The sequence below is a fragment of the Tigriopus californicus genome, chromosome 10 (assembly GCF_007210705.1).
Source record: "Tigriopus californicus strain San Diego chromosome 10, Tcal_SD_v2.1, whole genome shotgun sequence".
Taxonomy (NCBI): domain Eukaryota; kingdom Metazoa; phylum Arthropoda; class Copepoda; order Harpacticoida; family Harpacticidae; genus Tigriopus; species Tigriopus californicus.
This window is the reverse complement of record NC_081449.1, coordinates 15,890,273-15,943,701: the sequence shown is the minus strand read 5'-3', so window position 1 is coordinate 15,943,701 and position 53,429 is coordinate 15,890,273. Positions and strand designations below refer to the sequence as shown.

The 53,429-nt window shown below is 41.7% G+C and overlaps 6 protein-coding genes across 9 annotated transcripts; 3 read left to right on the top strand and 3 right to left on the bottom strand.

Moving 5' to 3' along the window:
- Positions 1–4,186: 4,186 nt before the first annotated feature.
- On the bottom strand, positions 4,187–6,739 carry LOC131888883 (copine-8-like). Its single transcript, XM_059237831.1, has 2 exons — positions 6,628–6,739; positions 4,187–5,295 (listed from the first exon to the last, which is right to left on the bottom strand). The coding sequence occupies exons 1-2, from the start codon at positions 6,655–6,657 to the stop codon at positions 4,261–4,263; spliced, it is 1,065 nt and encodes a 354-aa protein (XP_059093814.1). The 5' UTR covers positions 6,658–6,739; the 3' UTR covers positions 4,187–4,260.
- A 103-nt stretch (positions 6,740–6,842) lies between these two features.
- LOC131888880 (trypsin II-P29-like) lies at positions 6,843–21,701 on the top strand. 3 transcript variants are annotated; one of them, XM_059237828.1, is made up of 8 exons: positions 6,843–7,114; positions 18,580–18,825; positions 18,900–18,983; positions 19,046–19,295; positions 19,730–19,819; positions 19,900–20,221; positions 20,316–20,436; positions 21,547–21,701. In XM_059237828.1, exons 2-8 carry the CDS (start codon positions 18,771–18,773, stop codon positions 21,675–21,677), a joined length of 1,053 nt encoding a protein of 350 aa, XP_059093811.1. In that variant the 5' UTR covers positions 6,843–7,114; positions 18,580–18,770; the 3' UTR covers positions 21,678–21,701. The 3 variants fall into 3 exon arrangements, with proteins under 3 accessions (XP_059093811.1, XP_059093809.1, XP_059093810.1); XM_059237826.1 differs by lacking the exon at positions 6,843–7,114 and adding an exon at positions 17,951–18,478 and having other exon boundaries at positions 18,549–18,825; XM_059237827.1 differs by lacking the exon at positions 6,843–7,114 and adding an exon at positions 18,344–18,478.
- Positions 21,702–22,393: 692 nt separating this feature from the next.
- On the top strand, positions 22,394–25,556 carry LOC131888882 (serine/threonine-protein kinase MAK-like). The gene is made up of 3 exons (XM_059237830.1): positions 22,394–23,063; positions 23,855–24,103; positions 24,185–25,556. The coding sequence occupies exons 1-3, from the start codon at positions 22,974–22,976 to the stop codon at positions 25,106–25,108; spliced, it is 1,263 nt and encodes a 420-aa protein (XP_059093813.1). The 5' UTR covers positions 22,394–22,973; the 3' UTR covers positions 25,109–25,556.
- Positions 25,557–25,655: 99 nt separating this feature from the next.
- LOC131888881 (radical S-adenosyl methionine domain-containing protein 1, mitochondrial-like) lies at positions 25,656–27,316 on the top strand. Its single transcript, XM_059237829.1, has 3 exons — positions 25,656–26,187; positions 26,260–26,482; positions 26,564–27,316. Exons 1-3 carry the CDS (start codon positions 25,690–25,692, stop codon positions 27,220–27,222), a joined length of 1,380 nt encoding a protein of 459 aa, XP_059093812.1. The 5' UTR covers positions 25,656–25,689; the 3' UTR covers positions 27,223–27,316.
- On the bottom strand, positions 27,242–31,625 carry LOC131888877 (phospholipase B1, membrane-associated-like). Of its 2 annotated transcripts, XM_059237822.1 has the most exons (12): positions 31,221–31,625; positions 30,860–31,010; positions 30,446–30,770; positions 30,304–30,377; positions 29,951–30,053; positions 29,773–29,886; positions 28,645–28,728; positions 28,445–28,587; positions 28,053–28,230; positions 27,833–27,984; positions 27,584–27,755; positions 27,242–27,513 (listed from the first exon to the last, which is right to left on the bottom strand). In XM_059237822.1, the coding sequence occupies exons 2-12, from the start codon at positions 30,995–30,997 to the stop codon at positions 27,272–27,274; spliced, it is 1,725 nt and encodes a 574-aa protein (XP_059093805.1). In that variant the 5' UTR covers positions 30,998–31,010; positions 31,221–31,625; the 3' UTR covers positions 27,242–27,271. The 2 variants fall into 2 exon arrangements, with proteins under 2 accessions (XP_059093805.1, XP_059093804.1); XM_059237821.1 differs by having other exon boundaries at positions 28,445–28,728.
- A 6,895-nt stretch (positions 31,626–38,520) lies between these two features.
- LOC131888876 (axoneme-associated protein mst101(2)-like) lies at positions 38,521–40,830 on the bottom strand. Its single transcript, XM_059237820.1, has 2 exons — positions 40,683–40,830; positions 38,521–40,513 (listed from the first exon to the last, which is right to left on the bottom strand). Exons 1-2 carry the CDS (start codon positions 40,704–40,706, stop codon positions 38,657–38,659), a joined length of 1,881 nt encoding a protein of 626 aa, XP_059093803.1. The 5' UTR covers positions 40,707–40,830; the 3' UTR covers positions 38,521–38,656.
- Positions 40,831–53,429: the final 12,599 nt, after the last annotated feature.

Genomic DNA, 53,429 nt, shown 5'->3' with positions numbered 1-53,429 from the left:
ACTAAACTTGGAAAGGAAACCAAGAAATGTGTGCTGAATGATGTTCTGTTGGTCCCCGATTTGGCTTTCAATCTAATAAGCGTATCAAAAGCGTCGGAGAGGGGGGTATCAACCGAGTTTATTGGTACTGAATGCCGCCTTTCTAATCGAAATGGGCAGTTAATGGCTGTTGCCAGACGTTTTGGAAATTTGTACCACCTGAATCAAGATTTTTCGCGGACTGCGATGATTTCGCGTGAGGATTCGGAGGCGGCAGATTATCGGAAATGGCACAAAAGACTGGGCCATTTGAGTCCATCAGGAATACAAACTCTCATCAAAGGTGCGATGGTGAAAGGTGTGGGTTTGGAGAGAGGTCAACCAGACCTAATATGCGAGCCATGCATAAGCGGAAAATTGCACCGGTTGGCGTTCCCCAAAGAATCTGAAAGAGGAGCTTGTGAAAAATTGGAGCTTGTTCATAGTGACGTGTGCGGAAAAATGGACCTGCCTTCACTGAGTGGTGGAAGTTATTTCGTCACTTTCATCGATGATTTGACCCGGTACGTTTGGGTTTATGTCCTGAGAGGAAAGGACGAGGTACTAGAAGTATTCAAGAACTGGAAAGTCATGGTTAGAAGGCATCTGGGTGTGTTGTGAAGTCGATCAGGACTGACAATGGAGGAGAATATGTAGCCAATCAGGTGAAGTGTTTCCTGACATCTCAAGGCGTCAGACACGAACTGACTGTCCCACGGAACCCTGAACAAAATGGAGTGTCTGAAAGGATGAATCGAACTTTAGTCGAGGCAACGAGGTCGATGCTTTATGATGGTAATTTGCCCCATCGTTTTTGGGCCGAAGTTGTGACCAGTGCTGCTTACCTTCGAAATAGATGCCCGACGAGATCAGTGCCTGGAAAAACTCCCTATGAGGTTTGGACTGGGCAGAAACCAAATCTTCAGCATCTGAAGCGGGTAGGCTGTGTTGCCTATGGATTAGTAACCAAAGAAAGACGACGGAAGTTTGATTCAAAGTCAAGAAAGCTCGTTATGCTTGGCTATGGCATTGATGTGTAAGGCTACCGCTTGTTAGATCGTAAAGTGATATTCGATATTCAACACACACAGTTCTCCAACTCTCTCTGTCACACCAACTTGCCCTCCTAGCTAGCTCAATTTCTAACAGTTGATACATATATTGATGGATTTGTACTTAGAGAGCCTTTTCCCTTTATTTGCATCCATGGCCCACATTGATGTGCTATTTAATGGTGCATCACAAAGTTCTTTATCAAAATTCTCGCCTTTCTTGGGGTCACTTCACATCGGATTTCGTCAGGGAGTCTGTTCCATGCTGCCCTTGCTTTCACACTAACCATTTTCCCTTTCCATCCAGTCGACCTCCACTCACTCACATTCCCTCTGGCTTTTGCTCTTGTCATCGGGCCTTCATGATGGTCATTATTTCCTGGTCTGAGCTTCCAGCCCTAGAGCAGGATTGCCATTTCACAAAGTTCTTCCACCGACTCAATTCTGGAGGATTGTCTCATTTCTGTTAGCGGTAGTTTGCCATGTCTCGGTACTTGTTTGACTGCCCTTATAGCATCATTACAGGCTTTCTGGATCTTCCCTCTCTGTACTTCATTCAACAGGGGTCGATAGACGGGGCCGTTTGACATCAGTTTTCCTTTTATCCAAGAGTTGTACAAAATGGTTCTCTCTTTCACTGTTAAATTTCGACCTTCAAATCTGATTCGGCCGGCCGACATTCTGATTTGTTTGCAGATTTCTTCCATTTGTTGGTCCCATTTTAAATCACTTTGAATTATGCACCCAAGAAACCTGATGGAACTCGTCGAATGTACAAGGCTTCCTTTCACTATTATAGGGGAGGGCGAAAACCCAAACCCCATGAGCTCAGACTTCTTGATGTTGAGGCAAAGACCGACAGCATCAAACCATTCACAAATGTTACTCGCCACCGTCTGCGCTTTATCCTCACAGTCTTCAATGGTTTCACCAACAACAATACTGATGTTATAATCAGCATATTGAATGATTGTTTTTGCCAGTTCTTCTACGGGAATTTTCCCCATGCACATTATGGAACCTCAAAGCAGAAAATATCTTGGCCCCACGTACAACACACCTCCAGTTCACATCACCAAAGGAGCGGGAAAACTCGAAACCATCCCCATATCTTGCTTTGACATCTACTTCTTGGTGCGTGTGAATCCTCACGGTCGCCCTAGCCGTACCTCGAGATGTCATGATAGCGGCAATCTCGCTTTTCCTGATCTTCATCTCCGTGAAGACAAAATCGGCCAAAGCTGACCACGGAAGAAAGGCCTCAACTTGGTCACATGAGAAGTCAACCATGACCGTGGCATGCCTTCGGTTTGTGGCCTTGCCAGTAGCATTGGCATACGAGGTCGTTGGCACTTTACCGGCTTCCGGTGAGGTCGCCTAGGTACTTTCGGAGAATAGACCGTCATCTTGGAATGCACCTCCCACAATTGGGAGGCGTGTAGCAAAATTCGCCCAAACCACACTCACATTTGACCCAGGCAAAACCTATCGGTAGTAATCCTCATCAGAGAGAAAGAACGGTGGTTACAAGTACCTGAAAAGCACTTCAACATGCGACTGTTCTCACTGATTAAATTACAACTCCCTGTAGTATCCCAAAAGTGAATGTTGAGAACCAGAATCATCGAGAATGGGACCTCAAATGCCTTGACCATCCAAATGCACTTTGTCAACGAGACAAAAACCATCTTTCAAGAAAATCATTGAAGCAGATTTTATGAAATTTTTGAAGTCTAAGTTTGTTCAATGATATATAAATTAGGGCTTAACATGCCTCCCATACTTTGGGAAGTACTGAGTGTAAGTTAAGTTCTTTAAACGTAAAAAAAGTGCAGATAAACTTTTGGGACAGCAGTGGCTAAATTGAAGTTATTCAATTTTCGATCATTAAGTTGCTCCTAGGACCTCTCAACTGGCCTGAAAGATTTATCCTCTTGTATTTAGTTAGACATATCAGTGGATATAGAGGACAATCAGGCTTAATAATCTTAAACAAAGCTCTGTTTGGGACAAATGCAACAAAGAGGTAAGAGGTCCTTGCAAATCCCAATAAATATGAATTTTCCAAGCACAAAACTTACTTATGATTTTATATACGTAGAAAGCCCTTGAGACAATTAAGCAAATACCCATTTGTGGTATTGCATGTTGCATTAGTGAGAAATTACTTAGCATTTCAAAACTGTCATCAAAACAGAAGGAGCCAGATTGAAGATTTTTGCATTTTGTTTAAATGCTCATTAACCTCATTTTTCATAAAATGAACGATTACATAATACCTTCCCAGCCCTAACTATTTGGTTTCTTTTGGATGGCAGAACGTAGAACACACCCGATAAATATTTTGGTTAGATACGAAAAAGTTCATCATCTTCTTATGAACTTTTTTTGTAGTTTATCATCCTGCTTCTTCCGATTCAATTCCTCATTTGATGTTTCTTATTGAATGAGACTTCATCTGGAAATTGAGAGGCTTACTTTCGATTCATTTGCTTATTTTTGGGAAGAGATTGAAGATGAGATTGGTAAATAATATATTAGGCATTGTATGTCACTTTTGCAGTTGTCAATAAGTGCTTGTTCAAACCTATGTCTTGCATTTGACAATCTCATAAATGAGGGAAGGGGTGTTAAGTCAGCCAATACTGGAATTTACTCGTACAATACCTCCACACTTAGGTATCAAAAAGAAGTAATAATATGAAATTAAAGACTAAAAATTGGCTGTTAATCTTAAAAGCGTACAGTCATTGATGTTTTAGTACTTTCAATGAAGAAAGATCCACTGAAAGTTATGTTAAGAGCACTCTTTCAAGAGTACATAGAGGCTGTCCTTTTCTCCCTTATGGGTCACCCTCTTTTTGCCGTGCGGCATCCAGGTCTTCCAGATATCCATGACTTACTCACCATTCTCCCAGGGAGAAGTAAGTAACTAGGGATGCGAGAATATACCAAAAAATAGCGGGCATTTTCACTTACCGTGGCGGAAAAGAAGTACCTCTCAAAATGTATTATCTGCGACTTCATATTCTTGCCGATTCTTCAGCCCGAGCTTGGCTGTCCTAATACTCTCATTAGTAGAGCATATTTGCTAAAATGTGTCTTTCACGCCAGTTTAAATGTCATTATATTTCACCCGTCATAACCCTGATCAGGGTCTATTTTTTCATGTCGTTCCATTCGTCATTTGTTAAAGTGGGTTAATTCCATTTTCGGTCATCCATTGAACCACTTGAGTTGGGACTTCAGACAAAACCTCCATGGCCAATGCCTTCTTCTTCCAGGTCCCGTTATCCTTGGCGAACTTGTTGATTTCAACGAACTGAACAATATCGCGCTTGGCTTCACGGCCATGATACCTCAGCAGCCTATCGTCAGAATCCAGAGCCACCATCGACGAAAAATTCGCTTTCCCAACACCAATAATGATGATGCTCATTGGCAAGTCCGATGCCTTAATTATGGCAGACTTGGTTTGCTCCAAATCTGTGATGGCGCCGTCCGTGATAATTAGCAGAACATAATATTTGCGCCCATCCTTATGTTGTCTTGCAACCTTGGCAGTGTAATTAATCACGGGGGCAAAATGGGTGGGCCCAGACAATTTGACTTTTTCCAGCGAAGTAGCATAGGCTTTCAGGATTCCCTCCACACCACGACAATCCGGGTTATGGCGGCTCTGGTTCAGAAAGAAACCGTGAGACACCTCATCACTGGGTGGAACCTTAGCTCCAAATCCACACGCCGGAAATAGGTTGTCGGCGTCGTAATCCTCCAGGATGGGTCCTAAGGCTCGAATAGCTTCAGTGTAAGCGTTCTTGCCTTTGGGATTGCCTCTATAATGAAGCGATGAGGAACTCCTAGGATTGCCATTTGATGAAGTGAAGTCGATGGCTACTGCAAAATTGAGAGCCGTTCCATTTTGGATGTAGTCCACAAAGGATGGCTGGCCATGTCTTTTTTGGGACGGACACTCCTTCGTGGTGATGATGAAGCGTCCGTTCTTGCTCGGTCCCAAAGTCATTTTTGACTTGAAAACCTTTCCCGGAGAAGCCACCAAAGTTGCCAAAGTGACTTCCATACCGCCCACAATTTCCTTGTCCTGGTTGCACACTTTAAACTTGAGCATCTCTCGCTTCCCAAAGTGATAGTCGATATCGATCGTTTTTTTCCATGATGGATTCGCAGATTTCAGACAGACTTCGGTGCTTCCTACTTTGTGCCACTTTAAGTTCTCATTTTCATAGACAACGCAAGATGTGTCGCATATGCTGGCCAGATTTTCACAAGCAATCTTTATTTTCAATCCAGTGGTACGCATTGTGGGTCTGGATTTGATCAGCAATTCAAGAGGTCAAATTTGAGCTGGATGACACGCTCGTAAAGTAGAAACGAGTCTACCTCAGCCGTGTTGTGGGGCGCTGTTTATATACCTCATGTTATTTCTATGGCTTGCGTTACATTATCAGGGAAACTGATCCGATTCAATTATCCATTATCAGGCTTAGTACAGGGTACTTCAAATAAAGTTGGGCATCAAACAAGCGGCATAACTCTGATTTGATGCAGAAGCATGTGGCGGGAGAGGAAATCTTTCCAGCTCATGCTACTAGGTTGGAACAAATTCAATGTTGGAGGACCTACTCAATTTGGCACCCCTTGAGGAATCACATTGCCAGGATTGCCAGACATCAGCAGAATGGACGAAGATATTATATGCTTCTGATTATACGGACGTCGTTATCAAAGATTTCTAGCCATTTTATCCTGATTGCACGTCTGATTACTGGCCGAATTTTACACCTGGAACAACCCTTCTCATTCGATTTGAGAAGGCCAAACTCGCAAAGTTTGGAACATCACTCCAAGCGAGCCAACTTACAATCTTTCCCTACCTTTTCGCAAATCTTAAGAACATTCTCTACGATGCTTTCTTTGGCTATAGATGATAGATCTTCTAAATGAAGAGTGTCGGTGCTTTTGCCACTTTTGCCGACACTTGATTGGTTCATCCCATAGTCGAATGGTGGCTGAGTGTGACTAATCCAAACAATCAAGATTTCCATAATGAGAGGCTTGTCAAAGGAGAACAGAGTTTTCCCATCCAACATAAAGTCGAGACACTTCCTTGCATCTTCAGTAAGCTTTCAGGGTTATTTTTTGCGGACTTCCTTACCGCTACTGGGATTGGAATCCCAGCAGTTCAAGACGGGACTTTATTCATTTTACTTAATCTCATTTGTCTATACTATTTGATCGACCAACGAATTAGTGTTGGCTGATCTGGCTAACCCTTGAATATAAGGTTGATCGGGAATTCTAGTCAAAAACTTGTCCAAGTCTGACTTAAATCAATCTTGAAACAAAGCTATTAAAGATGCACGAAACTAAGACATTGAAATCTTTACCAAGATATGGAAAATGGAGAAACTTAAACACTATGGGTCATTCATCAGCTAACTTGACTTCCCGTGAACTGTCGTTCTATTTCCATGACGTCTGCTCGTGTTTCACGACTCAATGGGTTTTTTTTATTGACCGGTGATTTGTAACAAACTTTCTTGAACACAGGGATCGTGTCGCCCATCGCTAAATCATAATGAGTGTTTCGGTGTCGTTTATATGGACCTCTCAAAAGCCTTCGACCCGGTGCCTCATCATGTATTGGTGAATCAATTCCGAAGGATGAGTGTGAGAAGCCAAGTGGACGTACTGGATCGAGAGCTGCTACGGTCAGATCACAGGCAGCAGAGAGTTGTGGTCAGAGGCTCAGCATGAGGATGGGCAGAGCTTAATTCTTGTGATCTCCAAGGAAGCGTTCTGGAGCTGATATTGTTCCTGATTTTCGTGAATGATGTGGATGTACCTCCTGGTTCATCATTGTGGCTTCGTGCCGACGAGCACAGGTTGACCCATAAGATCAATCGTCACGATGTAGTCACACTGTTTCAACGAGATCTGGATACCCTTGGAAAATTGGGCAATTCAAATGGAATGAGCACTGAAAAGTGCCTTGTCAAATCAGAATGAAAATCACACATCAGGTGAGGTGGAGAAAATGGCAAGAACATGCTTTAATAACATGGTTTCAATGAAATGGTTTCTGTCCAAAACTCTCTCTCGCACCAATTTCAAAACCGCGTCTAAAAATATTTGGAGCTAGTTGAAACAAGGGAGTGCCAATTAAAGATCTATCCTTTGAAATTTCAAAATATTGACGAAGTCTCTGACGTGACAATTGGAATGGATTTTCTTGCTCAGTATGACGCCAAGCTATATGCAAGAGATGGGACTCTTAGCGTGAAAGGAGTTCCCGTTAATAGCTCTATGGGTAGTGCTAAAAACGTTTGAGGAGACTAATCTAATGAAGGCGTTTGTCCTTTATTTTGGTTGGTATCAAAGACTTTACAATCACAGCCATTTTAGGCCACGGTTTTTTTTCCCATTCTTAAGACAAAGCCGGTTTGGCGTGTTCCCTTAGAGCACAAAAGACTCTCATCTCTTTTGCGCCACCCTCTGGGCTCGATTTGAGAGTTTGTCAATGGGACGACCGAGTGCGCGGCGTCTTCTGGTGTCTTCTGGTGTCAAACTTTATCATGTGACCGGCAGATGGCTCTTTTCCCTAGCAAGTAAAGTTTAGCTCCTCAAGTAGGAGCTGAGTGATGAATCACAACCATTTTGGGGTAGGTCACTGGTCTACTTGTCAAAACAGTGAAGGTAATCACTAGAGATGGAGGAATATTGCAATCACACATTTTGCATATTTAATGCAATGATTGGCTAGACTGTATACTTCCTCATTAAGCAATTTTCTTTGCATATTTTAAATCTTTTGGAAGGCAGAGTACATTAAATCATCCAGGAAAAATACCTGGGAGATCATTGGCGTACGTACCAACACATAAGAGGTACCAAGAATACAAACTATGTATAACCTTACTAAGCACAAGTTTTTTAGGGTTTTAAAAACTGAATTATGAAAATCGAAAATTCAAAAGCAGAAAAATAGTGCATGCACAGCTTTTTCCGTCAAGAAAAATATTTCTGTGTTTGCAAATAAGTGCAAATGTGGTATTTTATAGCAATGTCAGCCTAGATGAATGATTTCTTTCCAGGACGATTAAATAACCCAGTTAGAATTGGACATTTTTTTAAGCAGTGTTTCACATCAACTCGGTCTCTGGTCTGCCAACTCAAATTCGTTGGTAGTCCAAATATCATACAAGGATTAAACGGTAATTACGCGACAAATTATAACCTTTCATTTGAATAGTCCTGGGGATTGCATTCCCTGTAGCGGTTAGAAAGGCCCGTGAAGAAACAAACAGAACAAAGGAAAAAAAATCCTCGTCAATGTCCCAATTGACCTGTCAAACCCATCAATTTGTCAATTATTGGTTGATATTTTGCCCCACTTGTCTACCACTATTGGAAATGCAATTCCCAACAGGCCAAGACGAAAACTTTATAATTCTCACAATACTCTCCAATTATTAATTATCTGATCCATCAAAAATTTTAGAATTGGCAAATAAGCCCTTGAAAATTGGGTTGATCAGGAATTTTGAGCAAACACATGTCCAAGTCTGACTTAAAACCTAATAAAAGATCAACGCCTACATTTCTTCCAACAACGGGTTTTGAACCCACGCCATCTTGAGAGGAGATTCTTCCCTCAAACTCAGTTTTCCCAGTCATTAACAGTATGTTTGGATGAGGAAATACATATGTTGGGTCTTGATGTTTTTCTATGCTCATTTTACCCTTTTGTCCAAATTTAGCAAACTTTTTTAACAAAGATTTCAAACAGAATAGGAGTACCTGAGTGTTATACTATACAGAATAGACTATACCGGAAGTTTTGCCTTTTAAAGGAGAGACTCAATGTAGTGGTAAGCAAAGTGCAGCTTTTACATAACATGAGAGATAGTCGTGGTGCAATTCTACTCCCTGGCCATTCTCTCAAGGAAACTTTATGTTCACCGCATTCACAGAGACAACCAATTTGAGACGAACTACAACACGGCCTATTTGAATTTGAAAATGGATGCTGTAATTGCTTACTTTATTGGTTGGGCGAGGGTCACCCTCCGACCATAGTACACCAAACAGAAAAAAAACCAGTTTTGGCCTACTCTATGTTTTTCAGGGATTTCTAGCTAATGCTAAAAACAACAGTCAGTCGCTTTTTTTATGATCAGAACATCAAATCCTTGAAAGTGCTTATTAAAACTATTCCTTATTGGAGCATTCCTGTTGACGAGAACTACTAGTTATATTTAACAACAAATGTTGATAAGATCTAATAGGAAATATTAAAAACAAGTCTGCAAAATGAAAGACATATTTTCACCATTTCAGTACCGTTTAAATAATTTTTGCATATTTTGTGGCACATTTTGGGAAAAGGTCTTCATATTTCCCCCCTCTCTAGCAACAACAAACCAAAATACAACTCAAAATATTCGACAAAAAAGCGCTCTTGCAGTTTCGAAAAAATATTTGTGAAAATAGGAAATGAAAAAAGTAACAAATATGATTCCAAAACCAGCTTTTTCAGGCGTGAAAGTATTTTTTTATGTATCTTTGTGATGAAAACTGTGGCAGTTTATTACCGTGTAATTTTAGATGAACACTTTCTTTCAGGGATATATGCCCTGAAACTGTAATCTGATCTCCTAACAAAGATGCATTATGCCCCAAAAGCTCAGGTGAACTCCCAATATAAATGGTCATAACATAATTTTCTTTTCCCGCTTCAACGTCTCAAAAAAGCGACTAGGATGGGTATGAATGCTGGAACAAGTCCTTTGATTTTTTGACATTTTGCCGGCCTCGCCGAGTCTGAACCCGAATCTTTCACTCGAGTCAGTTCTAGCAAAAAAGGCTCATCATGCGAAATTATAAAAAAAAAAAAATGTTTGATGAGCCCGGACTCCAGTCCTTTTCAAAAGACTCGAGTACAGCTTATTTTCTCCAAAATCAAGTAAACCAAAACTAATGGGTATCAAAGCGCTTTGCTCCTCATATATATGCTTAAGAAGTTATTTTCATTCGTTTCACAAATCGCCATATTTTAAGGGGGGGGAGGGGGCATCTAAATAGAGTATGACTGAAACAATTTTTGTGCAAAGCTTTCTCACAAAAAATGCCCAATGAGATTTAGCCGTATTCAACTGTTTCGTCCCCTGTGGTTATTACTCTAGACCCAACGCACATATCCGACATTCTTACGATGAATAACCATCTGTAGTCTCTGCGTCAATTTTAAGTGGTCCTCTGCCTGACCTTGATCCCTATTGTTTATTTTACTAAAGCTACTTAACGCCGAAAAAGTCCATGTTTTCTTCGGCTTGGTCCATCTTTTGACCTCATTTTGTAACCAAGTAAAGTAACTTTGCGACTCCAAAACTCCGTCCAATGAAACACAGGCTCCAGCTGATCTGAAATCAAATGACAAATATGACTTAATGGTCAAATTGATAAAAATAACTATCCAATGTATTGAGTATTTTGCGATTTTAATTGCTATTTTAAGCCTTCTTGGCATTTTTTCAAGCATTTTGAGATTTTTTTTTTTGGTTATTGTTCATTAAACTTTATTTACAACCCTGCTTATAACATACCAATCAACGGTCGCAAGTGTACTTGGGGGTATTTTTTTTCTAAGATCTGCTGACACAAGATCAATCAAGTCCAGGTCTTTTCCTTCTCGAATTCCTCTTTGATTTATTGACCTCCCTCTAATATTGGTAGAGAGCACGTAAGAAGATTATGTTAATCCGGTCGCATCTTTCAAGTCAGATTTGTATTAATTTTTGATAAGCATTCTAGATCAAGCCCACATTCACGGGCTAGCCCGGTTTGGCAAATGAAATTTATTGATAGACCAAATATCAAATAAGGCCGTACTCTCAATTGCTTGCTAGGCAAATTTGTGCTTTTCAGGCACTTTAATCTCGTTAAATCGACGGAGCTGATTAGTGCGTTGAGTCGAGTTTTGCCAACTGAAAGGGTACGCACCCAAGACGATCAGTTCTGTTTATTTAATGACTTTATACCTGAAATGCAGAGGTGCGGCAAGTGATTGTTATTTCTTTTGAAAGAAATATGTGCCTAGGTATTGATTCGAAACCATAAAATTGGAAAAAATGCGTTTTGGCCCAACCCTAGTCCCAACAAACGCAAGCAAGACAAACGGTTTATGGCGCTCTTTTTGAAGAAAAAGGCAGGAACATCTAAAACTTAAAATCATATCTGATTCAAACTAGTCTGTTCACAAGAAATTTCTTGCACTTGTATATGGAAGAAATCTTGCAGAATTTTCATCTTGGTCTCTACAAATAAATAATGTACGTAGTTCTCTGGCTTGTGTTTTGTAGTTGATATTACCTCGAATCAAGAGGTAGCCTGGTCAAAAGAGTTAAGGTGCACGGAGTCTAATCATAGTTTATCTTCGGGTAACCACATCCATCTGACAGTTTTCGATCATCTTCCTTGAAGGTAATATTCACGCTTCCCTAACCATCTACCGGGTGACAGAAATGCCTCCGGACAATTTCTCAAAATCGTTGTTATTGAATCCAAATTTAAATTTGGCACTAAAAACTATGGTGCTTTCTAATTGGCCAATTTGTTTTAGAAATCATATCAATGATTGTTTGGGTGAAAGCACAAGATTGGTGCGAGGAAAATCTTTCCTCGTTCTTGAGTAAGGTAATGTGGTCCCCCTTCCTCCCCAAATTTGAACCCAATGGGCTTTGCCATATAGTCAAATTTGGAGAGAAGACGGGGGGAACAGTTATTGAGAGTCTTCCCAATCTCAAGGCAGCCCTATTAACAGCTTGGGCAAATTTACATGAAGCAGAGGTCCATGCTTGCTGCAGAAGTGACACGTCGACGTTTTCGGACCGTAGTCAAAAAGCGAGGAGGGTATGTGAAGTAATGTATAGATAAAAGAATTGAATGATAATGTTTAATAACTTTGTGCTTTATACGTTTACTCCGCAACATGCTTCGTTAGGCATAAAAAAGCAATTTACCATGTCCAGTTTCTTTCCTGTCACACGGTATATACAGGGTGTCGAGGATAAGAGTTTTTTTACTAAAATCCTTGAAACCTTTCAAGGTTGCGTGAGTTTTTTATCAATCTTTTGTCATTATCCGTTCTTTTCATTTATACAAAAAAATTAAAAAAAATTAAAAAAAAAAACAAAGCTGCAATTCATGAAAGCAAAAAGAGAATTCATTGCAGCTTTGCTGTGTGCGGGATGCACTTATACAGAAGTAAGTTTGAACCTTAAATTGGCCCGCCAGACTATTTGCGATGTCAAATAGCGATTTTGTGATGAAAAAAATGTCTTGATTGGCAAGCTGACCCTCAGCCCCCCCCTAGGAAAGGAACAACACCAGCAGTTAGAACTGCAAGAGCGGTAGTTGGAATAAAAAGATGCATAAAGGCAGTTCCAAACAAACCAATGCGTCGCATTGGATTGGACCTCCAATGAGGTTCCAGAGGGGTTCACATTCAATGAATCAAGATAATATCCTATTTAGCTAATTATTGAATCCTGTTTTGGAGGCCTAAACTATGGCCCCCAAATTCTCCAGATCTTAAAACTCTCGTCTATGCTGTGTGGTCCTTTGTTGAGAAAGAAGCTTGCAAAGTAAGGCCCCTTTCAACTAAAGTTCAAGGTAGCCAATTTGAAGAACCATGGAAAAAATCCCTCCTACCAAAATCCGCACTTTTTTTCACCGTTTTCGGATCAGATTGGCTAAAGTCATTGCTTTAAAAGGATCCTATTTCGAAAACTAAGCTTTAAATGAAAAATTGTAGTAAAAAATAACGTAAACTTAACATAGTCTGATCTATTATATGATAGAATTTTAGCTCTCAAAATTACAATGCTTTTAAGTGAAAGCAATAAGTTTGTCTAATCTTGTCCTCGACACCCGGTACATCCTTGCGTGTATGATGTAGAGATGTCATTTGCTTCTATCGGTCATAAATAGAGACGGCCAAAATCTGCATTATCCGTTTTATGTCATAAAGCATGTATATTCCCATATATTGCATCATATTTTGTGTTTTCAAGCATATTTTCATTTTTGTGCATATTTCGTGCTTTCTTGCACATTTATGAGCATATTCTGGGTTTTTGGCATTAGCACTTTTGGTTTTTATCAAATGTTTGCAATGTGATTGTGAAACGCAAACATCAGTGGCAGACTCCCTCCACAGGCTTGCCAGGATGATCGAATAAGTTACTCTCAATCGTCAATCAACTCAAAGATGTTGTATGAAGAAAGATGGCAAGGTCCTGTGAGGGTCACAAGCTTCTCTTTCACTATTTACTATTTAGAGTCAGTTTGAATTCTGCTAGTGGCATGGCAACCCTAAAAAAGTATTTGCCAGCAAGGGTAAACGTTATTCTCCACCGATTAGTTGGCGGTGCTACTTTTTTAAATCTTAACCTGACCTAATCAAACCTAATCTAACCTTAACTAACCTAACCCAACCTAACCTAACACGATAATAATAAACCTTAAAGTCTCTATCTAAACCTTTTAACATTTTGCCACAAATTTAAAAATGAGCACCGCCAACTAATCGGTGGAGAATAACGTTTATCGCCAGCAAGACGCAAATGTTTGTTATACATTATTTTAGGTTTAGCTTTTCGGATGTAATACCATATTTCATTGAATTAGGCTCAATTTATGCAAGCTCAGAATTCCTAACAAATGAGTTTCGAATTGAATCAAAAGTTTTCATAATAATGGTTAAAGATGTCTTTCCATCGTCTCTTTGTAGAACAACCTTGTTTGGTCACAGAATGGGGCACTATATCTGAGCCAATCAGAGAGCGAGACCCAAGAAGGACAGTCTAATCGGAGCGAATGACGCAATAGGTATCTTTGTTGATGTTTTTTTTAAAGCATCTTTAGATCAATTTATTGTCATGATTCGTGATTTTGCACCTTCTTAATCTTTACATGTTTTTTTTTCAAGCACATGCTTTGGTTTAAATGCATACTTAAGTGCAAATATTTTGGGTTTAAATCCATATGTACGAGGAACACATCACCGAAAATCCCAACCATTCTTCACAGACAGAGAATTTGAAAATGGAGTGAGCAATTCTGACTATCAACATCCACACCTCGACCTTGACAAAGAAATTCCATTTGGTTGGTTCGTAGATCTCATTTTCAAATACTTTAAGTACTTGAGTACTAAATAAACTATATTTGTAATAAATAAGCTAACAGGGCTCATAGAATTGACTCAGAGACTATAATTAGTTATCGATCGTAAGATTGTATGGTGACCCTTCAGTGTATACAACAAGTGCCATCTCACTGATTAAGGGTCTGGTGCTCTCTATTCTCTAACAATCGCAATTGGAATTAAATACTAAAAGATGTACGAAGATGGGGTTTTATTTCGTTATTTTGGCGACCCATGGGCATCAAGAAAAATCGAAACGGGCGACATCGAATTGCTTAAATTCCCCATATTTTACATCACCTTTTTCCCGGTCCATGAGAAAATAAGCTTTTCCTTAAGAAGAACTTGAAGAATCTCATGTTAATGAAAAAGTGATGCATTATGAATTGTAACAAGGAAATAAGTATGCTTGAAAAGTGTTGGCATAGTTTCACTCACGGCAGACTGGGAATCCTTTTGCCAAAAAGGCAAGCGGGAACAATGTAAGAATTAGATAACTACTATTTTATTGCGACAAACCGAAAAGATTGGGATATAACAGTGTCTAAAGGAGACGCCAAAGGTACCTTAAATAATACATCTTCAAAAGTACCCATAAGCTTTGCCCTCAATCAGGTTTTAGAGGCAATTATGGTGAATGTCAAGGTTTACACCTTTGAGCCCTCCAAAAATCCAGGCTAGTCAAAACTATTAAGCTTTTGCTTCTCTTAAAGGTTCCTTCAATGTTCCATATGCCCCCTCATGTGTATTTATTCTCGATTATAATGATATGGAAAATAGGTTAGGTTTTCGTTTCAAAATAGTTGATTGATGATTTATAGTCAAAATGAATTTCGATCACCTTTCGAAAGGCAGAAATATTATTGAAAAAGAACCATCAGGTGGCTTATGGTATAGTTCATGGAAAGAGGTAAACATACCTTCAAGTATTGATAAGTTTCAGCCAACGTACTAACAGATAAAAGGGGATTGGCAAAATAAAGAACGTTGTTCGAAAGCGAAGCATTGTCATCATGATAGTGCTCATCGGTGATTTTTTTTCTTTTCCTTTTCCTCAATTGTCCTAATGTTCATTATACTAATCATCTTTTGATTATTGTGCATAAGATAAATGTTAAATGGATTCAAGACACACTGGCAAATGATACGGTCATTCGCATGTTCATCTGATCAGAAATCGAAATCAAAATATTTGTCAAACTCTTTTGATTGGGTGGTTTTCGTGTAAACGGCTCAGAGAAGAACCGTTTGTCAAATACCAAATATTTCTGAAATTGTTTGGCAAACTTTCTTACAAAATGTCTCTCGTGTAGACGCACACTTATGTACTGAAGAATGAGCAAAACGAATGAGATTGGGCAATGTTAAGAATTTGCCCGGTACCAGAGACTTTACCCTTACAACATGCTTCAAGAAGTTTTGTTAACACCAAATGCCTTATGTCATTTGATCCATGATTCAAGGCCCTTTCAATTCCCATCCACGTGATTTTTTTTCTGTTTCCTATGACGTTATTACTTGCCAAGGTCCATCTGTCATGCTGGATGGAGGCTAGCAAAAGCCAAATACCAGTGAGGTTGAAGAAGAAAGTGAAGAGATTCTGAAAAGTGTGGACCAAGGTGAAATAAAAGGTCCTCAAACATAATGCATTGAAGATAGTAGTTCAGATGATTCTGATTGAGGTCTCAAATATTTCAAATAATAGGGACCTTCCTAAACATAATTGACACCTCGAGTAACAACGTTCTTGTTCCAGTGTGTGAACCAAAAAATGATTGCAATAAATGCGACTTTTCAATCTCACTCAGAATAGTGGTTCCCATATGCTTCTCCCCTACAGTAATCTCCGCCATTTGGATTTACGCCACGTGATCTCTGTCATAAGAATCCCTGCCAAGGGCAATCTCCGCCGTGGCAAACTATGCCAAAACGACCTCCCCCACGGATACTTCTGCCACCACATTTGAGTTCGCCAACAGCGATCTCTGCCGGCCAAAAAAGCCGCGAAGTGTAACTCTGCCAAAGGAAACTTTGCCATGATAAAGTCCCCCACGTTAAAGTCCACCAACGGAGATTGCTCACAAAAGAGGAAATCCGCCAGAGGAATCTTCGTCGAAGTGAACTCTGCCACGATACGCTCCCTACATTGCAGTCTACAGATTTGCTTTGTCTTACCTCTAACATGATTCTGACGGTACTTGAGCCTTAATATGATTAAAAGAGATTCTGAATATATCAGTTACAAGTTTTTGTTTAAGTTTGAGGGATATTTTTTTGGAAATATTTGCCCCCAAAAGGCAAAGATTTAAAAAGCAGGCTCAATCTTAAAAGACAGTAAAATTAGAAGTGAAAGCTTTCGAGACATCGTGTTTTGTAATATTTTCAAAGAAACTTTGAACTAACAAGCAACAAAAGTTTCAGACCATAAGTCGCTTATCATTAGATTTTTTTTCTTTGATTGCGTATAAACGGTGTCAAAAGGTAAAGGCCGAATTCATTGCTCGTAAAGTTGCCATTGGCGGACTTTAATGTGGGGAGTTTGTCATGGCGAAGTTATCTTTGGCAGAGTTCCACTTTGCAGGTTGTATGGTTGGGGAAGATCGTTGTTCGGGAACTGGAATGTGGCGGAGTTATCCGTGGCGGAGTTCACCATATCGGAGATTGCCATTGGTGGAAGTTTCTATGCTGGTAATTGCCGTTCGGGGGGATTTCTATGGAGGAGAATGCTGTCGGCGGAGATTGCCGTTGGCGTGTTTCACTGTGGGGGAGTTTTATGTTGGCGGAATTCAACCTGGGGGGGGGTTGACTATGGCGTCGATCACGTGGAGGAAATCCACTGGCGGAGAATACTGTTGGGGGAAACATATGGGAACCGATATTCTATCATTATGAGGCAATGGGCTACTAGGTAAACAATCATGTAAAGAATGTTTGGATAACTGGCATTATGATGTATACAATGCTTTTTGATGAGAATGTTACAAAAAAGGCAAAGCAAACTTGCTCCTTGAAGCTTATGTGTCATTCTTATTTGATCTTTTAACATTTAGTCACGTCATTGTTTACCATGAGACTTATTTGAAAATGCATGGTCAACATCCTATCTTTGACAAAATGTCAATTTACTATGAGCTTTGTCTGCTAATTCCTTTGTTACGTTATTTGTTTGGCCAGTGCAAATATGATGATCTGTCAGATCATCATGTTCTTGAGATAGGGTTGGCCATCAATTTATTCAGAAGCCGGCGTGCTCTAGAGTAAGCCCGGCCAAAAAGGTCGGTCTGGCTAAGTTCAAGTTCGAAGATGAACATTGGTCTTTGATTATTGCAGGTTGGTTTCAATACTAAAACCGTCCGTCCGAAGAGGTAACCTTATACCGGATGATTTTAGTTTTTGAGGAAGTTCATTCCTATCCCTAAAAGTCCCTAAAAATATTGTGTTGCAACTTGGCCTCTGTAACATTATTGACTATCTATGTCATGTTTTCTTTAACTTGCCCAGGTACTGATGAAAACAAGCTTTTGCTTACCCCGAACCTGAGGAATTACATGCTCATGAAATTGTTCATATATTAAGATGCTAACTCAAAGATTCGATGTCGTCATTATCCAATCATGATCAAAGTGTTCCAGAAATAAATCTATCTATATCTATCTATCTAAATGTGTTCCGAAAGGTGTGAGACGAGATAAAATTCCGAAGTTTAGATCGAACTTGTTTTTAAAAAAGTAGAAATTTGAGGCAAAAATTCATTGAACTATATTCAGCACCCCTCATGATGGCCTCTTGATCAAAAGGGAGAGAAGCAAGGTTTTAGATTCCATAACACAAGAGCACCCACATGGGTCCCCGTAAACTTACTTGTAACCTGTCGTACCAACGAGCTAGCTCGCCTTGGCTTTCTACAATCAATAGTTCCTTAACGACACCAGAACACTTTCAAACCCAAGACTGAGCCCAAGCCATTCAGGTTCGCCCAAAGACTGACCCAACATTTCGGCACAAACGTGCATGTGGTTTGTGAAATAATCTTGAGAGATTTAAACGATCTGTGAATATGATTTAAATGGCAGAAGCACGCGGTATCAAAGCAAACAGCTTCGATATTCTGTTCAATCCTTCGGGCAAGAACTCGGTCGTAGCGCACAACAATGATCGACTAATTCTTACCCCGGAGGTCAGTTGTTGTTTCTAATTTTATTTCAACTGTGAAGAAAATACATTTCAATCTTATTTGTACATCTCAGACTCTCAAATATAATCTGCAATGTTTCCAAGGCCCTGTGCATACCACCATCAACCACCACAATCATCATTACTACCCATACCCGAATCAAGTTGGCCCGTTGCCCCCTCCGAAGATCGTCAAACGAGGAAATTGGGTAGCCAACCCTCCTAAAGATGTTGGATCTAAGGACCAAAAGAAATCATCCGCTAGAGGGAGATGGTATTCGGACACGTGTGTTTTCATGCTCTGCATTGTTTTCCTCACCTTGGCTGTTCTCATTCTGGTTATCATACTGCGTAAGTGACCCTCAAGCCTTGGCCTGAACATGGATGGGCAAAGATAGCTCGAGCAATTTTTGTCCCCTTTCCAGTGCTTCGAGAATTCCAGGATCGGTCCCAATCACGTCCTTGCTCCCAGGCAGATATTCAGTGCCAAACCTTGAGCGTTAGAATGGGTACGGTGACAGATGAGTCATGGCCTTCCTACACGCTAATCCATGTTCATCTCCTATTTCAGAATGCGGATTGGCTAATCGCAAGACGATGTATACCCCCACACCAGCATCCCAAACTTTGAGCGGACAGCTGACCCAGGGCGTTTTCACTTTGGAAAAAGTGGTGGGTGGGGAGGAGGTGGAAGTCAACGAGTACCCATGGCAAGTGGCCTTGGAGCCGTTGCAGTCGGAGTCATGGACGTACCGCCCATTTTGCGGGGGAACCTTGATGAACGACGAATGGGTCATGACGGCAGCACATTGCTTCAAAGGGTAAGCAAAAGGAGCAAAAGAAGACAGGGGATGGACATTTGTCATTTCTGATTCTTCATTGTCACTATGTAATGGCTGAGCCACCCGCAGTTGTATTTAAGTGATGCGTCACAAAAGGTTGCAAACTATTTGTCTCAATTTACCCGACTCTTCTATTTTCACTATACTTTCTTCAAGGCGTAAAGTTACCCCTGAACTGATACGCAGCTCTATATGGCAGTTTTTTCCGCAGCTTGTGGCATATAATGTTTAATGCTAGTGATTTATAAGAAAAAAACATGTAAAATTTTAGGCTAAAAAATTCATCTGAAAAAAAAGATTGCGCGATGAAACGTTTAAGCGGTACGCACCTCAATGAGCCTCTTGAGCACTTGGACAAAAAGTGCTACCATGTTCATGGGTGTGATGAAATTCAATTGATTTTCTGGTTGCAGGCAAAGAATCTCACGAGTTCAAGTGGTGTTGGGGGATCACGATGTGACAAATATGACGGAAACAACGCGAGTGATCCGGACCGTTCGCGAGTATATGACGACTTTATAATATCGCCAGTATTCATGAATCATGAACAAAATGAATCATGACTTCTTGTCCCAATACCTAGATTGATCATACACCCAGACTACAGCGTGACCACCAATGCGTACGACCTGGCTCTCCTTCGTCTGGATGATCCGATCCCGTTCGAATACGTTCCCAACGTTCGTCCGATTTGCTTCCCGCTCCAGATCCCAGAAAATGGAGAGCAAGTGGTGGTGTCGGGATGGGGCAAAACCAATGTGTTTGATGAGCTCACCTCCGACGTTCTACGCGAAGCCACCTTGACCGTGATAGACAGTGACCAGTGCGAGGCCTTGTTGAGCCAAGATATTAAATCCAGTATGATTTGCGCGGGGGATCTCACCGGGGCCAGAGACTCGTGCAGTGTAAGGACGAGGGAGACAAACCATTTCGATTGTACTACGGAACATTGAACATTCAGTAAAATGCTGGGGATTTTTTTGTCGGGATTGCTTTTAGGGAGATTCGGGAGGCCCACTGATGCAACAGAATGGCGTAAACTACGAAATTGTGGGAGTGACTTCATGGGGTATTGGGTGTGGCCGAAAGAACTCCCCAGGCGTTTATGCCAATGTCAAAGGCAAGTTTCCAGATTTGACCTCGATTTGTTTCACTCTTATTGCCCTTTTCATTCCCCTCTCCCTTCTCTCCTGGCGGACAAACAAATGGAGAAATACAAGAATATGCTCTATAATGCCTGACTATGTTGTATACTTGCAGCATACCAGTGACTTTTCATCGTCATCTTTTTCGATTAAAATGTGCTAAAAAGCTAATGGTGAATTTAGAAAAAGTTATGTTTTTAAAGTTAATCACAATAATTTTCTTGCTTTTCCTAGTACTATTTTGATTGAAATGATGATTGCAAAAGTGTTGGCGCGTAGTCAAGCATACAGTAAAAAACCTCCGGTAAAATAAATATTCACATGTCATAATTGTTCGGAATTTTACCCAAGGAGAATTTGAAACGTCTCCCACAAGAGCTGGTGGCTTATACATTGTGTCACAGTACTGTAAATGTATGGCAAATTAGAGGGTATTTTCTCGTTTCTACGTTTGTTTGTCCACGCCTAAATGAAGCCAGAGGGCGCTTCCTCCACAAAATGATAGAACAATTGTTTATCTATTGTTAAAACCGCTCAAGCATCAAAATGAGGAGATATAGTATTGGGCGGGCAGCACAGTCTTCTTGCGAAAACAAGGATGCGACAAGTCCAAGGGGACTTCGATTAATCTTGCCAGAAACCATTTTCCAAGTGAAGGTCAAATCGAGGCACAAACGTCAGGGTCTCTAGCTTTGGTAGAGAGATCACTTCTAGACGATTATCATAAGACATGGCAACCCAATCCCTTGACCATTTTAGTGGCTCTCCTCTGAACTTTCTCCAGCCTTTCAATGTTACCGCGATTCGGTGGAGACCACACTTGAGAAGAAAATTCCAAGAGGGGCCTAACATACATTTTATGGAGCTTCAATTGATCTGAAACCGACCGGGATTAACTTTTATTGAGAGCCTCACGTTTAATTTGACCAAAACCGTGAAGGCCAATTTACGTTATCCAAATCATAATCTACTCATTAGTTACAATAGTCTTTACAGATTAATCGACCATTCCACTGCGTGTGACCTTATAAGAATTTTAGAAGACCAAGAATCCCGAATTGGAAAGATTAATATTTTTCTTGCAGGCGCAGAAAGTTGGTGGGCCCCGATTATAGGAACGGAAAGCGAGCTTCCAAGATCCGAAACAGTTCCACTCAAAGCTTGGAAGGCGGCACATTTGTTTCTCTTTGCGCTTATAATGACCAAGATTCGATGAAATAAAGGTCTTTATTCTATTGTACGTACCAATGATATGTCGCTCTGAACTCGTCTCCAATATCATGCAACTTGGCTTATCATATCAAAGGCCACTATTTCCGACTTGAGTTTCGACATTGAAAGGCCTTCTGCACTACTCAGAGGCTAAATAAAGGACGATGAAACGAAGCCAAAAGACCCTACTCAAGAATACTGGACATTTGTACCTAAACAGGACTAAAACAATTTCATAACCTTTGTATATTGCTCTTCACAAAAGTTCCATCATACGGCTCAACATGGGTTAATTGGGTAAAAGTCTCGAGCGTTGAAAATATTGGCTGAAGTAGAAAAAGTCATTTGCCCTTTTGTTGATGGCGATGACAAGAAGGGTCTGAAAACATTACATTTGAGACAAGGTATTGGTCGCCACTGAGGTTCCTTCACGTTTTGAGCGCACACACATTTTCGTAAGACTGCTATGAGTCAGACAATGTGGTCCGGAAATCAATTCGTTGCCAAAGAAGGGGAAATCCATGAGCGATATACTCATCCGCAGAAAGCCATGCGACATCGACACAAGGTATCAAACCTGCCTAATAACCACCACATGCTCGCAGACAATATGTGAAGCAAGGAGGTAACCAACCCACCAATCCACCAACCCACCAAGCAAGCAAGCAGGCAAAGAGGACACGGAGAGAAAGGTGGTCCAATCATTCACAGCCAAACCATTGCCCAGGAACACCCGGACGAAACTGGAAGACAAGCACCAGGGGAGAAAGTCAGACAAAAAGGAAGATTCAAGCCACCTTTTCATGTCGTCTTTGAGATCTTTATCGTCCAGATTGAATTGACCATCTCGATACCAGATTTCCAGTGTGTAAGCGAAGCTCGACCCGAACTTGAAGTCAAGTCACGGCCCATTTTTCCACTTGCAAACCAGGCTTGTGGCGGTCTTAGGGCCTTGAAAGTGGCGTACGATTGGTTGTTGTCTTGGATAAACAGAGTCTGGTTTCCAAGGAGTTAAGTCACTGCCAATCGGCTCGGCTGACAAGAACGCTTGCAACCACACGAAGAAGAGACCTTTCTTTCGCTTCTCTCCAACTCGTTTCTAGTGGCACCAAAAGACTCAGACGGAGACAGAAGAAACGAACGGGTTAGTTGCTGTGAAGTGACGTGATACCATCATTTGGAGTCGCCCCATTGCTTCCAACTCGGATATCAGCCATGGCAAGGCAGCCTTGATAACCAGTTTGCATCTCATTTGGGACATCCCGCGTTATTCCAAGCTTGGAGAAGCCTTCTTAGAAAGATGATGAATCGCTATGTGACCCTGCAACAACTGGGCGATGGGACCTACGGATCCGTGGTCCTTGGACAGCGGGTGGACACCGGCGAAAAGGTAGGTTCCAGATATGAATTCCTTCGTGTAAGGCACACGCAGGAGCATATGGTATTCGATCGGCCTAAAGTAAGTTTCCAGAAATCAATATCAAGATATTGGAAGCGTGATCGTATCATAGACAGGGGAAAAAACTTGCTCGATGGAGAATGTTCCAGAGCCAAATAGTTAGTTCTGTCTCAAGTAGCGAGCGAGCATTTACAAGAACCATAACTCCGTCCTTGGGCCCACTTTTAATACAAGCTTTGTGAGCCGCCTACTAAACGTAGTATCAACAATTTCCATACGTTGATGAATTATTCATACCTGGAATATCGATTCTGCCCAACCTCGAGAAAAAGCGAAGAAAAAATTAATTAGATTCGTAAAAGAAAAAGATCTAAGGACTTGTACAATTTTGGCACATCAAATAAGACCAAAACAATCCATACTGGAATAGGTCCTTCTTTAACAGTTTTAATGCTACACGATCATGCAAGTGTACTGCGCAAGGATGTGTCTAAAAAACCAGGCCTTCAAGTGACCTTGAGAGCATGGCTCCGAACTGTTTGAAGACAGTGGAAAGGCTTGATATTCAAACAAAGCCCACCTCTTTAAAGGAGAAATTGCATCTGCCCTGGCTTCTACCCGCGGATGACAGGTTTTGGACCTTCAAGGTGGGTACTCCAACATGCCATGGAAATCAAGTGGAGGTTTAACATGCACTTTTTCAATTATGAACTTCAAGTTGCGCTTCCCAGGGCTCCCACTTTTCAAACACTAAATTCGGAACTCACTATTGCTTTTTCCAGGTGGCCATAAAGAGAATGAAACGGAAGTATTACTCTTGGGAAGAGGCCATGAACCTTCGGGAGGTGAAATCCTTGAAAAAACTCTCCCATAACAACGTGGTGAAACTCAAAGAAGTCATCCGTGAAAACGATACGCTCTACTTCGTCTTCGAGTACATGAAGGAGAACCTGTATCAACTGATGAAGGAGCGGTATGACCACGGAGACAAGCTCTTTCCGGAGCATATGATACGCAACATGATGTATCAAGTAAGAGTCCGAATAGTGGCGGCACCTTAGAGCCGACATGTGACATGGTATGCCAATTTTGTTCATGTTCTGTCCTTCCAGGTCTTGCAAGGACTGGCTTTCATGCACAAGCATGGCTATTTCCATCGAGACATGAAGCCAGAAAACCTGTTGTGCATGGGTCCTGATTTGGTGAAAATCGGAGATTTCGGATTGGCCCGTGAGATCCGCTCCAGGCCCCCGTACACCGACTATGTGTCCACAAGATGGTATCGAGCCCCCGAGGTCTTACTCCGTTCCACCATGTACTCTGCTCCTATTGATATTTGGGCGGTGGGATGTATAATGGCGGAGATGTACACGTTTCGTCCACTGTTCCCGGGCAACTCCGAAATTGACGAGATCTTTAAGATTTGCTCAGTCTTAGGAACTCCGGACAAACGGGAATGGCCTGAAGGCTTCAAGTTGGCGGCCACCATGAATTTCAAATTCCCCCAATTCACCGCCACACCCCTAGCATCATTGATTCCAACCGCGTCCAAGGAGGCCATTCAACTGATGACTGATATGATGAAATGGAATCCGGCTCACCGACCGTCAGCGCAGCAATCCCTGAGATATGCATATTTCGCCCAAAATGTCCAGCAAGACGCCGGGAACGGAACTTTGGTTCAGCAGACCATGAAACAAAGCTATGCCCGACAGACTGGGGCGGTACCCAACGATATGGGTCGCGCCCATGTTAAGTGGGGACAAGAGCCTCCAGAGGAAGATTTCCGGGAGGTCCAAGTCCAACAAGTAAACAGTCGTCGTCAATCTCAGAGTCAGCACCAGTTGCCAAGCATCTCGAACACCCAACTCAACGGCACAGCTATGGGCGGGTCAAGGTCACATCCGGGTTCGAATGTGGGATCTCGCTCACAGTCCCAAATCAACTACAACGGAATCTCGCCACCAGACCGGGGGCGATCTCCGGGTGGCGCATTAAGTGGGCGTACCAATTGGAAAGCCAAATATCTGAACTAACCATGTGAATGGTGAGCAAATGTCACGTGCAATCGGTCGGGCAGCGGAAACACCACTTCCCCTGTGATCAAGAATTCAAATCAATGGATCTTCTTGAGCTCAGGATTTTGCGAGTTGCATTCTTCGCGGCATTTTAAGTGCAGAAGTTTGACAGCTATATGCGAACAGAAGACTACTTCATTTAATTCGCCATTCAAATGCAATTCTTTTAATCCTAGACACAACCATACCATCACAGTTCAGCCAAAGCAAAGCGAACTCTGTCAAATTCGAATGGTTAAAATCGTCCGGCGAAATCGACCGGGACATGACATCTCAATTTGCAATTGTGCCACAAACCTTTCAAAACTCGTACGATGAGGTGATTGAATAGTTTTTACCTTTTTTGAGGTAGACTGAATACGTTGAATGATATAAATTTTTCTCGAATAAAACAAACTTTAAACTTGTCCCGAGTTTCCTTAATCTTTGCATGGTAGGAGAGAAAGGAAAATGGACCAAACGAAGAACGGCGGGAATTTCTTGATTTCACAACAATCTTGAATCAGCTGTTCTTGAGCTCAACAAAACACAAAAATATCATGTTGAATTGTAGAGGGGCACCCAATGTATTGAAAAGTCTCACGCCGTATTATCTTCAATTGAAAAATCAGGGTACACGCCTTGTAAACAATGACGGGCCCTTAAGGGCGTGCCACGACAAGACAATCGAAGGTTCAATCTACGTTCACTGGCCTTATTGCGCCAAAAGATGTTCTTACTGTAACTTCAATAAGTACATTCCCAAGTCCTTGGACCATGTGGACCATGAACGCATGATTAAAGCCCTAAACACTGAAGTCAGAACACTCATTCATCTTTCTGGACTGGAGAAAGTGAAATCCGTGTTTTTTGGCGGAGGGACTCCCAGTTTAATGAGACCCAAGGACGTCAAATCTTTTTTGAATGAGATAACGCTCTTACTCGATGTTGACTCGGCTCAATTTGAAGTCACATTAGAGGCCAATCCCAATGACATACGGGAAAAATTGGAACTATTTCAAGAATGTGGCGTCAATCGGGTGTCTCTAGGCGTTCAGGTAATCTTTCAAAAAGTAAGTTTTCTCCAGACATCATGTTACTCAAAGCCGCTTCCGATCGCATCCTTCAAGGCATTAGTGGACCAAGATTTGAAGCAATTGAATCGGGATCACTCCGCCGAGGAAGGCCTTCATGCCTTGGCCCAGTGCTTGCAAGCCCTACCCAATTCCACTTCTTGTGATTTAATTTTTGGTCGGCCTCTTCAAACACTTCAGTCTTGGATTCTCGAGCTTGAGACAATTCTTCAATACGGCTTGAAACACATTTCTCTTTACCAATTAACCGTTGAACGAGGTGAACTAGTCCAAGGATCCATCCACGTGCTTTGACGACACCGAAATAGTAAAAAGTACATTTTCTCATTTTTTTCATTAGGAACTCCACTCTGGAAAGACATAAACAACGGAGTGATATCCATACCGAATGATGACTCTATGGCCGACCTGTACGACGAAGCAATCCGGATAATGGCACAAGCCGGTCTGGAGCGCTATGAGATCTCCAATTTTGCCGTACCCGGATATGAGAGTATCCATAACTCCTTGTACTGGTCAGGGGGTGAATATTTAGGAATTGGGCCGGGAGCTCATGGCCGTTTTCGCATCCGAAATCACGACAATGAAGCCAGATCGGTCAGAGCTTGCGATCAAATGGCTGGAATCGTGTCCAATGTTGCTGCCCAGTCTAGTAGAGGAGGGGAACTACAAGCCAGAGTTCAAACTCTAGAACCAGAACCTTGGATGAGAGAAGTGGAGGTGTTAAGTCATGGGACGAGGAAAATTCAGCGTGTTTCGGATGAGGATCAACGAGCCATGGTTTTGACTACAACTTTGAGAACTAGATCCGGCTTGACTTGTGAAGTTGCAAACCAAATTCAACTGGCCTTGGATGACATTTGGAACCAACCGAGTTGTGTTGATCTTTATGAATTGGGATTGATATCCCGCGATGATCTCGGCATCAAGCTTACGAGCAAAGGTCTATCATTAGCTGATAGTGTTTTACCAATCATTTTGAACGCATTGGAGCCCTAAAGAAATCATCCGAGGCTCATTTTCTTTTCATTCATTCATTGCTATGTCATCAAACATATCCACAAGAGAAATCAGCGCTTCGTTTTAAAACCCTCTTGCGTTTCTTCTTTTTGACACGCCTGAGAAATGGCGATTCTGCGTTTTCCGGTTCGTCTTTGATTGGAAACCGGGAATTCACATACGTTGAAAGAAAGGGCTCGTCTCGTGTTGGGCATCTTAGACGAGAATTGAAATCCCATGAGGATTTGTAGTCGAAATTCTCCAACAAATTGTTCCAAATGGCTTTGGTCACTGCAAGAGGAAACAATTGATTGAGTCCTCTGCATGTATCTGTCACTGCGGTTTAAGTGACAATGCTCACTCAAAGCTTGTAGTTTTTGGCTTGGGTAGATGCAATTGGGCGCCAAGTAAGAAAGATCTACAAAGTGATGTCCGAAAAAAGCCTTGGATGTCTTCGGCAAGCTCATGTCGTCCAAACCCGGTTGGAGAACAACTGTGAAGTCCTCGGTTCGATCGTAAACTCCGGAATCCACCTATAATCCAAAGAGAGCCAAATCAAGAGCCATCCATGTGTATGGACTTACGTGGTATTGCAATTCTGGTGTCTTACCATGTCTCTTAATTCGGCTCGAAAGTCCCTGAGGATTTGCGCTACCCGTTCCTTGGGTACGGCAATATGATCGAAAACACATGGACAGAATATTTTAGCGGTCAAATGGCAAGCCACGGGTCGATTTATGGCCTCGGAATAGATCATAGGATCTTGAAAAGCAGGGAATTATGAATTTACTAATGCTCTTGAACAGGGTGGTCATGTTTTCGCCACGAACCTATCGGCGGGACAAGATTGACCAAAGTTCGTGGCAAATCATCTTTGAGAAGATCCAAAGCTTGTCGAATGTTTGAAATGAATTCCTTGCTCGTAATGCCGGAAGAACGGTCTTGTGTTCGGTTATTAGGACAGGTTAATCTACAAATGTCCCCGTTACCGACTTGTATGGTGATCAACTAGAACAATAGAGACGAAAGGTCAAAAGTGTTAGAATGAAATACCAACGGAATTCAAATGACGAAATTGTGTTTGACAACCTTTCATTTCAAAAAAGCTATCATTGACTAAGAATAAAAAAGAGCTGAAGAATTTGAGATTTCAACTGGATCTGTTATTGAATTGGGTTCGATCGAACCCGCTTTGCTCTTTGATGAAAAGCTCGAACCACACCTTCCAATCCGAAAAGAAGTCAATGGTGGCACTTGAACGAACGTTCCGAATCAAGTTTCGCGCCTGATCTTTCAGGTCCTTGGACGTGGCTGATTTGTCGGCTAGATTGAATCCAGACCGAACGGATTGTGAATCGCTAAAGCCTAAAGGAGACGAAACAATTGTAAACCTGAAGATTTCTTGTCCATGTCCATACTGACCAGAGGAAGCTCCGATTACTTTGGGATTGAACTCGCGAATGAGGTTTGGAATGGTTAAATACTGCCGCCAATCGCCATCCCCACCTGTATGGATAGAAAATGTTTAGGTTGTAAGAGCTCATCTCATCTTTGGTAGACTTGTAATCTGAGTATGTAAGCCCTGGAGGGCAGAGTTGAATTTTTTGACACGATGCATTTTGACATTGTACTTAATTTTACTTGTTCATTTTGCATCAAATCTCGATTCCCTGAAATAACAATCATCATCTAATCATCTCTCATCATCATCGTCATCATCATATGACAGATTGAAAGGTCACAGTATTGATACAAAATGTGTGAAAATGGTAAAAGTTCTCAGTACAGACCTAAAAACATGCACATTTCACAAGAGCCATTTGGTAAAAAGTAGCATTCTTTCCTTTTACATGAAAGATAATGGTCACTATCTAAAGTCTGACTAAACCTCGAAAAAAAGTTAAAGTCTGTAAAATCGTTTTAGCTTTTTTTGGAGGCCTTTACGTGCCAAATTTCTAATTTTTAACCTTGTTAGCCATTTTTACACTGGTTTTCACTAACTTCACTAACCGCGGCAAAGAATGTAATATCCGGTAAAACCAAGATGAAAGTGTTACATTGCCATGTGAAAGATTATGATTTGTCTTGCTGTTGCCACTTAAACTGTATACAATGACATATGTATCCATTGAAAACGTGTCCTAATGTCGAACATTGCAAGAAAAAAGCTACTTTCTTGTAAACTCAATGGATAACCAAGAAAATTGGTGTTTAGATTTTGTAGCATAAAAATGCAGCAAAGAGGCTAAAACAACCTTTTCCCCATTGAAACAAATCTTTTTTGCATTATTGCAAATTGCTTTTGCATATTTACAACTTTTTCACATTTCATGACTTTTTTCAAACTTTAACAACATTTTTTAAGTGTTTTCGAAACTTATTTTCAGATTTATTTTAATTTTAAAGAGGATATTTCGGCTCAAAAGATAACTTTTTTCAAGCCAAAATTTCCAATAAAACGTCCTTATATAGGTATGTAAAAACGCATGTAGTGTGCGCACCATAATGACATAAAAAGACAGATTGGGAATGTCACGCATGGTTACTCACCAGTGGCGAAAGAAACTCCTCTAAACTCCTCGCCGGCATTGGTTATGGAATCAGCCAAGGCTCCTGTTCCAGAGATAAGATGATCCCCTAAGGCTCCGACCAAATTGATATCCCCTGAAAATTTTCGAACATTAACACAGGATTCAAAACAGATTCACGTTTGATCTGGATGAAATACCAGGTCGTAGTTTATGGACCGACTTGGGCGAATAAGCAGTAGGCCTGGTGTCTGGGCATGGAAATGGAACGTGCGGGAGGATCCGGCATTGGGACCGATCCAACTAAAACGAAAATTGCAACTTGGATTTGGACCAGGCTTACTTATTTAACATAGACAATGCTCACTACGTCATCTAACCCCCCTAAAATATATAAGGGATGTGTCATATGATGACTCGAACGTTCTCGTTAGTACCAAGAAGCCAAGCATCTCCTCTGAAATCATCCCTGTACAGCTAATTCCATCCATTTCTAAACTGGACAGGTTCTGCCTTTTCTGAAGTAGAAATCCAAATATGATTGGATCCTCACCTGGTCCAACGTGGCTAAATTCAATCCTAGGTGTTCCTCTGGTTGAGGCGAATGATAATCATAGTGAGGATGAGCTGCAATGGAATTGATGATCATGCGGACTAGCATCCAGAAACAAGGTCCATTTGACTTAAGTCGTTACCTTCCACCGGATGGGATGATGGGAATGTTTGGAACAACTGATAGAGCCCTTCCAAAGATCGAGCAAAGGACCGAACCCCGGTTGAAAGACCCTTGATTAGCTCAAAAGCATTAGTGCCCGAGCTGGGTTGACTGGCGCCCCCATGGGAATCCAGCGACCGGAGTTTGGTCTCCTCCTCAGAAGAAGAAGAAGAAGAAAAAGAATCCTCTGTTGAGGAATAGAATCCCCGCCATCCGTGATCGTTATCCTCTTCTAACGAGGCTCGAAGTGCCGAGGGATCTTCGGTAACTTGATAGGCAGTCGTTACCTCGGTTGGATTGGCCACCTCCAGGAATCCATGCCAATGTTGAATGCATTAATATTATGTTAATCAGCACGGGGTATATCATTCGTCCCTCAAGGCCAAGTTCTTACCAGGGGGAGCTCGAGTTTGTCAACCAGGGAGGAGCAGTTCTGGGAAGATCGTGAGTGACTCTCAGCGTCGGAAACTGGGGGACCATGAAGGACACTTAGCACGCAACTAATTGCGGCTTGGATCCAGAGGGCTCGCATTTTGGCCCCAAGTCTATCGTATGCAAGGGTGAATTCACTCTTATTTGAAAAGATATTTGTAATGGATAAAAGATGACGAACTAATGTCAAATCTAACTTGAAGCTGAATGGTGATAAGATGTACAGTATATCCTTTCAAGACATGGTCAAGATGAGAAGAGTTGGACTCAATCTCGTCGTCTAAACAGGCAAGACGGAATTCTCAAAGCCTCAAACCGCTTACCTTAAAAAGCAATTCCTATGAATTCGTTCCACTTGATTGTACACCTCACATGAGTTTGGGTGCGGTGGATTTGGATGGCAGAACTACCAGGTTATCACCCACCATTCAAGATCACCGTATCAATCGCAGTCACCCAAGAATTGTTACGGACTCACTACTAGCAAACAAGTGAACACAAGGGCCTCCAATTTCTAACTGAACTAGAAGACCTTTGTGTGTTTGGTTGGGAAATCCATGGCAACGAATTAGCCAACCAACACCTGTGACGCTCGTTGCCTGATGTGGGCTCTGTTCTCTTAATGCTGACACTTTTCAGAAATCATCTCATACCCCTGTTTTTTCCCTACAATCACGTGGATCGATTATTTTTATATGTAATGCGCACTCCTGGAGGGACTTGCCAGTTTGGCATACTATACTAGCCGTATGCACTCCTACTGCTACTGTATAGGTACACGTGCGTAATGGTGTCCGAACTTGAAGAGCGGAAGTGTTCCGCTCCGTGGTCTCCAATGATTTGACAATGATATATTGGACTCATCTATCCGTCCATCTGATTGATTCACGCGGCTCAAGCTGCAAATGTCACCGATGGAGTCACCAAACTACTGAATGTGAACGAACAACCCAAAAACCAACACAATATTTTGGCTTTCAAAATACTGGGGGAGTGCGGGTTGATCCAACCCATAAAATTATACCTTAGACAAAATGTGACCCAAATTGTAGGATTTTAGTTTGGTCATTCACGGGCTTTTCTAATCGTAACAAGGACTATTAAAATGAAAGGTTCTAACTCGTCTATTTATTACCTGCCAATCTTTATATGATATTTGGTCCACCAACAAATTTGAGTTAGCAGACCGAGCTAGTCCTTGAATGTAGGCTTGATTAGGAATGCTATCTAAAAATTTGTCCAAATCTGACTTGAAAGATCCAACCGGATCAACCAGACCTACGTATTCCCTACGCAAATCAAACAATGAAGGAGCCCGAGAAAGAAGAGAGTTGGACTTCATTGTTCGAACTAGCCTGGATTCTCGAGGGCTTGAAGGTGCTCCCAAAACGCGCATTAAGCCTCTACGGTCACTAGCTTTGACCCTAAATCCTGGGTTGGGACAAAGCTCATGGATGCTTTTGAAGACGTACAGTATCAGATACCTTTCGAACCTACTCTGAATACTGTACAATCCCAACCTTTCTAACCTCTCCCAATACAAGAGCTCTCTCGCATCCTCAACGTTCTTAGTAAAACAACTTTGGACTTGTTTTTACAAACCTGCTGAACTACTTTGAGCCCAAATAGGCGAGCAATATTTCGGTGAAAATGTACGTTGCGAGACTTCATTCAGCCTTTGAACTTAAATCCAGTGGTAAAATACACTAGATCTAAACATTAAAGAAGTTCTTTTTGAAACCTTAAGAATTTATTGTGTTCGTGTTTAGAATGCCAAAAAAGCTGCTACATCTGTTTCCGACGGCAATCTGAAAGACTTTTCTTCTTGTATTTCTCACCATTTTGGCTCAAAAATCAAGCTTTTCTCATTAATTTTACCCCTCTTTCTTGAAAACATACATTTTATGATATTTTTTTTCCTATATGGCATGATTATCTTGTTTTTGGGACAGCACAACCCTTCAAGATTACGTCTCTTCTGCTTTCAAAACAATCTGCTCCAAATTCTTAATTTGTTTTTCAGTACAAGCCCAAAGAATCTAGTGAAAGAAAGATTTATGGTTATTTATTGTGTGCTTACTTGCAAGACAAACTTGATGTACGACTTAAGGGCAAATGTTTTTTGCCACGACGCAAGCAGCTTTTGTGCAAAGTACACACAGTGTTAAGAGTGTATTTAGGATTTGGCTGCTTTGGCTGCGTGGGGCACTGTAAGTCAAAATCAAGGACTGATAAAATCATTCCGTAGATTAGAGTGCTCTTAGCCAAAGTTTGCACACCTTTTGATATGCTCTTGAATTTTAGCTTACCATGGCGTTTTGTTGTTGCATTATGTTGCTACTGACTCTTACAAAAGAATGAATTGAACTGGATTACTTGCATATTTGCATTTTCTGCCTACTTTTTGGCATTTTTGCTCATTTTGTTGCATTTTTGATTGCACTTTTTGGCCAATTTTCTTTGCATTTGTAGACAGCCCTGATGATCACGCATGTGATCTCTTTGCTCTCTTGAAAAATTATAGCTAATGTGTATACTCTTAAGCTTTGCCCATCTACATTTAGTCATTTACGGGCTTCAAGTGATGGACATGACAGATTCAAAGTGTAAACTTCAACAGACCGTGATGCCATCCGTAAATTGCGCATTAAATCAATATAGATGTTTGAAAAAGTATGTGATTCTTTCGATTTTCTTTTGGCTGTCTTCCGATTGCACGGAAAGTTGCAAAGTCGGAAATTTCCTCGTTATTGCTGCCCGTGAAAGCCCTATTCAAGACCAACAGGAAAGAGTTTTTAAAGCAAAAAACGATTGCTCGAGACAAGGCAAGTGTTAGTGTCATCTATTCCAAGCGAATCATATTATGCGAATTATAATCATGTGACTTATTGGCAATGATAATGAACAAATGAGACCACCTTGTTACAAAAAGGCAAGGCCCCTGGAGTATCCAGTGGGAGTTGCCCTCCTCCTTGGACACAGGTCCTTACCGTACCTCGATGATCACCCAAGCATTCGTTTCAATTTCTCTCGTTAAGGGGAGTGGATTAACACCATTCAGGAGTTCGGGTTTTTTTAAAACTCCTCGGAACAAAAAAATACTTTCTTCTCCCAACCTCGCTCTCTTGAACGATTGAGGGTAAAATAGAAATCGGCAAAAAAAGAACAAAAAATCACGGTCAGGTCACCCAACAACTAGTTTTCATGCAGCTCCTGGAAATCTTCTTAAGATAATTGCCTAGTCAAGTGTCTAGTTCCTCTTCTTCCCATTATTTCAGTACCTCAACTGTATCGTTCATGCTTCTGGTCAGATTAGATTTGGACCTTGGCTTGCCACTCGCACCAACGCATTTTACGACTACGAAACCAACACGCTTTCAACTCGATTGGGGGTTAATACATTAACATTAACAGTTAGCATTCCCAACAAGCAGATCCGAACCACTGTCACGCATTTTTTTTCGAAGAATTTTGAGTGGTCCTTCTTCACAAATATGACCATATCTGTTGGTTTCCAGGGCTATGCTCTCTTCATGGGCAATGACGATTGACAAAACAAGTAGCCCCCGACAGATCAGCCACCCATTTTCCAAAGAAAGCGACGTATTAACAGACTAAACCAGTTAACAATTCGTTTTTCGTTCCATTGGCAGGGTTAGTTTTGTCAGCTCACATTCTGTTATTTTAGGGTCAACCATTTAACTGAAAGTCTTTGCAGTCCTGGTGAGGGTGTATCCCAAACCTTGTTTAGGGTAGTATCCCAGAGGTAAATCAAAATCTGAAGAAGGAGGACAGCACATTCTTTATCTCTCACCTTGAACCGTGGTCCGGTTGTCCATAAATGAGCGGACTCTGATCAAATATGATGATGGGTGCAAGTACTTGTTTTCTTCTGGAGCAATACAGTACCTTTTAGTAGTGGGATCGTCCTGATCCCACGTAAGAACAAGGCTTCACGCACAGAGACGTAAACATAACTATTTTGTTCGTCATCATGTCGCTTGCGTCCCTCACCACTAAGACGATGAGAGCATTTCATGCACTGTTTTCTATCTACGTATGTATCGCGTTGTGTCAACCCAAATGTTGTGTCATTCGACCAAAATGACCGTGACATGAATTTGATTGAAATTGATTGCAAGGTTGAAGTTAGGTCATAATCATTGCCGTCCCAAACATGTTAATGTATTGTTTCCACATTTCCCAATCTTTTTGGGCTTTTTGCAATTTTTCCCAAAAATTTTCAAAAAATGTCTGGGTTTTTAATTAGATTTTCCTATTCTTCTTTCATGAAAAAAAACAAAAATTTCTGTAAAAAATTGATCTAAAATTGCCCTCGTTCACCCGTTTCTTTTCTTTACCCGTTGATTTTCCTTGATAGAAAAATGGATTTTTTTTTCCTTCGAAACGGCTTCAAACGGATTATCATACTTTTTGCAAGGCATTCATTCAATCATTCATCATTAGGTCACTTCAGGTTTTGAAAACAAATTGCTGCTAATTTTTCAGCACATGGCCAAAGTGTTAAGTAAAAAGGAAAATACTTCTTGATTAAGCACCTATGCTTTGATATGTTCCATAGTAAAATCATTTAGAATTTCATTATTCCACAAGCTGCTTTTGTTCAAAGCACAGATTGAGGGTTTCTTTGGTAACCTAACGCACGTTGACCTTTTTAAGCTTTATAAAACTTGTACAATCAATCATCAAAGTGGAGTGTTTGTAGAAAAAGTATTTGTGCCATTCTTCAATATCCTTTTGCATGTTTTCCCTTAGCTTATGAGTAGGGTCAGACCAAATATGTTTTTACATAAAACACATTCTTCACATATTTTGGGATTTTGGAGCCCCCAAAAAAACAATTTTTGTTCATTTTCATTTTTGCTTTTTGCTTTTCTTCCTTTTTCGGTTCCCCTTGGCTTGTCCCGATTCTGCTCGGTAGTTTATGAATGAATACATGACTTCATATAGGGACCCTAGAGCATCTACAATTTCATCAAAAATGTAGAGCGGTCGTTCAATGTGTTCAAACACATCTTCACTGAGCTGGCCTAGACCAACTAAAGAAGGAAAATTTGTAGCAAATTGTTGTTGTATTTTTTTTTGGTTGGGGAGTGCTAGGGTTGGAGGGTGCACCTCGTCCGACCAGCGAAGCCAGCCATCACATCGTCCATTTTCCAAATTCCCATAAGCAATTTCATGTCCGGTATTAGATTGGTTGTCCATCCGTTGGTGTATGTAGCTAGCGTCTAAAAGTTTCCTTGAGAAAGGTCGTGGAGGAGAATCGAACGGGGGACTTCTCTCATACTAGGAAACTGCGCTGACCACTACACCACGTCTCCTCCCATTATCTTTTGTTGATACCTACTTATGAGTCTTTTACGAGATTTAAGAGCAAATATATATGAAAGAAAACAAAAAATATTGACATTTCTTGCATTTTTCCGCATTTTTGGTTTGGATTTTTGGCCATTTTTTGTTGCATTTTGAATTAATGTTTTGGTCAATTTTGCTTGAATTATTGGGACAGCCCTAGCCATAATAAATCCAAAGGATGAACAAGGCTTGTTCTAATTTGAAAATCCCAAGCAAAAAAAATGCCATGTTTAAAGCATGAAATCTGTTCTTTGCCCTCTTTGCCAAGCCCTGAATGTTTCAAGGTGCAAAAGAAATATGCATAATCTTGCCTGTGGGTCAATTCAAATGAAGGCCACGAGGTTTTTTCCAGCCTCTTGTGGTTTCATGATACGCAGGTGTGTGTTTGTTGAATAGTCGTTCAATGGCTGGATCGCCGGATGGATACCCGTTCTCAAAGGTTCGTGCGGCGTGAAACTCGACGAATGACGGTGGGAATTGATTGATGAATGAATGCATGAATAAACGAGGAGAGGCATAAGTGATGACGCGAGTCTGATGACCAATTCAATTGACGTTAGAGCACTTTGCATTAGTAGGTAAGTTGTTGTGTTCGTCCATTCAGCCGGAGTCCAGCACACGCTTGCCCCCACCAATCAACGTATGTATTGGCAGAACCATGACAATGCATGTTGACCACCGAGGTAATGCCTTTGTCTCTGCGAATGAAGCTTAAGTTTACTTCCTCGTAATCATTGGGAATTTTTAATTGAATACAAAATGGATTGAAGTCAAGCTTGGGCGCGTTTCACTCCGTCGGCGGCTACTGACCTTCAACTGGCCGCGTTTCGGAGATGGTACGCACTTCTTTCGTTCTTTCTGTCTCTTTCCGACGGCGGTGGATGCGGTGGATCCATTCAATTTCATTCATGCTTGGTAGACTTGGGATTGGTCAAACTCGGGAAGGGAAAAAGGCAGAAAAACAAGCCATATTCTCGTCTCCTACCCTTCCTGGATTTATCCTCATCTAGAAGCACCACTGAACCGGTCCCGATGACCAGGATTTGCTCGTGCAGGTTTTTGCTCCAGTTTCTTGTTGTCGTGTTGACGAGTGGTCAAACCCACCAGAAGTTCGACCTTGAGAGTTTTCCTTTTGCTCCGATCAAAACCTGTCTTGGAAACTTTTGGAGCCGATTTCAGATCAGGAGCATTAGATGATGACAGGAAGAAGGTCACTGCTTTGCATTTGTTGCTCGTTGTTGTGGGTAGCCGATCCAATGGCCTCTGAAGAAAGTGAGTACGATTTGGGGGCCGAAATTCAAAGGAAGGAAATTTTATGATGCGATTAAGGGGTAATTGACAAGTACTGATTGGCCCATTGATCCGGGTACTATTATCATGGATCGTGCGGTAATGGGACGATTACCGTATTAGGCAGTCCTGTTGGCGGAATGATCATGACAATGATTGAATAGGAGGACTGGTAAAAGGTGTGTGAATTTGAATTTCATTTACCTTTGCATGTCCATGACGAGCACAGATATGTACTACTCCAATAGCTTGTGGTTTTGCATAGAGGTTCAATAGACTGCAGAGTCTGATGATCTGTTTTCGAGGCCTTCGTGACTATACTTGGCTATGTATGGCCAATGCCAAAACACAGAGAGGGACGCCATTGGCAAGAAAACTCCGCTTCATAACGCAGCGTTGGACTGGAATAACTACCTTCTTATTTGTGCACTTGCAAACAAAAGCAAAGCAGCACCTGAGATTTGAAAAATACGGAAAGGACAGTTTGGTCTAGGGCAGACCTTGAAGAGACCAACTGACCAAAGAGGTAATTGGTGGAAGTCATTGAATCATATGGCGTTATTGATAAAAACATTCGTGAAGGGCACGAAGGAAATCAATCTCAAATTAGATCTTGGTTTCTAAGAAATGCCCCCTAAGGCAGGGTAGCATTAGTTTTGGATGTAATAATCTACTTCCCTGACAATAAGGGAATGGATCATTTCCGCTTGGACATCATGTGGCACATTCGGCCTCACAGGGCAATGTACTGCAGAGCATAATAAATGAAGGACGACGAAGCAATTATTTTTGGCTTATATGAGGTCATTTTTATTCTTCTTCATTTTCAATCCTCAAAAAAATGGGGAGTTCTGGCATACATACTTTGCGACCAGAGGTGAGTGATGGTGTTGTAATAAATAGATAGAATAATTATTGTTCAAATAAATATCATGAGGGCATGAGAAGCTTTTGATGTTTACAGCTCTGCTTGGTTTGGAAGGAAACGAGGCCGATAGTCAATATCGTCTGGACGAGGGTTCCAAAACGGGGCAAGAAGAGATGGTTCATCCCTGGACGGGACAGACGCTCATGAACCTCGGAAAAGGTCAGTTTAGCGACCGCTGTAAGAGGGCTGTTCACATTCCTCGCACAAGTAGAAGGTAGAGCATTGTTGCTTGGGTACCTGTTGGCATTCTTGTTTGGGCACTTGACGGCACTCCTGTCGGGGCTCATTGCGGCACTTTTGGCGGGGCACTTGTTGGCATTCCTGCTTGGGCACCTTCTGGCAGGCTTGGCGGGGCACTTGCTTGCACTCTTGCTTGGGCTTCTGTTGGCAGGATTGCTTAGGCACTTGCTTGCACTCCTGGCGGGGGATTTGACGGCATTCTTGCTTTTCCACTTGTTTGGGGACCTGCTTGGAGACCTGCTTGCATTCCTGCTTGGGCACTTGTTGGCATTCCTGCTTGGGCACCTGTTGGCATTGTTGCTTGGGCACATTCTTGCACTCTTGCTTGGGGACCTGCTTGGGGATCTGTTGGCATTGCTCCTTGGGGATATTCTTACATTCCTGCTTGGGGGTCTGCTTAGGGATTTGGGTGCACTTTTGCTCGGGCACTTGCTTGGATTGTTGACGGGGAATCTTGTTGCACACTTGCTTACCCACTTGTTCGCATTGTTGCTTGGGGACCTGCTTGGCGACCTGCTTGGGGACATTTTGGCATTCCTGCTTGGGGACGGATTGGCATTCCTGCTTGGGGGTCTGCTTGGGCACGGACTTGCATTCTTGCTTTTGGGTTTGCTTGGGGACGGACTTGCACTCCTGCTTGGGCACAGACTTGCACTTGGGCTTGGGGGGACCGTAGCCGTAGGTGGGCTTGGGCTTCTCGCAGACCTGCTGGTACTTGGTCTCACATTGTTGCTCATAGGTAGTTTCATACTTGGTCTCGCATTGTTGCTCGTAGGAGGTCTCGTACTTGGTTTGGCATTGCTGCTCGTACTTGGTCTCACATTGTTGCTCGTATTTGGTCTCGTACTCAGTTTCGTAGACGGTCTGGCATTTATCCTCGTATTTGGTCTCGCACTTGTCCTCATAGACGGTCTCGTACTCGGTCTTGTAGACGGTCTCGCATTGTTCCTCATAGGAGGTCTCGTACTTGGTCTCACACTGTTGCTCGTACGTGGTTTGGCATTGCTCCTCGTACTGTGTTTCGTACTTGGTCTCGCACTCCTGCTCATAGGTGGTCTGGCACTGTTCCTCGTACTTGGTCTGGCATTGTTCCTCATACTTGGTTTCGCATTGCTCCTCGTATTGGGTCTCATACTCGGTCTCGTATTGGGTCTCGCACTTCTCCTCGTACTTGGTCTCGTATTGAGTCTCGTATTTGGTCTCGCACTGTTCCTCATACTTGGTTTGGCATTGCTCCTCGTATTGAGTGTCGTACTTGGTCTCGCATTTCTGCTCATACTGGGTCTCGTACTTGGTTTCGCATTGTTCCTCATACGTGGTCTGGCATTGCTGCTCATAAGTGGTCTCGTATTTGGTCTCGCATTGTTCCTCGTACTTGGTTTGGCACTCCTGCTCGTATTCGGTCTTGCACGAGGTTCCATAGCTGGACTCGCACTTCTCCTCGTACTTGGTCTCACATTGTTGGTCATACTCGGTCTTGCATTCCTGCTCGTACTTGGTTTCGCACTGCTCTTGGTATTCGGTTTGGCATTGCTCCTCGTACTTGGTCTGACACTGTTCCTGGTACTCTACTTCACACTTTTCTTCGTATTTAGTTTCGCACTGCTCATCGTACTTGGTCTGGCATTGCTCTTCGTAAGAAGTCTGACACTCCTGGTCCTGCTTGCAGTTGTATGATGTGGGTTGTTGAACCTTCTTCGTGGTGCACTTGGGCTCTTGGGGAGCGCCATATTGACCTTGAGGATAAGCGTTGAGTTGGGAACATCCCACGGCCAAAAAGACCTGAAAGAGGAACGAAATGAATCATTATTGTCAATCATGCAAAGATGGAGTTCGTTGGTCTCATAATTGCCATGGTCGAAAACTAAAACCCCCAACGTTTGCATTGTTCCATGTTTAAGCCATGGATCGAAGTTGGAAATAAAAGACAAGTCCCAGTTGCTAGACTTACCAAAGCAATAGAAGCAAACCTCATGTTTGCCTGTTGGAAGACTTCAAACGAATCACGACTGGTCTCGGTTCACCGATCGAATTTATATATTTGCCTTCATTCCCCACAACACATTAGTATTCGTCCGTTGGCGTCGGCGTTAGAGGTTGTTGCTGTCGTCGTCCTGTGTACGCATTTTTAGCGTACCGCCAACCGTCTCTCTCACGGCTTCTTTGGTTGGCCTCCTAACCTTCACCCTCTTGACGCCACTTGCTTCTTTGGCTTCTTGCTTTCTGTGCTGTCTGTTGACGCGGGAGTCGACCCCTTCTTCATTTGTCCACGGACGGAGCGAGTACAACCTCGACAACACCACCACAACCACCATCTCCTCCTACTCCAGCCCTCTCTCCCTCTCTCTCTCTCTCTCTCTCTCTCTCTCTCTCTCTCTTGTAACTCCCCTGACAACGGCAATCCCGCCACCGATTCCGTCCCGAGCTTGGCCATCCTCATCGTCCACTACCTCTGTTACCATTACCACAACAGCAACGACACCAATGTCGCGGATATCAGCAAAGACGTAGAATTTGCCCGCAGGGTGTGTTTCGAACAACTCTCGCTTTTCCGCGGTCGCACATTTTCTCGTGATGCATTGCCGATTGGCTTGAGATCTAATTTCTGGAACTCGCGTCCCACGCACTCAATGCTGCTGGAGCCACTCAGGCCCAGCGCCTGCGTACATCTGTACCAGTTAAGAGTCTGGCAAGACATTTTTTGCTTCAAATCTGCCGAGCTTGGACTATCCAGACGAGCATCACGAAGAAGCTTCCTCGGACCTACGAGTACTACGTCCATCCCCCCTTTACTACAACCTAGTCCCAACTGCACTTGTTGCCCTCCTTTTGAGCGGGGAAACACGGGACAAACGAAAGGTGGAAAGATGGGCGCTCGAGCAATTGCAATGAAGACGAGTAGAGCCGAGTTGGAATTGTGATAAGTCATTTCGTGAGGTAAGATGCTTCTCGGCAAGTTCTCTCCTCAACCATTGGTAACAAACCAACACAGTTCGAGCAATACAAGAACTCGAGTTGGATTCCAATTGGCTGATTTATTCAAGTTGTCACGTGAAGTGGTTCCAAATATAGTAGAATGTCAAGCCTGGTCCTAGCTAGCAAATAAGGTCACAACCACAGGGTTGATGTCCTCGATTATCAAGCGACTCCAAGTTCAGTGAGCATGAAAACCGAGAGTCATTTTGACAAGCGAAAATTCCTTGCGTTGGACAGGTATTATTATGAATATTGGTCGATTACTTGTTCCCCCGACTAGATTTGTTAATACACGGTAGGAATGCGTCTTCAAATTCTTCCACTTCACTTGTGGAAGTGCGAACTTCAATCTGAGTGGTTGGACCAATCATTTGATAGGACCGTTAGTTGAAATGAATCGCTTAAGGTTGTTTAATTGTCTATGAAGTTAATTGGTGTTGGTGTGTAACTGTGAGATGGACAATGGATAATCGTAGAGGCAGTAAAGTTAGATAATCGGGTGAGAAAAAACGAGTCTGGATGCAACTTGCTGCTGACAAGACAGCAAAATCTCCTGGAACACAAATCTGGTTGGGGGAAATGTAATGGCTTGTTTATCGTATAGAGGACACGCCCTGGATTCAAATTCTTCTATAGAAGTCGGTTTGTGATCGAATGAATGGCAAGGAATGGAGATCTCAGCATTGACAAGAAAAGAAGCTTAGCATTCGAGTCTGATGAACGAGGACTAAGAATTCGTCGAAACTGCAGTTCAAAGAAAAGGAATTGAATTAGCGTCAGATTTCCAGTTTGACGGAACTGACTGCCCACAGGAAGGAGAACCGAGAAGAATATAATTATTGCTTCCAATTTGAATCCACTGATTTGGTTCCTCCGGACTTGAGCTACCGCCTGATGTCACTTCCCTTAGCAATTTATGATATTAGATTCACTAAATTTGAGACGTTATTGGATATCAAAACCATTACGGAACGGTGCACAGAATGAATGACTAACAAATTCTGCCAAAAAAATGGCTTGAGGATGGTTGGTTGGCCCATTCATTTCATGTATTGGTTACTGGTTGGATGACTGGACCTAAATGTGTCAATAAGACAAGGGCCCACTAGGAAGTTCATCAAGGGTAGGACCTGGGTCCTCAAATCGATGCAGTCAATTTCTCCCCCTGATCTTCTAATTGATATGGTCATACACGTACATAGAATAAGGCTTTTTCCTTGACGTCCTTTACTTATTGCAAAATAACCACATGTCGAACAATAACTGTTTATAGATTGGACAGAGAGATTAAGGTTGAAAGTAGACATAGCTCAAATGCGATTTAGTTTAGCTGGCAAACTATCATCTGTTTCATTACATTATAACTTTTTTGAGCATATTTGTCGATTGTGTTTTTGCCCTCAAAAATCATGGCGTAATAAAAAAAGTCGAATTTAGGGATGCAATCTTCTGTGTAAACTTACGACAATGAGACAGAGGATTTCTTTTTTGAAATGGAAATGGATTGGTTGGGTTGCACAAAAAATAATAGTTCTCGTCCTCGATGTGTCAGCCACTTTTAGAGTGGTTCTTTTTTCAAAGACAGAGTGCTAGAACTCGATGAAAATTTTTCATTGATTTGTATTCACATGTATTAGACATCCTCTACTCGGATTCAAACTTGTTCAGTAAAAGCCGAAATGCACTTAATCAATTGCTAAAAATTTACGGCGTTAAAATCTGACCCCAAAAATAGCAAATAAAATTCAAGCAAGTGAAATCATGAATCAATGCATTTCCAGCTTCAACATATTAGTTTTGGCAAGTATTCTGCACATTCCTGTACCGTGATTAGACGAATTTGAAGATCAAATAAAACACGGAATATAAGGTGCATTCCTAATTGAAGGCAATTGCAATGGCCAGTACATTTCTCGTCATTAACTGCTAATGCGAGTCATGATAACTTAAGAAGGTTTGATAACATTCCGTGAAACTATTCGAACTCCGAGATAATCGATTTTTAGTGGGCTGGATTGACCTTCATGAGTAGTTTTAGACATCGGTTCGTTCAATGCACGTACTGAGGTTGTCTTCTAAACCATAACAGCTGATATTTACATGAGAGAGCCAGGTAAATTTTGACTCCAAAATTTAGGATTCTTTGCCGTCAAAGTGGTCAAGCTAAGGCCAGTAAATAACTAAAAGCCTTCTCAACTTCTTTCTCAGAATGAGGAGAGCCTTTTCTCGACTTTTGGACAATTGATTTGGTTTTGAATTGAAGCTTATAAATTGAAATTCGTAATGTACGTAAAATGAATAAAATTATTTTAGATTCTGAATGCTTATAATTATCATGAGGTAAATTGTAAGTACCCTAATTTTTTATGTAGTTTTTGAGGTACATACAGGGTTTAAATTCTTTAGAAGGTACAAACATCCTATTTACACGGTCTCCTTTTTTTCAGTATGCAGTCAATGATATAGTTCAGCAGAGGTTAAAACCTATTTTTCCTTGTTGGATCGGGAAATAAAGCGTTTGCTTATCATCAAAGTTTCAGATTTTATTCATTGCTCACCTAAGAAGTCCTCCAGACTGCTTCAGTGACTCAATAGTAAAGGTAAAATAGTAGCCTGTTTGGCCGTTGGGAGTAAGTTCCAGATGGTTGTCAGAACTAGTTTTCCTTGCAGTAGCCTCTCTCCACGTTAACTTGTGTGCAGACAACTACTCGCGTTGAAGTCTCTAGAGTTGTTGCTCGACGGCAAAACAAGTTATTTTTCCGAGCTTCACTCATTAGAGTCTTAACACTCATAGGAACCATACAACATCCCATAATGTATACAAGACATGGATACTTGGACTCTTGAGAGTGAAACAGTTTCTCATGTTTCTTGTGGAAGTGGGTGGCCGTGCCAACTTCCTCATCCAATGCTAAGAACACCAGAGAATTTGGCTACTGACACGAGTCTCGTGAGTTCAGATCTTGCTCCTTGCTCTATCATGACAGTTGATAGATCAATAAAGGAAGCCGTTTTGTAGCTTCATTCTGATTTTGGTTTTGAGAAGTCTATTTGTAGGAATAACATATTCACTACCACAAATTGCCATCAAATTGGGCTGAATTTGAGGGCTTTTCAATCACTTGGCCCTTGCTTTTACCCTTCAGTCTCATCTGTATTCTACTTTATGCTCTGCACTGTGTTTTTGGGTGACCTTTGCTAAGTATGTTCGCCAAGTATGTTCAAGATCTATACAATATTATAATCACAAATTTGTTGGTACAACAGATAACTCAGTCGCTATCTTCTTGTTGCATACTAATGAATAGTGGTTTAATACCAGGGCATGAAGTAATTGATTGATTTGTTCACAGAGTTTTGATTTCAGTTAAGTTTAACAGGTATTTCTGCAAAAATATTTGCTGAACAGTTTGCACCTTCCTGTTTCCATAAAAAGCCGAAAACAGTATGTTCTCCACACTTAGGCATACTTTTAGAGGTGATTTGGGCATATGTTCGGTTATGCAACATGCTTATTACGACAATATCCTCGTCTTTAATTTAGAAAGTTTCCTTGACTTTACTGGAATTCAGGGAGATGAACATCATGTTCAACGTTTGAATTTGTTCCCTTTTGAGATATCAATTATGTCGTTTAGAAAGACATTTCTAAAGATCAAGATAAAAACGAATAGGCAAACTCAATCAAGGGAAAAAGTTCATTAGACAATTTGAGTAGACCTCTAACAAAAGTTGCCTTTTTAGCTGAAATGATTTTTCTTTTGTTTTAAAATGAGAAAAAGAATTGCTGCTATGGTATGGGGAAAGGTCATTTTTAGCCCCTTTTAGCCTCTTTGCCGCATTTTCTCTCTTGTAACATCTTGGCACCCAACTGCACTCACTTGAGTTCACGAGAAATCAACATTTTAGACATTAGGATACGTTTTCAATAGATACAAATGTCATGGTAAACAATTGCCTCTCTTCTGGAGCTTACTACTTTTGCTGCTCAGGGAACTTTTGTTTACAAAATAATTTTGGGTCGGATCATGCCCATGACGGCATATGTAGCATTCTTTTTTGTTGGCAGCTCTTCCCAATCCGAAAAGAGGGAATTGAATTTCCTCTATTCAATTCGTTGGTAGACCAAATTTACTAAGTGTTGTAGTGGCAACAGCTAGACAAATCATAATCTTTCATTTTGATTAGGCAGGGGATTTTTTTTTTTTGGTTAGGGGTGCTAGGGTCGGAGGGTGCACCTCGCCCGGCCAGCGAAGCCAGCCATCGCATCATCCAAGTCCAAATTCCGATAGGCAGTTTCAAGTCCGGTATCAGTTTGGTTCTCCGTCTGTGGGTGTGGTTAGCGTCTAAAAGTTTCCTTGAGAAAAGCCGGTGAGGAGACTCGAATCAGGGACCTCTCTCATATTAGGAAACTGCGCTAGCCACTACACCACGTCTCCTCCCATAAAAAATGGTTACTCCCGGCACCGGGGTTTAAACCCACGACACCTAGGGAGAGGATTTTTGCCTTATTAACGCTGCCTCTTAGACCGCTCGGCTACACCAACTCCTTTCTTTGCAGCAGTTAAAAAAGCCAAGAAAACCCCCAAACACCCAAAAATGCTAAAATGTTCGGGCCGAGGACTTAATCTTTCATCTGATCATGATGCACAGAAATAAATAAAAACGTGGGAAAAAAGGAGCAAAATTACATGCACACTCAAATAGCAACTTGACAAATTAAATTATGAATACATTTTTAAGAAACTTCTATGAGTAAGTCTCATAATTTCAAAGAGATTAATATGGCTAGTGGCCATCTTTCCCAATATTATGTGAACCGAAACTTGAAATGGATTTGATGAAATAAGTGGCTGTATTTTGGGTCCTTCTTATAAATGACGACCGAATATTGGGGCATTCTACTCGTATATGTGTACCGAAAGTGATCAAACGTATTTAATCACTTTATCAAGCATTTAATATAAGGTCTTATTACGTAGCAACAACGTAGTAACAAATTGATATTGAAAAATCTTACAAAGAAAAGTAAGTGCACGAAAAGTGATAAATATTTTCACAGTTTTATGGTTGTGAGGTTTTGAAAATGATACCCCTATGTAAGGCTCCCTTTACAATTCGATTGATGGACTAAAGGCCGAGCGAGTCCAGTTAGGAATGAACAGATTTCTCTAGTTTCATATCGGTTTCATAACATTCAGAATGGCAGTCTGCTCTATTTTGCGAACTTCCCTAACGCTACTGGGAATGTAATACCCCAACAATCACAGATTACAAACGCTCATTCTTATTCAATTTTTCATAATTTGTATGACTCATCAGCGAATTAAAGTTGCCAGTTCTGGTTAGTCCCTGAATGTAGAGTTGATCAGCAATTTTGGTCGAAAACTTGTCCAAGTGTGATCTACCTTCCACTACAGAATTAACGCCTTACGTAGTCCCTGCGAATATTTGAGGTAAGCAAATTGTACAGAGGTTTTCAGGGCCTTGAAGGGCCCCTAAGGTCACCGCAATTGATCCTAACACGTGGGTTAGGACAAAGTTCATGGATAGCTCCGAAGTCGCACAATATCAGGCACCTTTCGCACCTTTTCGAGTATTGTACACCCCTAGCCTCTCTAGCCTCATTATTACTTGTATTGAGCAAGCCAAGATGAGAGGAAACTCAAACTACTAAAGTACAAAGAGTAAATACCTGTGGAAGGACTCAATGATACACGATGAATATGCAAATTCAAGGGTTTCATCAAAGCCAAGTACAGTAGAGCCCTGCCATAGTGAACCTCGTTTTTTGTGAAAATCCCGTTATTGTGAAATACATCTTGTGTTTAAATCCTACATAATATTAAGGTTTGGCCACCCTGCGGAACTGAGGTTTCGTAATCCTTTAAGAATCAGATGACCTCTGCTCCCCTTTTTTTGCTAAGCATCTTCAGTGCAGCGTACATATGTGAAAGTATTACGAAACCTTAGTAGTTCTCTGAATAGACTATTTTTTCTCTCGGGTCCCTTATTTGTATTGGCGACGGTTTTTTAAGGGCTGCCAATATGCTTAGTTCCCCAAAGTAAAGCACGCTACCAATCTCAGAGTTGAGAAGATTCAAAACATTTATACGTAAAGCGCTCATGAGAGAAAAGAGATAAAAGTCTTCATTTACAATTCTTCACAATGCTTGGACGACTCTAGAAAAACTTGGAAAATAAAACTTGGGAACTCTAAAAAGATACTCCAGCGTGAGAATTATTTTTGTTTGTTTTATTCTCCGAGATTAAAGAAAACGAATGATGTTGAATTTCAAAAAAAGTGCCTTCACAATATCCAATATTATACAAACACCTGTGCACCCTTTTTGACCTCAAAAAGTGGAACCCCGTTATAGTGAAAATTTTGCTGCTTACCAAAAATTTCACTATTTCGACCGTTGTTATGATTGGTCTGAGATAGTATACAGCTAAACCTCTTGTTGTTCTGGAATTATTTCGAGCCACTCCTCAAATGTACTTGTCAATCATGAAAGGGAGCCATTCATTACATACATTTACTGTGCGGGATACTGTACATTAAGAGCAAGAAGTGCATTTTCAGTACATTCCTGAGTAGCTGCTACTGCTGCTGCTGCTGCTCTTGTTGTTGTTGTTGTCGTCGTTGTTTCTTTCATGCAAATGCCTCTGTTGGTGAGTGTGCAGAATGCAGTTGTCATGCACCTTGCACTTTCGCCATTAGTTTGAAGGTCAACCTTACATACTAGATATGATTTTGTTTAGCAACGGCATATTTCGCTCCCTTGTGAATCGCTTGCGAATACCTTTGTGACAGCTAACAAGGTTGGTGGTTGCCTTTTTTTTTGCTTTTCTCCTCCTTCATCAAGAAATGGTTGTTAGGAAAAGTCATTGAAAATTCATACCCTGGTGCTTCGTTAGAGGGCATTCTACAGTAGTATGTCAAGTGGAACCAAGGATTGAACGACACAACGGCATTAATCATAACAACCAAGAAAATGTCCTCCTTCTCATCCAATTTCTTAGTTTTTTGAATGAGACTAAAAATGAGATGCATCTGGATTTCATTTCATCTTGTCCATGCTTGTTACTTTCCCCACATTGTTCGGGATAATGATATCTCACAAACTTAGTTGGCTACAAAACTATCGGGCTGATAGCATCTTTCAAAACATCCTTGATGGCGTCTTTTTACTTACTTTCAATTTAAACGCAACTTTTGACCAAGTGTCAGTTGAGAAAAAAAACCAATGAAACTCTGTCTTGAGCTTTGTGTGCATTTGCTATCGCTATAGACTCAATGTCAGTGTCATAACGACTTCAATTTATGTAATGGCGACCCTGAAAAGTAATGTCTATGCATTTCCATTTCTATTCCAAGGCACACGAACCCACAACATGACCTGAATCATGCTCTCGATCTTATCAAACCCAACCCAGACATCAAGTTTTAATGGCATTTATGATGTGCTCCGCTCTCATCTCAATTAATCACCTGAAGAGAAAGGAAACAGCATCAAACAATTCGATCAGCCGAGATGAGGCGAGCTAGAGCGGAACCAATCGTACTTTTACTCCAATCATGATAGTTCCAACCCACGGTCAATGTATGTTAATCAACGTATAAATGGACTAAAGCAAAGAATGTGTTTGTGTCCATGGCTTCATGTGTCCGACATTGTGTTTGCGCGGCCAACAAGTTCCGATGCCTACATAGGCTCAATTCCATCGCGTCCATGGGCCATTAATTTAGCAAGCAAATATGTCACTCTTCTTTTCTTGTTACCCTTGACTTTAGCTACGGCGATTTCATATCCAAACTATGATCAAAGGATACGGAGGTGTGACATTTGCTCGTATATACAGTACATATAGAACAGCTCCCTTCAATGTTTCATATGAGTTAGTCCATTGCTTTGAAAGTGGACAAATGCTCAATGATGATAATGGCAATGGCAATGATGATGCTGATGCTGAGAATCTATGAGAATCCAGAAGGAGGGCGGCAGGCATTCTCGGGAATTCCATAGTGACCAGAACAATAATCAGGAAGGAACTAAGGTGTGCGACAATTATTTCTACATCTCGCCAACAAAAGGCCACTTTGCCGAGCCACAGCCACGGCCATGGCCACGGTCACTCAAGAGATGAATTCGTTCGGCATGCATGGTCACACATGCTCATAGAGAGAGAGATCAGAGGACAACAGTCCTTCTCGCTCACAATTGAGTGCACTTTTAGCAGGTCCAAGTATACATACATTCGTATACAGCAGGTATCGTTCAAGTGAGAGGAGTGAGTGCATCATCATTCACAGCCAGAAGTTCTAAATGAATGGATGGATGGATGGATGGATGGATGGATGCAGAACTCGACGAGCCAAATTTAAGACACTCGTCAAATCTTTGAGCTTCCGAGAATGTAAAAAAAAAATTGCGATGCATGGGCAGCGGGCGGCAGGCGGCTAACCGCCGGCCACGGGGACGAGAAGAGGAAGTGGCAATTCGGCCAAATGATGCCAATTTCGCTCTGAAAAGAGTTCAACAACGGAAAGAGCTGGCCAGATAGCATGCTCATTAGACTCGTGCACATGCGAGCAGATACACACGCCAGCTTGTTCAACATCATCATCAACGTCATCATCATCAGCAGCAGCAGCAACAGCAGGAGTATGCTCTTTGTACTATCATACACTGAAGTGAGTTGAGTGATTGCACCCCGCTACAATCTACGTGTACAATGTGCAGTACTTCGTGCGATCCAGCCATGCGATGGATGAGGAAAGAGATCAGGGACCACGAGATGGACCAACAACACCCGACAACTGACGAGCAACCCCAACATGTCAGCCAGTCTGTACGCATGCATACTTTAGGACAGAACCTAGCTATGTTCTTGCTTGATGATGAAGGATACATTTGTCAGGTAGACATTTTTTAGAGTGAGTGTCTGGTCCTAAGCAATGCAATTGGGGGAGAGGAAGTGGACAATAATATTCTCGACCCAACCTACTACCGTGAACGGGGAACCGGCTTTTTCCTTCACTAGAAATGGGTACCTTATTAGTTCACTAGATAACGAATGGAAGCTTGGCCTTCCATTCGCAACCCAAAACAGTTCCTCCAAATTGCAATGGGCTTTCGGGGCCGCGAATGGCCGACGAATATCGGGTGGGCTTTCCACAACACGTATGCTAATTGAGGCCCAAACCGTTTGAACAATACTACGAGACCCTTAATAAACAGTCGTCCCTGGCGGCGTTGCTATTTGAACGAGGCAAACGAGGATCTGAACCATCTAAAGTTACACCATGGTGTTTGTATGAGTGTATCCGTTCATCTACGTATACCACGTGGATGGATGTGTGGATGCGGGCCAAACAGTTTGAAAATGCAATTTCTGACCACGTTGCCGTGATCGGAAATCGTTTGTTTGCACGAATTACACCAATCTTCGCTCAGTCGTTCAACCAACTGAAACTCTGCCAATGTGGAATTCCGTATTTGTTCCAATTGGCATTCGGGAAATAAAGACGCCAAACCCAACCACTTACTACTCCAGATAAATCCCAATCCAGCGTGACGCAGATGCATGAAACAATTGTCGAGAACATTGTCGGTTTTCCGTGTGTTATCGATTCCTGGATGGATAAGGAATCGATGTGGGGAGCAGCACCCAGACCACCAAAGTTCGCCATCAAAAACTGGCATAATTCGGTTAAGTGAGGGAGTCCTTCTGCGCATAGATATATGTTTCCAGGCTTAATGATCTTCGTTCCACGTGGATGTGTCATTTAATTTGTATGAAATAAAAAGTCTCAAGATTCCCGTGGTCATTCATTCGATCCGATAACGGTCACCTTGTTTGCGTCGCTTGCTTTGGTCAGGAATGGCTTCGCGAATCCTTGCATTTTAAAATTTTATGGTGTCATGCTAGTCAAGGCGTGGATTGGAGGGACTGGGGGTGGTCCAAACAGAACTCGTACCTTCACACACACACATACACACATACGTACATGGCTCAATACGCTATATACTACAACATGTTTATATGTGACCTTTCGTCTCCCTCAGGACAATGTGTTGTGGGCGATAAAGATCACGGCACTTAACACGGACCAATCGCCTTTGTACCAACGAGTTGTTCTCAGGAACAGATGGATGACATGGAAAAAGTCAGTGGTAAAAGCTTCCACAGCTGAGATTATTTCATGCTTTGACGAGTTTACTCACAGTCACGACGACTCCCATCGTGTACGCGTAATCTAAATTAAAGATGTAATCATAGGTTGGACGACAGCTTGATCATGGATCTTTGTCTCAAACTACGTAAAGATCATAGACGTTCCATGACGAATTCGGGCCATAAAGGGGTGTTTATTCACTTATCTTGGTCATTATTGCTGAAACCGCAATTAAATCATGAAAGAGCATGGTCTCAAAATCATTTTCATTAACGATCGTACAGGAATTCACAAAGACATATCATTTCATTCCCCCCCCCCCTCCAGCAGTTGCCCGTTTGGGGTGCATCCAGTTACATAAATTGAAAGAAAAAATTGCCAATCCACTCATGTGGTAATGCACGCACAAATAATCACGATATCTCGTGAACAATGGACCAAGTGATTGGAGGCCACATTGGTCCCGAAATAGCTGCTTGAATCAAAAGGTTTTGAGCATCATCGAATTCCTCAGTTCTGCAAAACTTTCATGGTCAAAGACCAAAGACCAACCTAGTGCACAATAGGCAAGCAATACTTTCAAGCCCATTGGTGGATCGTTAGAAGTGCACACCAGACTAAAATATGGTTGGTTCTTTTATTAGGGCCTTAACGCCATCATAAATTTACAATATTCTTTTAAAACTACGCATTTACTCAGTGCATGAACCCTGTGTTGCACCGAGATTCGATTATGGTTACGACAACGGGCAATACCAGATTGTCCATTTGTGGTCAAATTCCACATTCCCAATCCCAATTGAGAGTGGACACTTTGTTGCGAAAATCGTTCGAATTTATCCACAGAAGCCAAAGGGTGGTGTTTCCAATTCCGACGCTATCGCCTTCGTTAATGATCCGGGCACTGATTTCAACAAGAACCTATAAAGATGTGTTCCTTAATGAAGGACTGTCATATGGAGGATTATTTCAAATGAGTTTTCTTGATTTGTACTTTGAGGACCTGGCCAGAATACATGCTCATGCCCGGAGGGCCCAAAACGACCGATCTGAGTGCTTACAAAGCGTTTGCAACAAGACACGTGATGGCGTCATCATAATTGTGTCTCACTCTCTCGCACTCTGTTGTTCTAGATCAGAACGTAGACGGGCATCAATACGCTGTCTTTCCCCGTACGACGGTAATAGTCAACTAACATTACCCGGAAATTGCACCTTGTCAAACGATATGTGTACTATATCGCCCGTACTTTAGACATATGACCAACCAACCGACCGACTGGCTGGCTGGCTGGCTGGCTGGCTGGCCATGCTTTTTATTTGCTGCATGCCACGAAAATCAAAATTGATCAAACCAGTTTTAGGGGAGTGTAGTAGCCGCAAACTAGTCATCAATCAAGGTCACAAGGCTAAGAGTACCCACAAAGATACACGTGATCCTGTTGTCCCTGACCGACAAAGGATGTGGGTGATCCAAGATGTAGATTTTTGATTGGCCGATGGGTTTTGTTTTCATCTCTGTCTGAGCTTTAACCAAGT

Bases quoted from the DNA above. Each gene is read 5' to 3' on its own strand.
- LOC131888883 (XM_059237831.1), bottom strand. From the start codon at position 6,657: ATGGGCGACACGATCCCTGTGTTCAAGAAA. The intron at 5,296-6,627 runs GTTTGTTACAAA...GAGAACTTAAAG, and splicing joins CGATCCCTGTGTTCAAGAAA to TGGCACAAAGTAGGAAGCAC.
- LOC131888880 (XM_059237826.1), top strand. From the start codon at position 18,368: ATGGCAGAAGCACGCGGTATCAAAGCAAACAGCTTCGATATTCTGTTC. The intron at 18,984-19,045 runs GTACGGTGACAG...CTCCTATTTCAG, and splicing joins AACCTTGAGCGTTAGAATGG to AATGCGGATTGGCTAATCGC. The intron at 19,296-19,729 runs GTAAGCAAAAGG...TTCTGGTTGCAG, and splicing joins GCAGCACATTGCTTCAAAGG to GCAAAGAATCTCACGAGTTC.
- LOC131888882 (XM_059237830.1), top strand. From the start codon at position 22,974: ATGATGAATCGCTATGTGACCCTGCAACAACTGGGCGATGGGACCTAC. The intron at 23,064-23,854 runs GTAGGTTCCAGA...TGCTTTTTCCAG, and splicing joins GGGTGGACACCGGCGAAAAG to GTGGCCATAAAGAGAATGAA. The intron at 24,104-24,184 runs GTAAGAGTCCGA...CTGTCCTTCCAG, and splicing joins TACGCAACATGATGTATCAA to GTCTTGCAAGGACTGGCTTT.
- LOC131888881 (XM_059237829.1), top strand. From the start codon at position 25,690: ATGTTGAATTGTAGAGGGGCACCCAATGTATTGAAAAGTCTCACGCCG. The intron at 26,188-26,259 runs GTAATCTTTCAA...GCATCCTTCAAG, and splicing joins GGGTGTCTCTAGGCGTTCAG to GCATTAGTGGACCAAGATTT. The intron at 26,483-26,563 runs GTGAACTAGTCC...TTTTTTCATTAG, and splicing joins CCAATTAACCGTTGAACGAG to GAACTCCACTCTGGAAAGAC.
- LOC131888877 (XM_059237821.1), bottom strand. From the start codon at position 30,997: ATGCGAGCCCTCTGGATCCAAGCCGCAATTAGTTGCGTGCTAAGTGTC. The intron at 29,887-29,950 runs GTATTTCATCCA...GAAAATTTTCAG, and splicing joins GGTCCATAAACTACGACCTG to GGGATATCAATTTGGTCGGA. The intron at 28,231-28,444 runs GTGTGGTTCGAG...CTATTGTTCTAG, and splicing joins ACTTCTTTTCGGATTGGAAG to TTGATCACCATACAAGTCGG.
- LOC131888876 (XM_059237820.1), bottom strand. From the start codon at position 40,706: ATGAGGTTTGCTTCTATTGCTTTG. The intron at 40,514-40,682 runs GTAAGTCTAGCA...TTCCTCTTTCAG, and splicing joins GGTTTGCTTCTATTGCTTTG to GTCTTTTTGGCCGTGGGATG.